Below are 60,948 nucleotides of genomic sequence, written 5' to 3'. Positions count from 1 at the left end.
CAACGGCTGTGCCCGTGAGCCATGGCCGCTGAGCCTGTGCGTCCGGAGCCTGTTGCTCCGCAGCGGGAGAGGCCGCAGCAGTGAGAGGCCCGCGTACCGCAAAAAAAATAAATAAACTTTTAAAAAATGATAAGATATAATACAAAATGGGCTAACTTTTGCAAGTAGAAAAAAAAATTTAAGTCTAGCAAAGCAAAACCCACATATAAGCTCACAACCCAGAGGCAATCATAGGCAAGTTGGTGTATTCTAGTCTGTTTTCTGTTTGTATTTTACATAATTGAGATCATACTGCCCATTCAACAGCTTTATTTTTTGCTTTTTTTCCCCCTTAACATTGTATTATGAGTATTGTCTCCACATCGTGGCAAATCCCCTCCACATAGTCAGTGAGGTGTCATCTATTGAGCACCTATGGTATGCCTTACCTCACAGCAGCCCACCTTCTATTTGTACCACACTGCATTTCCCAAAGGGCTTTCACGGAGAGAGGACAGATGTGAATGTCCCCAGTTGGCAGCTGAAGAACTGAGCCCCACAGAAGTTCAGTGACTTGCTCCAGGATTCTGGGGCAGCAGAATCAAGATCAGAGCCCAGGTCTCTCCCCTCCCATTCCAGACCCCTGCATCACACCACAGGAAACAGAGATAGCACACATTGAAAACGCAAAACTCTCATAGCCAAACGAAGGTAACCATGTTTAAACATTCCAGGGTCAAGAAACATCCACGTTCATGGGGGCAGGTGGGAATCAGCAGTCAAAATGAAGGCAGAAGGCAATTTTCTTGGCAACATGATCATAACTGAGCTCCAGGACAGAAGGGCCCTGAGCTAGGGACTGGAGTAGAAACAAGAAAGGGCAAGAGAGGATGGGAGGGGAGTTTGGGGGAGGATGGCTACATGTATATGGATGGCTGAGTTGCTTTGCTGTGCACCTGAAACCATCACAACATTGTTAATCAGCTTTACCCCAATATAAAATAAAAAGTTAAAAAAAACAAAAGAAAAAAGAAAGGGCAAGACATGTTTTCTGCCCTGGGGAACAAAACTCCCCATACCAGCACACTGTTCTCTTCACAGACCACTTGCCTGTCCTTTACATATGGCACAGAAAAAAGGGCAAAGGGTTTGGGGTCAAAGAATTGGGCTGAAGCTCAGGTTTGTCCACTTCCAAGCTGTGTGATATCAGGCAAGTTACTTCACTTCTCTGAGCTTCAGTGTCTCCATCTATAAAACGGTGAAAAGGGAAATACTTGCTTGATAAAATTCAGAGAACGTTAAATGAACCAGTATTTGTGTAAGGGTGTTATAGTCCCAGCTCTGCCACCCACGGCCTCTGTAACCTTGGGCAAGTTCTTTCACCTCTCTTTGCCTCAGTTTTGTCATCTGTAAAATGGAGATGATAACAGCACCTACCTCTTAGGGTTATTGTGGGGACTAAGTAAGTTAATACTTGTAAAATGCTTAGAACAGTGCCTGACAAATAGTAAGTGCTGAATAAATGTCTGTCATTATTAAAAAGGCTAGTGGTCACTGGCATAGAGTCAAGGCAACCATTCTTCAAATTTCATGAAGAAAGCAGAGCCAGTGTTACGCTAATTATAGATAAGGAAACTGGGGCTCAGAAAGATTAGGTATTTATCTGACTCACACTGCTAGTTGGTGGCTGCTCCAGGACTTCTAAAGATTCTAAATGCAATGCCTTCTCCTCCAGATAACATTCTAGCTGTTGCAAGCTGCCAGCCCGCTGGCCAATGTCAGCCCACAGCATGTTTTGTTTGGCCCACACAGTATTGTTTTTTTTTTAATTGAGTTTAACTGTGATTAGATGGGCCCAGCACACACTAGTGAGCCTCAGGTCCCAGCCTCCTCTGGTGTTTGTTACTCCCAGCCAACTACCCTCATTTAGATCTCTGCACAGGCTGATGCCATGCCAGTCACTGAATACATGGTACAGACAAGTTCAGGAGACTAAAGGGGAGGCAGAGAGGAGCACAGGCCAGAGGGACGGGGAAAAGGCAGTTAGGGAAGACTTCTTGGAGGTGGCTGTACTTGAGTTAGGACTTAAAATTGAAGAGTGGGGATTGTTTAGATTAAAAGGGAGGGTAGGAGGTAAGGCAGATTGACTTGGCATTTGGCGACCTTCAGGGATGTTTATGAGTTTCCCCGCCAAGACTTCCTCAGGCCTTTTCCTTGGTTGAGAAGAGGAAAGAAATGAGTTGCCCTTTATCGCAGATGAGGTCATGTGACTCAAGGAGGTCACATTGTCAAGGTTTGATGATTGGATTACTGATCTGTGTCATCATCCTTGAAGGCTCACTGCACTGCTCACGGCACCAGGAAGGAGGTGTGGTCACAGGAGCCAAAGTACGAACTACGGCCTAACTATGGCCATCTAGAACTAAACTTCTTTCCATCTGAGCAGTCTTGATGGTAGTTTCTAACATTTCACACCTCTGTGGCAAAGAAGATGAGTGCTGGTCACAGAAACGAAATAGGGAAAGGCTGTGGCAAACTAATGAAGCTGCCTGACTGCCTAACTCAGTGACAGTCACTGGATCAGAGAGGTTTGCCAATTCCCACAGGGTCCCACAGCACTCGAGTCTCTGGATCTGCGACACATGGTAGGAATAGGGAACTTCAAATAACGTTGAGTGGCCTAATTACCTAATGTGGGTAAAGTGCGTAGAGATCACCAAAGACAAGGTTTAGCCGGGCTCATCTTGCACTGATAGCATTGCCTGCCGTGGTTTCTGCAAGCCTCCAGGGTGACAGGGCTCCCAAGGAGCCCCTCCACCGGGAAAAGCAGGAAATGTTACCGCACATCTGCCACTCCCATGCATAAAACCCTCCAATGGCTTCAGAGTGCAACAGAAATAAAGTCCAGACCTCTCCTCTCGGCCCACAAGACCCTGTGTGCTCCAGACTCCATCCACCTCAAATTTCCCCTCTGTGCTCCTCTCCCCTGCCCTTGCCCTGTGCCAGCTCCTCAAACGCCGGGAACTCATCCCCGCCTGGGGGCACCGCCTGGAACACATCCTCTCAACACATGCACACAAACAGCACGCACTTCTCATCCTTCAAGCCTCAGCTTAAATGGCCCCTTCCCAGAGAGACCTCCCTTGATCGACTTGGCTGAAGTACTTCATGTGCTTCATAGCACAGATCACAATCTCTGCTTTTTCCCATTTCCTCCACTAACATGTAAACCGTGAGCCTGGAGCTCATGGCTATTCTGTTCATCCTTAGTATTCCCAGTCACAAGCACAGTGCTTGGCACAGCAGACCCTTAATATTTTGCTGAAGGAATGCTGTGTGGTCTCTGACAAGTTGCTTCCCCTCTCTGGGCCTCAGTATCCCCACATGTGAAATGCAGTGGCTGGATAAGGGGCTGCTGAGGGCCCTTGGCGCTCTGACTGTGGTTCTGTGACTAACGTCTGGGCCTTGGGCCCAGGAGTGAGCCTGGCGTGCTGCATCTCCATAGCACTGGACGCTCGTGCTGATTTAATCAGGTGGCAGACACCCTGTAATCTAGTGCTCTGCTGTCCCTCCTCCCTAGTCCCTGGGCTGGAGACCATGCTGTCAGATTTCCAGGATGATCCATGCACAGCCACCTGTTCTCCCAACTCACTGACCCCAGAGGCCACGAGGAGGGGATGGTTGGCAGGCAGGACGGGCTGGGAGAGGATGTTCAAGCCAGAAGCTTGAGAGCCAGGAGGACTTGTCAATGTCATGAACTGAAAGATTGGGATCTGTGAGAGATTTCGTCAAACCCTACACTCTCTGGTTAGAAGGGACCTTCCAGGACAACTGACCAGCCCTCTGCCTAAACCCTACCTGCCCTAAACAGTGCTCAGTAATGATCACCATCACCTTGATTCCACTCGAAGTGCCCAGAATAAAGGCCTCGCGCCCTCTCAGAGCTGCTCATCTTGTCAATCAACAGCTTTGTCAAATCAAAGCTCTTTACTCAGCAGCACGGTGCAACAGGAGTCAGTGCAGCATGGGGGCGAAGGGCCAGGGCTCTGAGCCAGGTGGCCTGGGCAGAATCTCAGCTCGACAACCTCCTTGCTTTGTGAGCGTGAGCAAGCCAGGAGCCCTCTTGGTGCCTCCATTTCCTCTTCTGTAAAACAGACAGAACACTCGTTGGGCTGTTGGGAGAACTGCAAGCGTTAATACCTAGTGGGAAGGCCATAAACGTTTGTTACTGTGAATTGCCACCTATGAATGCCCTTCTTGCTTTTGTTATTGTTTTTAGTTCTCCTTGGACTCTGTTCTCAGGGTTGGTTGATTTGTTTGCAAAAGAGTGGGGCACAGCCCAAAAACACAGGGCTGGGAAATCAGAGGGGTGTGCTCGTTGGTGACTGTAAGAACATTCACTTCATCCTTCCTGGCCTCAGGATCCTCACCTGAAAAAAGGGGAGGGATAATCCCTGTCCTGCTTTCTGTCATAGAGCCGATGTACAGAACAAATAAGAAACAGACAAGAAGGCTTTGAAAAGTGAAAAATGCTATCTATAATGGGAGGGATTCATCTTATGTTGTCAGAGAAGCCCTTTCCTCTTTCAGCAAGGCACATTAGATTCCAAAGAGCAAAAGAGCTAAACTCAACGTATTTGGCAAACAGGGTGTTTTGGGTACTGGTGAAGTTGAAGCTCATCCTTTCAGAATCTTCTTTTATTAATGTACCAGAGCAAACAAATTTGAGAAGGGTTTACTTACAAGCATTTGATACATTCCTACAAGATGTAGGGCTTGGTGTGGCTGATTTCTGCCATCTTTGTTTATTGTTATAGTTATTGTTTCTTCAGTTTCTCTTCTTCAGCAGTTTGATTGGCAGGATCCAGGTGGTGCACGTTCACTTTTGCAAATATCAGCAGGACACAGTAGCTCTGCATAATGTCAGGAATCTTGTGTGACCTTTGTTCAATACCTGTTATGCCATGTGGACCCAGAGACAGCCTCTTCACTGAACAGATCAGAAACCAAGGCCTAGAGAGGCGAGGGCACAGGCCCAAAGTCACACAGCTGGTTAATGTGAGGCTTGACTTGGTAACCAGGTCTCTTGACTCCAAACTCCATTCTCTTTCCAACAGCTCTGTGGACTCTTGCAATTTCTCTAAATTAGCTGACTGTGTATCAAAATCTTGTCATTCATAGGGGTTTATGTTTGTCAAAACTCATTGCACTGTAAACTTAAAATCTGTACACTAAAAAGAAAAAAGCAAAAATGAGAAAATCTGTACAGTATATTGTTGTAAATTTAACACAATTTTTTTTTTTTTTTTGGCCGCGCTGCGTGGCAGGCGGAATCTTAGTTCCCCAACCAGGGATCAAACCCGTGCCCCCTTCAGTGGAATCGCAGAGTCTTAACAACTGGACCACCAGGGAGGTCCCAAACACAATTTTTAAAAATGATAAAATGGTATGGCGGAGTCCTATATCATGAGGGGATCAATGTCTAAGGTCAGCATTTATGGCAAAAAAAAAAAATGTATAATATAAAGGGCTCAAGAAAAGCCTTTAGAAAGGTAGCACATAGGAGCCAGCATGGTCTCTCAGACATGGTTTCTTTGGGCATTTTAACAGCCGACTGTTTCTTCAGAGGGTCCAGATTAGATGCTGACTGGCATATAGGGGTCAGGTTGTGAGAAAAAGAATGTGTCTCTACAATAGGGTGATATTCAGTGTGGTGAGATGCATACGTGGGAACCAAGTCTGCAAAGGGAATGACAGCTTGTAGTATCTCACCTTAGACACACACACACACACAGGCGCTCGCATGCATGCACATGCAAACCTCCCCCCACCCACCCCAGCAGGTTCCTGGATCAGGTTAACCAAGGGCCTGAAGCCAGAGACAAAGATCTGAGGGTTCCTGGGACCCAGCGTGTGAGTGAAGTAGGGGAATTTCAGGGCCTCTGCCAGGGAGGGCTGAGGGGAAGGGGTTGGAACCAGGCTGGAAAGTTGGAACAATGGAAAACACCTCATTCAAGAGGAGAGGGCAGGGATGGGAACCAGAGAAGGAGGAGGAGATTAAAGGCTTGGAGGAGATCAAAGAGAGAGACACTGGGAAGTTCAGTTTTTGAGAAGGAGAAAGCAAGTATCAAGGGCTGACCTGCTGCAACATCACAAAACTAGGAACTGTCCTTCGATAAGTAAATACCCTAAAATTTGGAGTGATGGGAGGCTCATCCAAAAGCAGAATATGTTTGATGAGATTAAATTTTATAAGCTTCCGAAAGGTTGTTAGTCATTTATACATAAAAAGGAAGATTCCACATTTCTCAGTATCAAAAGGGTTTGCTCTTTTGAGGATTTTAAGCATTCCCCGTAGGATTGTGTTAAAACAATAAATATGGGGCTTCCCTGGTGGCGCAGTGGTTGAGAGCCCACCTGCCGATGCAGGGGACACGGGTTCGGGCCCCGGTCCGGGAAGATCCCACAAGCCGCAGAGCGGCTGGGCCCGTGAGCCATGGCCGCTGAACCTGCGCGTCTGGAGCCTGTGCTCCGCAACGGGAGAGGCCACAGCAGTGAGAGGCCCGCGTACCACAAAAAAAAAAAAAACAGTATATATGTTCACCTCATACCCATTATGATGGCTACTATCAAAAAAGAAAAAGAGGATGGTCACCTTATCTTTGATAAAGGAGGCAGGAATGTACAGTGGAGAAAGGACAGCCTCTTCAATAAGTGGTGCTGGGAAAATTGGACAGGTACATGTAAAAGTATCAGATTAGATCATTCCCTAACACCATACACAAAAATAAGCTCAAAATGGATTAAAGACCTAAATATAAGGCCAGAAACTATCAAACTCTTAGAGGAAAACATAGGCAGAACACTCTATGACATAAATCACAGCAAGATCCTTTTTGACCCACCTCCTAGGGAAATGGAAATAAAAACAAAAATAAACAAATGGGACCTAATGAAACTTCAAAGCTTTTGCACAGCAAAGGAAACCATAAATAAGACCAAAAGACAACCCTCAGAATGGGAGAAAATATTTGCAAATGAAGCAACTGACAAAGGATTAAATCTCCAAAATTTACAAGCAGCTCATGCACCTCAATAACAAAAAAACAAACAACCCAATCCAAAAATGGGCAGAAGACCTAAACAGACATTTCTCCGAAGAAGATATACAGACTGCAAACAAACACATGAAAGAATGCTCAACATCATTAATCATTAGAGAAATGCAAATCAAAACTACAATGAGATATCATCTCACACCAGTCAGAATGGCCATCATCAAACAATCTAGAAACAATAAATGCTGGAGAGGGTGTGGAGAAAAGGGAACACTCTTGCACTGCTGGTGGGAATGTGAATTGGTACAGCCACTATGGAGAACAGTATGGAGGTTCCTTAAAAAACTACAAGTAGACACCATATGACCCAGCAATCCCACTACTGGGCATATATCCTGAGAAAACCATAATTCAAAAAGAGTCATGTACCAAAATGTTCACTGCAGCTCTATTTACAATAGCCTGGAGATGGAAACAAAAACCTAATTGTCCATCATTGGATGAATGGATAAAGAAGATGTGGCACATATATACAATGGAATATTACTCAGCCATAAAAAGAAAAGGAAATTGAGCTATTTGTAATGAGGTGGATGGACCTAGAGTCTGTCATACAGAGTGAAGTAAGTCAGAAAGAGAAAGACAAATACCGTATGCTAACACGTATATATGGAATTTAAGAAAAGAAAAAAAACAGGTCATGAAGAACCTTGGGGTAAGACAGGAATAAAGACACAGACCTACTAGAGAATGGACTTCAGGACACGGGAAGGGGGAAGGGTAAGCTGTGACAAAGTGAGAGAGAGGCATGGACATATATACACTACCAAACGTAAGGTAGATAGCTAGTGGGAAGCAGCCGCATAGCACAGGGAGATCAGCTCGGTGCTTTGTGACCACCTAGAGGGGTGGGATAGGGAGAGTGGGAGGGAGGGAGACGTAAGAGGGAAGAGATATGGGAACATATGTATATGTATAACTGATTCACTTTGTTATAAAGCAGAAACTAACACACCATTGTAAAGCAATTATACTCCAATAAAGATGTTAAAAAAAAAAAAAGTGTGGAAAAAAAAAAAGAAAAAGAGGGCTTCCCTGGTGGCGCAGTGTTTGAGAGTCCGCCTGCCGATGCAGGGGACACGGGTTCGTGCCCCGGTCCGGGAGGATCCCACATGCCGCAGAGCGGCTGGGCCCGTGAGCCATGGCCACTGAGCCCGCGTGTCCGGAGCTTGTGCTCCACAATGGGAGGGGCCACAACAGTGAGAGGGGCCCATGTACCACAAAAAAAGAAAAAATGAAAAAGAAAGTAAGTGTTGGAGAGGATGTGGAGAAATAGGAACCCTTGTACACTGCTGATGAGAATGTAAAATGATGCAACCACTATGGAAAACAGTATGTAGCTGCCTCAAAAAATTAAAAATAGAACTACTATATGGGGACTTCCCTGGTGGCACAGTGGTTAAGATTCTGCACTCCCAATGCAGGGGGCCCATGTTCGATACCTAGTCAGGGAACTAGATCCCACATGCACGCCACAACTAAGAGTTCGCATGCCATACTAAGGAGCCTGAGCGCCGCAACTAATGAGCCCACGTGCTGCAACTAAGGAGCCAGCGAGCCTCAACTAAGGAGCCTACGAGCCACAACTAAGGAGCCCGCCTACCGCAACTAAGACCCAGTGCAATCAAATAAATAAATAAATATTAAAAAAAAAAAAGAACTGCTATATGATCCAGCAATCCCACTTTTGGGTATATATCCAAAGGAATGGAAAGCAGGGTCTTGTAGAGCTATTTGCATACCCACATTCATAGCAGCATTATTCATAATAGCCAAAAGGTAGAAACAGCAATAAAGTCCATCAGTGGAGGAATGGATAAACAAATGTGGTCCATACATGCAATGGAATACTATCCAGCCTTAAAATGGAAGGAAACTCTGCCACATGCTACAACATGGAATAAGCATAAGGACATTATGCTAAGTGAAATAAGCCAATCACAAAGCAACAGATACTGTATGATTCCACTTATATGGGGCATCTAAAATAGTCAAACTCAGAGAAACAGAAAGTAGAATGGTGGTTGCCAGGGGCTCGGGGAAGGGGGAAAGGAGAATTGTTTAGTGGGTACAGAGTTTCAGATTTGCAAGATGAAAAGCTCTGGAGATCTATTTTACAACAATGTGAATATACTTAACACTATTGAGCTGTACACTTTAAAATGGAAAATGTTATGTTAGGTGGCTTTTATTACAATAAGAAAAAAACCAGACAAACAAAAACCCAGTACATTTGCCTGTAGACCTCCCTTTACTCATTGAAAAACAGCTGGCTATAAAACAGCTTGTTCAGTGTGATACTGTTTGTGTCAAATGTCCTTTTTTGTTTTAATACATGTAGGTCATCATCATGAGGATATACACCAAAAGATAAACAGTGGTTATTTCTGAGTACTGATTTTGTTCTTTTGGCCAATCTGTATTTTCTAACTTTTTTAAACAGAGCATTCTGTTACTTATTAAAACAACAAAAAAAACTTCACCCCATTCCAGCCCCTGTCTTGATGTCCACAAAGTTTACAGAAGTTGAATTAGCATTTTTTAAAATTAATTAATTATTTTTTTGGCTGCGTTGGGTCTTCGTTGATGCGCGCAGGCTTTCTCTTGTTGCGGCGAGCCGGGGCTACTCTTCGTTGTGGTGGCTTCTCTTGTTGTGGAACATGGGCTCTAGGCACGCAGGCTTCATTAGTTGTGGCACGTGGGCTCAGTAGTTATGGCTCACGGGCTCTAGAGCGCAGGCTCAGTAGGTGTGGTGCACGGGTTTAGTTGCTCCGCAGTATGTGGGATCTTCCCGGACCAGGGCTCGAACCCGTGTCCCCAGCCTTGGCAGGCGGATTCTCAACCACTGTACCACCAGAGAAGTCCCTGAATTTGTATTTTTGAGTTTTATTTCATATATAATTAGAAATCACTGCTAATAATTATTATTATTTTTTTTTTTTTTGCGGTACGCGCGCCTCTCACCACCGTGGTCTCTCCCACCGCAGAGCACAGGCTCCGAACGCACAGGCCCAGCGGCCATGGCTCACGGGCGCAGCCGCTCCGCGGCACGTGGGATCCTCCTGGACCGGGGCACGAACCCACGTCCCCCGCATCGGCAGGTGGACTCCCAACCACTGTGCCACCAGGGAAGCCCTATAATTATTTTTAAGATAATAATATTAATAGTAATGTTTTCTATGTAGGGCAAGCTTAATCTGAGCCAGACACTTGTGCTTTTCATGCTTTTTTTTTATTTTTCACACAATAATCCTTTGAAGTAGGTACTATTATTAAACCCATTCTGCAGATGAGAAAACAGAGGTTAAGTGGCTGGTGCAAATTCATTTATAAATGTCAGAGATATGTTCAATCTCACAGCAGTCTGATTCCAAAGCCTGTGTTATTGACAGCCTGACTATTCCGCTAGACCCACATGATGTGCTTATCTGTCATCCAGCTTATGAGTGCCTTGTCAGCCACAAACATATAATTTATGTGTCACTTAGACTGTTCAAACAATACCTTTCACTCTCCCACAGGTTATGGGATATTTGTTTCAAAGATAACACAAAGATCAACCTCCCTCCAGAAATCCCAAGCCATGTAACATTCCAGGTGAGTCTCGACAGAGCTAATGAGCCAATCCTGGGGACTCGGAGTGGTCTGGGACCCTGGTACTGTACCCAGGACTTTCCCCTTCTTCACCTATATACTAACTCCACTGCCCGCTACACCAATCAGGATACACACTCACTTCCTGGGACCAACTTCAACTGGAGGGGAGGGGAATGTGCGACAGGAAAGGCTGTCAAATGTGGCAACTGGCATAATACGATTTATCTCAAAAGAACATTTACAATTATGTTATTAGCACTTTGTATCCAGATATTTTCATCTCTAAGGATCTCTGGAAGTCTTACAGATAACTTAAATATATATCACATACATTGCTGGAGACGAAGTCTATAGTTTCAGAAGATAATTAAAACTCCTTCCCCTTTGGAATTAAAAGAATTGCCTATGGGAAGAATGTTATGCCCACCAAACACGAATAGATCGAAACCCAGGAACTCTGAACACAGGGCTGGCAAGGATCTTGAAGAGGAATATATCCAGGAAAGACAAATAAATTTCTAATAAACATAATACCAATTTCAAATCCCCTGCTCATGGCAGGAATTATTAATCAACCATAGCACCCTTCCCCACTAAGCCTGGCCTTGTCCTCAGAATCTTTCTTAACACAGCACTCAAGGCAGCCGCCACCACCTCATCAGAGTTGAACCCTATTTGCCACGCAGGAAATTAGTCCACTGTCATCCCTCCAATGTGACAGACAGGGAACTGAAGTTCAGAGAGGTAAATTAACTTGCTCAAAGTTATATAGCTGGTAATACAAAGCTGAAGTTTCCAAATGTTTGGTTTTTTTTCTTAATCTCTTCCCCTGCTCTTTGCTCTGTTCAAAATATACTTGGATTATATGCTTTGCACCAGATTTCTCTTTCTTGAATGAGCTGTTTAGGATGCCTCTTCCAAAGATTTGCTGAGTGACAATGGGCCTACTGCTTAACCCTTCCAGCGTCAAGTGCTTTCAAATTGAAAATGGAGATGGTAATCTGGGTTCAGATCCCTGCCTTCTTACTGGCAAACTGGGATACTCTTTTGAGAAATGTGAGCTGCTGCTGAAATTTATATGACTATAGGGAAAGGATCAGACATTTTGACAGCACCTTCTCTAGGTAAGGTACTGTGTTCTGCTGCAATGTGGTTTTGCCCTAGAAAGTGTAAAAATGAAGTAAGACACTGGCTGGCTATGTTATTTGGAAGACTACTTGGAAGGAGGTGGCATTTGAGTAAGATTTTGGAGATCAACAGGATTAAGTGTTTCTTTTGATTATAAAAGAGTACATGATATACAACTACTGGGAAAAACAGTATGTCAACAGGAAAAAAATCACCCCTATTTCCTTTATAAACCATGTCAACATTTTGTTTTATTTTTCTCTTCTAATATCTTCTTTACTCCATGCATAGGTATTTATGTTTTTCCCTCCTTTCCTATGGTTGTTGTTAATCTATGCATACCACTTTATATTTTGATTTTTAAAAAGTTTTAATATACTGTGAGAGTGCTCCATAAGCCAATAATTCTACTCCTAAGAATAACCAACAGAAGTACATACATACATATGTTCACCAAAAGGCACGTGCCAGTAGTACTTTTCGTAATAGGGCCAAACTGGAAACAACCTGAATATCCACCAATAAAATAGATAAATAAACTGTAGTATATTCACCAAATTGAAAACTACACAGTGATGAGAATAAACTATAGCTATACAAAGCAATGGGGATGGATCTCACAGATATAATTTTGAGCAAAAGAAGCCAGACACAAAAGAGAACACACGGTATGATCTATTGACATTAAGTGCAAAACCAGGCAAAACCTACCATGGTAGAAGAAGTCAGAAGAGTGCTTATCCTTGGGGGCATGGCTAGTGACTGGAATGGAGCATGGGGGCAGGCATCTGACTGTAGTTTACAAAGCATAATCAACTGGTGGAAATGTATCAAGCTGTAGGTTTATGACGTGTACTTTTCCACATATATGCTGTAAGCCAATAAAACATTAATTAATTAAGTAGTTGCAGGAAAATACATTCATTAGGCAGACAGGGCCAAGAACATCACTTTGGGCAGAGGGAACTGTACAGACTCAAGAGTGGGAAATGGAAAACATTCCAGATGACTCACGACGTTGGTATTACAGTAGTTTGCATAAACAAACTATCTCAAAACTTAGGGCTTGGGACTTCCCTGGTGGCGCAGTGGTTAAGAATCCACCTGCCAATGCAGGGGACACAGATTCGAGCCCTGGTCCGGGAAGATCCCACATACTGCGGAGCAACTAAGCCCGTGTGCCACAACTACTGAAGCCCACGCACCTAGAGCCTGTGCTCTGCAACAAGAGAAACCACCACAACGAGAGGCCCGCGCACTGCAATGAAGAGTAACCCCCGCTCGCCGCAACTAGAAAAAGCCCACTTGCAGCAATGAAGACCCAACACAGCCAAAAATAGAATAAATAAATAGATGATTTATTTATTTATTTATTAAAAAACAAAAAAACAGGGCTTAAAAACAACGACATTCATTTGCACATAATTCTGAGAGTTGGCAGTTTGGGCTGGGTTCAGCTAGAGAGTGCTGCTAGGATCATCTGGGTCGCTCATGCAGTTATAGTCACAGAGACTGACTGGGGCCGGATAGTCCAAATGGCCTTGCTGTTCACCCTTTTTGCCTGCTCTAGGAAAATGAATCTGGGCCCTTTAAATATCCTTTTCTTGGCATGCTGCTTAATTTTGTCAGTAGAGGGAACTGGAGAGACATTAAAGTAAGAAAGGTTTTTTGTCTCCTGGTTTCAGCGTGCAGGCTCACCAGGCTCCTGCGCTGCATGTGGGTCTCCCATGCCCAGCTCCTCCAAAAGACGGCTTCTCCAGCGTCAGGCTCCTGCAGTTCACAGCAGCCAGAGGCTTCCTGGGGAGTTCTTGTCAAGTGATTTTTGTAGCAAAGCGTCTCTGGGGAGACATTTCTCTATGAATGGCTTTCTTGGTAACTGAGATGGCACATTTCCAGCAACTTTCAGAGGATGATTTCTACCAAGTCCACTGGCGTGACATGGTATCACAGTGACTTCTCTACCATTCAGTGGGCACAGCCATGTCCTCTCCAATGAGATCTGGATCTCAGCCCTGGGGCAAAGGGGGAGGCTCTTCCTCAGGTGCTCTATGTCAGCTCTAGGGATAGTTGCTGCTCCTTATACCTGCTATTCCTATATTCGTTAGAGTTCTCTTTACTTCTTATTAGTGAGTCCCTTGTTTCTCCAAACCTCCTGTTATGATGAATAATTATTTATATTAAACTTTCCCTGTTCAAATACTGTGTAGTTTCTCTGTCCTGGTTGGACCCAGACAGATCCATGCCTCACTCATCTATCTGGTGATTGGTGCTTGCTACTGGCTGTGCCTTGCTCTCCACATGTCTCCAGCAGGATAGGCTCAATTTTTTTTTTACATGGCAGCTGGACTCCAAGAGGGTTAATGCTGAAAATGCAAGGTCTCTTGAGGCCAAGGCTCAGACGTCCCATAATATCACTTCAACTGATATCTATTAGTCAAAGTGAGCCATACGGCAAACCCAGATTCAAAGGAGAAAAAATAAACTCTATTTCTTGTGGCAAAGTCATACTACAAATGGGCATGGGTACAGGAACGGCAGGAACTGTTGCTCCCATCACTGCTAACAACTACCACAGACCCACTGCATCAGAAGCAGCAGAATACTTCCTGAAAGCAGATTCCTTGACTCTACTCTAGAGCTGCTAAATCCAAGTATCTGGGGCAGAATATGAGAATCTAAAATGTTAACAGTCCTCTCCCTATCCCAGCCTAGGTGATTCATACTCATATTAAAACTTAAGAACCATTCATCTATACTCACACAATATTGATACTCACTTGTCACTTTGAAGATATCTTTCTATTGCCTTCTGGCTTTCATAACTTCTGTTGAGAACCTGTCAATACTATTGCTGCTGCCTTCAAAAATTTCCCCCTTATCTTTGGTTTTTAGAAGTTATAACATAGTAGGCCCTAGTTCAGTTTCTCTATATTTGTTTTGCTTGGGGTTGAAAGTGATTCTTAAATCTGTGGCTTAATGTCTTTCACCGGCTTTGGAAAATCATCGACCATCAAATACTGCTTCTGGTATCACTTCATTTCTCTTCAAGTCCCTCCCCTCCACCTCCACCTCCCCATTCTCCTTCTCCTTTCTTCCTTCATCCTTTTCTTCCTTCTTCTTCTATTCCTTCTCTTCCTCTTCCTCCTCCTCTTTCTTCTTTTCCCTCTCTCCTTCTCTCTGCCTTCCTCCCAATGGGACTTCAATTATTTGTATTCAGACATTTTCACCAAGATCCATATGACTTGTATTACATGTGCTGTAGTTTAAATATTTTCTACTGACCTGTTTTTCAGTTCACTAATTTCATCTTTAGCTGTACTATATACTGTAATCTTACATACATCTTTTGAGTTCTTAATTTCAGTTATTGTATTTCAGGCTTAGAATTTCCATTTGATTCTCCTTGATAGATTCTAGTTCTCTGCTGAAATTCTCCATCTTCTCATATAATGTCTTAAACATATTAATCACGTTTTATTTATTTATTTATTTTAATATTTATTTATTTGGCTGTGCCAGGTCTTAGTTGCGGCACACAGGATCTTCATTGCAGCAATGCAGGATCTTTTGTCGCAGCATGCAGGCTCTTCGTTGTGGCATGTGGGCTTCTCTCTAGTTGTGGTGTGCTGGCTCCAGAGCACGCAGGCTCAGTAGTTGCAGCACGTGGGCTCTCTAGTTGTGGTGCACGGGCTATAGAGCGCGCAGGTTCAGTAGTTGTGGCACAAAGTCTTAGTTGCCCTGCAGCATGTGGGATCTTATTTCCCCAACCACGGAACCCAAGTCCCTTGCATTGGAAGGCAGATTTTTAAACACTGGACCACCAGGGAATTCCCCTTAATCACATGTTTTAAAGTCCATGTCTTATAATGCCAATATCTGGATCTTCTGTGGGCCTATTTTGATTGTCTATTTTTTCCTCTTGGTTTTCAACCATTTGGTCTTGTCTACTGAGATGTCAGGTAAATTGTGATTGAATGCTAAATATTGCATATGAAAAAAATTATAGGAAAATTTGAGGCCCTTGATGGTATTATCTTCCTTCAGAGAGATTTGTACTTTTGCTTCTGTCAGGCATTTACACCTAAGTCATACAAAGGAGATTTAACTGATTAGATGTTAGTCTTCAGTTCTGTTGGGGCTGGTCAATTTCTAATTGACTTCTACTCCTAGGGAGTAGCCCTTTGGGGGTTACATTTGAAAACTTGGAGTGTTTATTAGGGACACTCCTGCTTGGTAGACCTTGAAATCCAGTTTTTATACCCCAGCTTCATAACATCTCCAGAGGCTCTGCTCAGATTCTTAGCCATCTCTTGAGAAACAGCATACTGAAGGGCAAAGTGGCAGCTGGATATGGGGCTTACCTCTCTGCATTTCCCTTCCCTCTGGAATCTTTGCCCCTCAGGTCATTCTTGTTTTGGTAGTTCTCCAACGTCTTCAAATACACATACATAGACACATTTATTTTGTTCAGCTATTTTAACAATTTCCAGTGAGAGGGTGTATCTTCAATCAGCTACCATAATTATTAGAAATAAAAGACTCTTGTTCACCTAACATTTATGTTATATTTTTCAGTGGGCTGGAACCATGCCTTATTCTTCTCTGCAGTGCCAAGTCCTCACTTGCTTTAAGTTCTTAAGAGACACTATTTGAATAAATGGATAACAGTTTGTAAGTTGCTTTCAATTTCATAATTCTACACTGTAGGCAGAATTAGAATTACCTTTATATAATCCTAGATATTGGGCCCAGAGAAGACTTGCCCAAAGGTTCCCTGACTAAAGTCCATTAAGAAGTCACTGGCCTACCTGGGGCTTGACTCCAGATCCAGAAGAGGGCTTTTCCCCACTCTGCCATATTGCACTACAATATAATGGTCAAGAGCCTCATGGGCTTGGGTGTCAAGGAGACCTGAGTTTAAATCCCAGTTCTGTCATTTACCAACTGTGTGGTCTTGGAAAAGTTCCACGAACTTTTGGAGCTTTAGACTCTCATCTGGTAAAGTGGCAATGATAATAACAGGAAACACTCAAGATAGCACTGTTGAGAAGATGAAAGTGAGCCAATGTGTATAATAAGGTACTTGGCTGAATCACTGCATCTATAAATAGAGGTTATTTTTTAACGGAGGGTCGGCATGGTGAACAAGGTGCCTTATTTCCATGAGTTTCAGAGGTAGTGCGGCACCCAATGATGTCTTACTACCTTTCCCTCCCTCGGGTGTGGGGACTCTACTGAAGGATCATGGTTTTCTTCATGCAAAACACCCACCCCAAGTCCTGCTGATAATCTCACACCCATGAAGGCAAGGGTCGGGGTAGTCTTTACTTCTTTGGGATCTTCAGGACTCTACTGCCTGCTTCCCTCCTGCAAAAGGCCTCCCCTTTCGCAGACTGGGCCTCCCCCTTTCCTGGCAGACTCGGGTGGTTGGAGACTCAGCAGCCCTGATGTCAGGGAACTAGGATTGAAAGGCCCCAAATCTTTCTCTGCCACTAGTCCCCAAACAAGTCCATATGGCAGAGCAGTTAAGAGCACAGAATCCCGAGAAAGACAGACTCAGACTCAAATCTAAGTTCCACCCCTCCCTAGTTGTGGGATCTTGGCTAAGTCCCTTTATTTCCCTGACTCAGTTTCCTCATCTGTATAATGGAGCTGATAATAATACCTACTTAAAGAACTCTTTGAAAGATTAAGCGAGGCACAATAAAAAGTACCTCTTGGGCTTCCCTGGTGGCGCAGTGGTTGAGAGTCCACCTGCCGATGCAGGGGACACAGGTTCGTGCCCCGGTCCGGGAAGATCCCACATGCCACGGAGCGGCTGGGCCCATGAGCCATGGCCGCTGAGCCTGCGCGTCCGGAGCCTGCGCGTCCGGAGCCTGTGCTCCGCAACGGGAGAGGCCACAACATTGAGAGGCCCGCGTACCGCCAAAAAAAAAAAAAAAAAAACCTGTAAAAAAAGTACCTCTTATTTTTTTCTCCTGTTATCCCCCGCTACCACACCCAGAATATACAAGTTAGAAGGAAACAGTACAGCTAGAACTAGAACCTGTGTCTTCAGGCTCCCCCTCTCCCCACCTTCGCCCACACCACCCCTAAAAGTACTTGTGCCTTGGAGTGAAGACAGTGCTTCCTGACTTTTCCCATCACAGCACATGATAACATTTGGATACCCGCTGGGCTAACCTAATGAGCCTGTTTGAGGCCTGCAGGTGACTGTCCCAACGGAGCTGGGGGCTCTGGCTACCCTGGGCTCCACCTGGGACCTGAGGGTGCTATATCTCAGCACACTTGTAACCTGTCTCTGGGGACCTTTAGGTTAAGGTGTTGACAACCCATGGTAAGAGCCAGCATTGCATTGCCTAGAAGTGACACATTAAGCCACTGTTGGTAAATCAGTCCTGGGCCAGTTATTCAGTCTCCTGGTAGGAGTTCAGAGGCCAGAGCTGAGGAGATGGAGACTGGGAAGAAAATCAGACATCGGCTCCAGTCCAGGCTCTGCCTCAAACTCGTATGGCCCTGGGAAAGTCATTCCCCGTTTCTGGGCTTAACCTTTCTGTTTGAAGCAGAAAGGAGTTAGACTAGAGGAAACATCCACAGGGTCCCTTCTAGCTCTGACATTCTAAGAATCAGGGATTCTATGAATTCCCCATTGCTCAGCTGTATTCTGCTCCTGGTGACCTGGTTTTTGCCTCTGGTTTGGATAAGCATAGCAAATGGTCGACTCTCCCTGACTGGGCAAGGTGCTCCCAACTCTCTGCACCGTTACTGGCTGGTCTCTGAAAATAACCCCTGTCTGGCCCAGACAGAGGACAGAGCCACATCTGTCCCCTGCCCCTATCAGCAGAACTCCCTGGAGTCCTCTGCACGTGCCACTCCCCTGCCCATCACGTCAGCCTCTGGTTTCCCGAATCCTCTAGTCTTCCCCAGCTCCCAGGGCTTGCACTATTGTCTGGGCTCAGGAAGAAGGCAGGGAAGCCTCCAGAAACACTGCAGCAGTTCCCCTGCAAGAGGAGGTGGGGATGCTAGAAAAGGGAGGGTGGGAGAGGCTGCAGGCAGATCCTGAGGAGTCTGGGTTGCCATGCTCTGGAGGCAGGACTTGGCCTTGTGTGCAGTGAGGAGACATCACAGGCCTTGAAGCAGAAGGACATGGTCAAAACTTATGGTCAGAATGTGTCTGGGCTCCATGGAAGGCAGACTGGAGCAGAGAGAGAGACTGGGGGCTGTTAGAGAAATGCAGGCCAGAGATCATGACACAGCAGCAGGGACAACAAAGAGGAGGAATTGAGGAGGTCAACTAGCAGACGAGGTGACTGGCCGATTGGCTGTTCAGCCACAAATCTGACTGCATCAGTGTGCTCGGTGACTGGGGCTGTACTGTGTGGGAGAGAGGGTTTGTTGGTGTTGGGAAAAAGACCCCAAGGGAGAGTTGAGAAAAGGGTCTCAGGCTTAGAGACAAATGTATTAAAATCCTTTCAATAGTTCTCTGTGTTTCTTAAAACTTTCTCATTTTGCAAATACTGTATGATATCACTTATATGTGGAACCTAAAAAATACAACAAACTAGTGAATATAACAAAAAAGAGGACTTCCGTGGTGGCGCAGTGGTTAAGAATCCGCCTGCCAAGGCAGGGGATGCGGGTTCGAGCCCGGGTCCAGGAAGATCCCACATGCCGCGGAGCAACTAAGCCTGTGCGCCACAATTACTGACCCTGCGCTCTAGAGCCCTCGAGCCACAACTATGGAAGCCCGCATGCCTAGAGCCCGTGCTCCGCGACAAGAGAAGCCACCGCAATGAGAAGCCGGTGCACCGCAATGAAGAGTAGCCCCCGCTCTCCGCAACTAGAGAAAGCCCGCGTGCAGCAACGAAGACCCAACGCAGCCAAAAATAAATAAATAAAATCTACGTTTAAAAAAAAGAAAAAAAAAAAGAAGCAGATTCACAGACATAGAGAACAAACCAGTGGTTACCAGTGGGGAGAGGGGAATGGGCAGGTAAGAGGTACAAACTTACCTCTTACAAAGAGGTATAAAATAAGCTACAAGGATATATTGTACAACACAGGGAATACAGTCAATATTTTATAATAACTATAAATGGAGTATAATCTTTAAAAATTGTGAATCACTATATTGTACACCTGTAACATATAACAGCAACTATACTTCAGTAAAAAAACAAAAAAAAACCCCAAAACCTTTCCATTTCGTCCTCTCAATATCCATATATCATTGTCTCCAAGAAGCTCCAGGTTGTGTCAGATCTAGGGCCCCGAATTAAGGTCTCCTGACTCTTGGTCCCGCACCTGGCCCCAGCCAACTGCTTCCTTGGAACAGTTCACAGGCAGAGGTAGCAGGAAGTTCACCCTGACCCAGCTGCTTCCCACCACCTCCTTGGACTCCACAGCCCGACCCTGCCACCACACGCCATGTGCCTCCAGCACCCTTCACTGCTCTAGGCCTTGGCTTTACTTTCTGTCACAGGAAGAGGCAGGCAGGGCTAAGTGAAGGTTTTTGACATTCAGACAGGAACAAGTGAACCCTTTTTTACAAAGGGGTCTCATATGAACCATAAAAATGAACTCAAATAAAAAAACCTGCTCAGGCAAGGCAGAGGTGGTGGATTCAGAGGCTGTTTGTCTAGTTGGACAGTGGTCCTCCTTTTCTCCATACGTTGGCAGCCTCTGAGACACTCCCCAACCCGAATCCCCAGTGTTCCATGGCCCACAGTTTGCAAACCACTGGACTAGCAGGCTCCCAATTGAACATCCTAGAGCAAGGGAGTCTCAGCCTGGGACCACAGACAGAATTCAGGGTGTCTCTGAGTTTGCATGGGAAAACTTCCATCTTTACTTTCACTAACCTCTAACTCAAGTTAAGTACTTTGTTCCATTTGAATGTAGACAATGACCACAGTAATTCTGATGGTTCCTATGACTGTGAAGCCAAGAGAAATCACAGGTATTTTTCTATCACATTACAGTTGTCATAGATCTTTTATGCTCATTATTACTCTAAAATTACAATGGTTATTATATCTGCTGCCCAATATCATTTTAAATGTATTAACGAAGTACATACTATATCATAAACAATTTTAAAACTATCTTGTTAACTATATTTCAGTATGATTGGTTTCCTCTGTAGTCCTATGTATTTTATTTTATGCATTTAAAAACACTCTGAGAAGGGGTCTGTAGGCTTCACCAGATTGCCAGAGGAATCCATGGCATCAATAAGGTTAAGAACCTGTGTCCTAGGACTTCTCTTCCAGAACAGAGGGGGCTGGGGAGCTCGTTCCCAAAAGAGGGCATGTAGGACTCAGGATCCCAGGAGGCGACATGCACTCTCCGAGCCTGAGGAAAATGAGACAGGAAACTGGGGCAGGAGCAAAGGGACTCTAAGAAGTGGAGCAGAAGCCAACAGGTCATCTGGCAGGGCTCAGTCTAGTGGGACAGAACTGAATTCCTTAGCTCCAACCCCAGCCACGCTTCTTGGGGGAGACAGGGCTCCTGGGTCCTCAGCTTGCTTCTGTCATTTTCCCTCCTATTCTCAGTTTCCTTCTCTGAATTAATATAGTGGAAGCAATAGTGGCTTGCAGGTCAAGAAAGATCCTGCTTCTGGATCTGACTTTTCCTTGTCTTGCTGAGTATTCCGGGTAAGTCATCTCCCCCCCAGCCCAGTTTTCGTATCTGTATAATTTCTGGCATAAGTACTGCTACAACCCCTTGTCATGCCCACAGTAGCTATTGCTGACAGATCTCAGTACATGACCATTCCATGCTCACATGTAGCTTCAGAAGCCTTTTCAACGTTCTACTGATTGACAGGAATCGGCAAACGAAGTAAAATATATTTGCTATTATTGGACTAGATGATCTACATATTTCCATCTCTACTATTCCATGGCTCTAAAGATCTGATCTCAGAAATATGAACAAGACACTAGATAGATGGGAAGACCCATAAAGCATGGCTATTTCTGAACCATGTGTGTGTATGTGTGTGTGTGTACGTGCGCGCATGTGTGTGTGTGTTTAACAGAGAAAGAGAGGACATTCTCAGCTGGGATGTAGATTTTCTCTCACGCACCCTATAGTGAAAATGGGGTCAGAAGAAGATACTCAGATTTTGAAATCTCAATCTGGCTTTCTGGAACAGGTAAACAGAGGCACATGGAAGTCAGACTCTTTGATCACAGTGTTAGGAATGGGCACCACACCAGGAATGGTGCCACCAGGCCCTACCTGTCACCAAATGTCCTGTCACCAGGGACATCACATATGTAGTGCAGTGGAATGATGGTGACAAAGAGCAAATAACACCAGCCGCTCCTGGAGTAATGTACACAGACTCAGATCCTGCACAGCCAGGTCACCAAAATGTGGATGTGCTGGAGACTTAGGGCTTTTCCCCCAAGCAGCACAGAAAGCCACTCAGGATGTTATTTCAGAGCGTTACCTAGCCCAGGTTACAGCTACAGCCCAGATAGATGCCATTACTTATTTGAAGTCATAGCCAGTTCAAGTGCTAGGACCAGAACCCAGATATCCACAGGCCCGTGGGGCCAGGCTGGTACCATAAACGGGAAAGTGGATTGGATGGAAGAGTAGGGAGTGGTGAGGACTGTGGCAAACTAGAGGTCACATGCCCTGTTTAAAGGCAGTTGCTGATCATCAGTTCTAGTTGACTGCTGGCTATGAGAATGTGGACCCATAGTGCCACGTCTTCCTTCTGATCTTTAAAGAGAAATCAGAACCTAGATTTTTATGTTAAATAGCTGCATTTTCAAAGGTTGGCATCTAAATTTTTTAAATGTTACAACGAAACAAAACACTGTGTAAGCCAAACAAAATGCACCTGGGAACTTTAGTATTTGGCCTGATTTGCAACTACCAGTGGAATGGGTAAAAGACCAGGCTCTGGATGTAGACGTATAAAGAGCTGAATCACAGTTCTGCCACTTGTTAGCTGAGCAATCTTATTCAAGATTTGTAGGCTCGGGACTTCCCTGGTGGTCCAGTGGTTAAGAATTCGCCTTCCAATGCAGGGGATGCAGGTTCGATCCCTGGTAGAAGAACTAAGATCCCACATGCCACGGGGCAACTAAGCCTGTGCACCACAACTACTGAGCACGCAGGCCACAACTAGGGAGCCTGCGTGCCACAACTACTGAGCCTGCATACCACATGTAGAGAGAAGCCAGTGCACCGCAATTAAGGCCCGATGCAGCCAAAACAAACAAACAAAAAGATTTGTAGCCTCTCTGAGCCTCAGTGTTCTCATCTGTAAAACGGGAATAATAAAAGGGGCTATTGTGAGGATTAAATGAGGTAATGAGTTTAAAACACCTAGCACAATCATTAGCTCACAAGAGGCACCCCATAAATGTAGCTCCTCCAAAGTGCCTCTAAACTTCATGGTGATTGGAGAAAACCTCAAAGCCCTCACTGCACTGCAGTCCCTCCACCTCATACTTGTTTTTCTGCAAGGTCTGAGTGCTCAGTGCCCATGGAACTCTAACTCAGACACCCAAGGCCCTCAAACATGCACACACACAGCCTGCACGCACCCTGGGGAGGGTTTTGAGATGCCATGGCTAGTTACCAAGGAGAGATGTTTAGAAGGCTTCCCTGGGGTACAGCTGCAACCTTCTTGTGTTGGATAGAAGCGACTCCTGCCCAGAGCAGGCGGCTGGCTAACATGACCTCTGGGGGCCTTCACACTCTTAGAATTTTTCAACTTGAATTTTGTTAGCTCGTGTGCATACACACTCACACTCTCACACACCTTCTGCCCAAAGCCTGGACAAGAGGGGCTCCCTTTCCCTTTCCCGGAAAGCTTCTATTCCAGCTCTCACTCCACCTCATCCTCCTGCAGCCTCGCTGGGAGGGGAGACACTGTCACGACCCCTGAACTTCATTCCCTGTGACTGATGTGCTCAGCAGGGAGCTGCAGGAGAGGGGATAACAGGGTGAGGAGGCTCAAATGACCAAACAGAAGGGGCTAGGACCTTGGCTGGGCCCCCAAAGCAAGGAGCAGCAACAGCCCCATGCACTCGGGGGAATTTCCTGGTTCCAAGCACTTGCTTCTCCAGCATCTCCCTGGAGCCTCCTTCTGCCCCAGAAGGTGACAAGGGTGTGAGGGGCCCCAGATGGGGAAACTGACCGCAGTGTCTTGCCCTGAATCAGTTTATCTGGCCCACTTGAATCTCCAAGGGTCAGGAGCCCTCTGGATCTGGGCATCTCTAGTGGAACATATATGTGGGTGCTGAGTCCCTATCCTAAGTTAAACCCCAACTTATCAACAACGATGTCAGCGAGGACTTGTGACATTCCCCCCATGCCATTTTAAAGTTTAGAAGAGACTGAAGCATAGAAAAGCACAGTGACTTACACCCAAGGTCACCAGTAAGTCTCCCAGCCTGCATTTGAACCCAACATTGCCTAACTCCGAAGTGCACGTTCTAACCACATATCATACTGCCTCACGTACTAGGACCACATTCCAGGCCTCGGTTTCAGTTCCAGAAGTCATTAGAAAATACCATTACTCAATGAGCTGTTCTGCACTGCGTTTTGTTTATGAGTCTATGTTTCAAAAAATCCCAATAAACGGTACTTTTAAAAAGGAAAAGAAACAACAAGCAGTCACCATTCCCTCATCACTGAAATAATTATCATGGAGGTCACATTTTACAAAACATCCATTACTCTATTGCATCCATTCTAAAATGCATGTTTGTGGTTCCTTTAATCTCTGAATTTTGGATGCATTTTAAAGACTGAAATTTAAGCTTCCATGAAATACACAATATTATTTGGCTCTAAGAATAATGCTGGTAGGTGAACATTGCCAAGATTATAATCCCCATTTTACAGCTGGGAAAACTGAGGTTCAAAGAGGTTAGGAGACTAGCCTGAGGCCACAGAGCTAGTCAATGCAGATTAGCCCTCTTTCCTGATTCCCCGCACAAGCTGTGTCCACCGTACACTCCTGGCTTTCAGGCCTTGCGCTCACAGTAACTTGTTCCCATCACCTCCCCCACCTCCCCACCCCCACCCCCACCCCGGGCTACCCACCAGCAGAGGCCTGAGGGAGACGTCAGTTCCCCAACCCAGGGTTCCCCAGCCTCACTCAGAGCTGGGGAATGAACCCAGTGTGCGGACACCTGGGAACAGTCCAACCCCACACAGGAAGTTTTCAGGCCAAAGGATCCCACTTTCAAGAATGCATCCCATGTGGCAGGCAGCATTGTAGAGATCAAAGCTGGGCTTGGGGTGTGAAGTCAGTATTTCTGCCTGGTACCCTCACACACCATGCAAGCTAGATCTAGGGGCTTCTCACCTAGGGTCCCCGTTCTCTGGAACTACTTGCCATGCCCTATTTCTCCTATTTCAAGAGGCCAAATGAAAATCAAAGATTGCTTCTAGGTAAGATCGCACAGACTAAAACACCACATTTCTTTGCTATGGTTAAACTTACATCAGCTCAGTGGTAATGCCAGGGTTTGTTCCTGCTGACCAGAAAACACTGATTGATTGTGATAGGGCCCCAATTAACATACAAGGGGAAAAACCAATTAACGACTTATGTAACAGGTACTGCTTGGCAGACAAAAATCTTTCAAAACAAAGAGTGTGACAGGCGAAAGTAATACAAGGGGCAAGCTGACGTGGAAGTGTGAGCTCCTCATTTTCCCAGATGGCACATGTGAGGTTGGGAGAGCTGGAGTGACTTGCTCAAGGTCACAGAGCAGGGCTGGAACTGGCACCCAAGGTTTCTGCCCCTCAGGAGAGGCATCTTCCCACCCCACCCTTCTGGGATGAGGTTCGAGAAGGCCAGAGCATCAGGACTCACCAGGGTTGCTGAAGGGGATCAGGACAGGGAAATGGCTTCTCCCTGGCACCTGTGGGCTCCTTCCTGGCCGGCGGCTGCCAAGGCCACGCTGTCTTTCCTCCCCAGGTGTCTGCCGAGGCAGCTAGGCGTGGGAGGCTCCTGGAAAGCCTGCTCTGGGCAAGGCAGGGGAGGCCTCCCTGAAGAAAGCATCCTCCAGGACGTGGAGTGACCAGGCCTGGGGTCACAGCGTGGCCATAGAGGGCTTCGCTACATCTAGTTTGCACAGCTGCCTCCTGGCATCTGCCTGGGAGCTCTCCAGATCGCAGGGCTGGTTTTCCTGCCAACTGCCGGGTGCCTTTAAGAGAAGGACAGCAGTTCATTGGCTGAGCAAGGCTCCCCCTACCTCTTTACCTGAGCAGGTGAGAGCTGCTAGGCTAGGGGCAGACCAGGGAGTAAACAGACTGTGGCAACCAGCTGGCTCGCCCCTCCTCCACAGCCCTGGTCCTGGGCTTCCTTCCCCTCCCCAGCCCCCAACTCCGGGAATTAAATGGGAGTAAAGAAAGGGCAAAACATTCTGCAAAATGCTTAGTATTGTTCAGTTTAGGAAGCTTCATTATTTCACAGTCACCCTAGACCAGAGTTGACAGTAAGCCTTCTCTTTCAGATGGAAAAATCGTGCTGGGAGAGGTAAAGGGCTTGTTGAGTTTGCCTGGCTATTCAAAGGAAAGTTGATGGAGTAGGATGGTGTGAGGACCCAAACCTGAATCCCCTGCTTTTGACGTCCCATACAGTGCTCTAGACCACACCACTGCCTTCTCTGTGAAATCTTTGGCAAGTCACTCACTGCCTCAGTTTCCACATCTGTAAAATGGCAAAGTCATGCTTGTGTGTAAGTTCACACTCACTGTATTGTATATTGTATTACACTCACACTTAGAGCTAAAAAGGACTTTGGAGATTCTCTAAGCCAACTATTCATTTACCAGGAATTCACTGATTCAATAGGTATCACTATTCAGCAACTATTTTGCGCCTGCCTGGCCTGTTTTAGGGCCTAGGGGTACATCAGTGAACAAGAAAGTCAAGGATCCTACTCCTATTGAGCTTGCATTCTAGAAAGAGGGGAGCTAGACCTAAACAAGTAAACAGATCAGATAGGTAACAGTCCCCTGAAGAAAGTAAACAGGCGATACGATCAAGTAATGGCTGTTGCTATTGTACATTATGTGGGCAGAGAGGCTCTCTCTGAGGAGGTGATATTGAAGGTGAGACTTGAGTAATGACAAGGAACCAATCACTGGAAGAGCTGGATAGAGAGTGTTCCAGACACAGGGAACTACAAGTGCAAAGGCCCTGAGCAGGTGTGTTTGGAGAACAGAAAGAAAACTGCTATGGCGAGAGTAAAGTCCAATTCCTGCCCCCCTTTTTTAATAGATAAGGAAATGATTCAGAGGGATGACTTGATTGCCCCAAAGCCCCTCCTGCAAATATCTCCTTCCTCTCTTTATCGTCATGTATTAGGGAGGGAAACTGAAGCCTGGAGCTTACCAGCATACGTGGGTTACCAACCCAACAATCATCTCACCAGCCTACATTGCTATAACCTCCTGTTTCTCCATTCTCTAGACACTTAAAAGGGTAAAAACTATGATTTTAAGAGTTGATCACACTGAAGAACAAAATCCTGACCAACAGAATACAGTATTAAAAATTCCAGCAGTGGACTTCCCTGGTGGTGCAGTCGTTGAGAGTCCGCCTGCCGATGCAGGGGACACGGGTTCGTGCCCCGGTCCAGGAGGATCCTACATGCCGCAGAGTGGCTGGACCCGTGAACCATGGCCGCTGAGCCTGCGCGTCCGGAGCCTCTGCTCCGCAACGGGAGAGGCCACAACAGTGAGAGGCCCGCGTACCGCAAAAAAAAAAAAAAAAAAAAAAAAAAAAAAATTCCAGCAGTAATGCAAACTGCCACACAGTTATATGGGGTCAGCACAGACCCTTCCTGCTGAGGTCCTCTCCTGTTTCATTTTCAGAATTTTTCACTCTGGTGTTTATAAAGGGCTGCCGGTTTTCAGTCATCGTATTGTTAGCGGCAGCACTGGAATTGTTATTCTGGGACTGTCGGCTAGGTAATGTGGGATGAAGCAAATGAGTTCTGATGCTGCTGGTGTTGAGAACCAGGACTTGGTTCCAGAGAAAGGAGATACATATGAAGGATGAAAGGGGTTCCGTGAAAATCTTATAATTCTGGGTTTAAAATGGAAGTTTCAGTGTGAATTTTTGATGCAGCTGACCTGAAAACAGACACATATTCCCTAGCGCTGCCTACTGTTTTCAGGTCTAGAAACAATGAGCGACACTTTAGAAAGCAACTTCATTGTCCAGACTGTAGTCTCTAAATACTATTTCACACTAAAAGGAACCAGGCTCCTCAATAAACAAACAAACAAACAAATAAACAGCTGATACCAGCTTTAGGACAGAAGATGCACAATATGTACTTAGACTATCTTTTAATGCCAGAAATCAAGGAAGCTAGTTATGGCAAAGAGACTCAGCGGGCAACCGAAGAGTCTCGGTTGGCCAAAGTCAGGACAATTTGAGCATCAGTAAAGAAAATAACTGCAATCAGTTGAAAAACATCAAATATATTTTAATCCACGGGTCTACAATGATATATTAAAAATAAACAAAAACTTCAGTGATCATCTTCAGAAGATATTAAGAAATCAATTCATTATTTTGAAAACTAGTAAATAAAGGGAAACAATTAAGCACTTGTTCTGTCTTTCCTGTAAGAACTGTGCCTCAGGCAACCAAATAGTAAAGGAGAGGAAGCTGCTCTTTCCATAAGCATTCCAACAAATAAAATGAAAAAGGAATGAAGAAGGATTGACTTGGGACATCATCACTTGTTATGAATTAGCTGATCTAACTGAAAATATTACAAAAACAGAAACAACTTGACGTAATGGGCCTTTTGATGGAATCAATACCACCTTCTATGAAGAAATCATGCCTCCAAAATCAAGCAGGAGTCTGGCCAAGACTTTAGACGCAAGGGTTGACAAACTTTCTCTCTAAAGGGCCAGGTAACAAATATTTTAAACTTTACAGGTTATATAGCTCTAATCTCTGTTGCAACTATTCAGCTCTGCTGTTGAATAGTACAAATACCAGGCATAGACAATAACTAAACAAATGGGCATGGCTGTGTTCCAACAAAATTCTGTTTACAAAACAGAGTAGGGGCTAGATATGACCCATGGGCTATAGCTTGTTAACCCCTGTTCTTGACCTGACTACCAGCTTACAGGAAATACAGGGACTGCGGAACACATGAAATGACACCCCAAGGATGCATTTAGCAAAAGCTAATCTAGGAAGAAGTCTAACAGGAAAATCAATCTGATTTCTTTAACAAATAAATGTCAAGATACTAAAAAAGAGAGACAGAGGTTTAACGTATACATTAAAAGAAACTTAGCAAATATTAACCAAACACAATGTATGGACCTTGGGACTTCCCTGGTGGTACAGCGGTTAAGACTCTGCACTTCCACCACAGGGGGCGCGGGTTCAATCCCTGGTCGGGAAACTAAGATCCCACATGCCACACAGTGTGGCCAAAAAATTAAAAAAAAATAATAAAAATGTATGGACCTTGTTTGAATCCCAATTCAAACAAATATAAAAAAAAGTGTAAGTGGAGAAATGTGAACATTGACTCAAATATTTGATAATATTAAGGAATTGTTGACATTTGGTGCTGTTTGATGATGTACTGTGGTTGTGTTTAAAAAGGGGAGCAACATCTTTTAGAGATGTTGCTGAAATATTTACAGATGAAATGGTATGACATTTGGGATTCAGTTAAAAATAATGGGTGGTAGAATAGAAAGGGAACAAAATTGATAAGGAGTTATTAATTGTTGAAGGTAAATAATAGGTACAGTAGAAGTTCATTGTACTATTCTTTCTACTATTGTGTAAATACTTGAAATTTTCCACTATGGAAAGTTAAAATATATTTATGCCACTTCACACTCAGCCAACTGACAAAATTTTTAAAATCTGACAAACTTCAGTTTTGGAAGGATATGGGGAAAGGGTAGCTCTTACACATGGTGGGAATGGAAATTCCTACGACAACTTTTGAGAGGGATTTGTGTACACCCCACGACCCAAAAACTCCACATCTGGATATACACTAAGTGACACTTTAGTCCATTAAGAGACATGCAGGATAGTAAAAAGAGAGAGACATACAGGAACATTTTTTTTTTTTTTAAGAAGAAAAATTTTATTTCAAACAGATTCAGTGGGATGTGTGCTACAGCAAAGGCTAGTTGTAGCAGTTTCCTTTCAAACCTGCACTGATGTATAAATTAGACATTATTTGGGAATGATTAGTTTCTGGTAAAATGTAGATTCAATCCAACATTATGCCAACATTATGCCATTTTTACATTTATTGTAGACCCTATTTTAGAGGTTAACTTTTCATCACTAAAAAATGAGAATAACCTTACAGCTACTCCTAAGGTAATGAGCTGTGAAATTAATTCCTCACTATTGCTTTGAAAATATACCCCTAGGTGAAGAGAAATTCCGACTTCATCCAAATCTGTTATTTAATTCTTCAGTCATCACCTACTGTTGGCTTGACTGTCACTCCTCTTCTTATTTGACCCCAACCAATTAAACACCAGTGTTTCTCAACTCTTCGGCTAAAGGCAATTTTTTCTCCTACTTCTGTGCACACAGGATTAGTCAAAACGATTTTGCCCAAATCAGCCGTGACCGCGCTAACTCTTCCTCCTGTCGACAGGGATCCTAGGTTCACCATAAGCACTTCATTCTTAGGCAGCTTTTGCACTTTTGCTGCTTTCTTGTCTCCTTCAGTGAGTGCACCTAGAAGCCGTCTAAGCCGGAAATAGGAAATTTCCAATTCTGTGAAGATCTCAGGTAAAGCTCCAACTGCACCAAGCACCTGCCCCACCATTCTGTCAGCCCGGCGCAAAGTGGGGCCAGTTTCTGTTCCCACTCCAGTAAGACCTCCTGGAGCAGCATACTGAAGATCATTATGCTCTGCAAAAAGTGATACAATTTTGGAAAAGATGGGTTTACACATGAGCTTTCCTTCACTATCTTTGGAAACAATACCAGGTCTGACTTCTATCTCCTGGCCCACCTTTAATACTCCTTTTAGAATACTACCACCAGCTACACCCCCCTTAAGGTCATCAACTTCACAGCCAGGTTTGTTGACATCAAAGGATCTAACAACAGTAAGTCGGGGTTCTGAAGTAAAGTCTCTTGGGGGTACTGGAATTTTCTTTACTAGGTACTCGCAGACAACTTCAATATCGTATTTTAGCTGAGCAGAAATTGGAGTAATAGGAGCTCCTTCTGCTACTGTACCTTGTACAAATGCAAGGATCTGTTCATACTGTTCTTTTAGCCTGGCTTTCTTTTACCAAATCAATTTTATTTTGTATAATCAAAATATGCTTCCGTTTCATGATTTCTATAGCAGTCAGGTATTTGAAAGTCTGAGGCTGAGGACAAGACTCGTTCCCAGCTATCAACAGGAGAGCTGCTTCCATCACTGCGGCACCGTTCAGCATAATAGCCATCAAAATATCGTGGCCAGGACAGTCAACAAAGGAAACATGTCTGACTAATTTGAAGTTCCCTTTGGTCCCTGGAATATCTGTAGGACACTCATCAGGTGTACTACTTCCACAGGATCTATAACATTCTGGCCAAGGAAAACTTGGGTCGTCAAGTTTATAAATCTTAGCATTAGCATAGCCAAGTTTGATTGTAATGTTTCTTTCTAGTTCATCTTTGAACCTGACAGTGTGAACTCCAGAAACAGCTTTTACAACCGTAGATTGCCCATGAGCTACATGACCAATTGTACCTGTATTGATTGTGGCCTGTCTGCTGATAACTTCATGTGAAAGTGACGTCAACTTGGTAACATCCAAAGTGTTGAGATCTTGCCGAGAAAGGTGCAGCTGCCCTAAAGCCACACCAGCCTCGCACCCCGCCATCTTGTCTGGAGAGGAAGGAAGGCGTCTGGGTGGCTGCCTGACCATTCGCAAGCCCCCTTGTGCAGGGCGGGGCAGGGGAGGCAGGAGGGCCAACTAGGGCCCAGGCCTGGGAGAAGAGGATGGCCGGTGCAGCGGAGGCCTCACTGCTTGGACTTTTCTCCCCATGGATTTGTACAGTGCCTGCCGGCAGAATGACCGTGTGGCAGGCTGACCGCGTGGCAGAGTTCCACTTTGCAACGACAGCGGACGGATCCCCCTGGCGGCAGGCCCCACCTCCCTGGGCCAGTAACATTTTTTTTTTAATACGAAAAATGGAAAACAATCAAAATGGATAAATTATGGTATCTTTGGATGGGGGAGGCTATGAAATGCAGAGATTTGGAAATGGCAACTACTTGTGGAGCTAAGAGCTGGGGCCCCATCAGGATAGATTTAGCTCAACAGACTTGGACTTAGACCCACTCTGGGCCAGGCCCTCTGCTAGGTGCTGGGGATACATAAGTGATATCCTTCAAGGGGTTCAAAGTCTAGATATCAGAGACGGAGGGGGCCTAACACATCATCTAGCTCAACCTACCCATTTCACAGATGTGGAAAATGAGGCCCAGAAAAGTTAACCAACTTGCCAAGGGCACACCGTTGGTTCATGGAGGAACCAGGAATTGAGCCAGGTCTCTGATGCTCAGAGAATCAGGAGATCTTGGAGCCACGCATTCTTCAGTTGAATCCTGGCTCTGTAACTCACTAGCTGTGACCTTGGCCAAGTTATTTAATGTCTCTCTCCTCAGAAGGATAATAATACCTATTCACGGCTTGATGTGAGGATTAAATGAAATGATATACATAAAGCCCCTGCCTCAGTGACTGAAAAGAAATAAGACCTTGGGGCTTCCCTGGTGGCGCAGTGGTTGAGAGTCCGCCTGCCGATGCAGGGGACGTGGGTTCGTGCCCTGGTCCGGGAAGATCCCACATGTCGGGGAGCGGCTGGGCCCGTGGGCCATGGCCGCTGAGCCTGCGCGTCCAGAGCCTGTGCTCCGCAACGGGAGAGGCCACAACAGTGAGAGGCCCCCGTGTACCGCAAACAAACAAACAAACAAAAATAAGACCTTAATGGATTGGTTATGTACTTGTATTATTATTGATATAAAGTAAGGCCTTAGCGAAGCGACAAAATGCTACATTCTACGTTATTCTCCAAATAGTTAATGTCATACTTCTTAGAGCCAGGATGGTCAAGGCTCTGTACCAAGTTGAAGGCTTGTCCCAGGAGTTAGCTGCTTTCTATTCCAGGCTTCACCCCAAGCAGCCACATGTAAGAGAATCCTCACCACCCTCCCACTCTGCTGACTGTCTGCTCTCTGAGGGCCATGCTGAGACGACAGGGTAGCACAGCTTTGTAATCTCTGTGAATCCTACTCCACTACCCTGAGCCTCAGCTACCTATAAAATGAGAATAATAGCAGAACTTATCACATGGGGTTGTTGTGAGGATTAAATGAACTAATGCCTAGCATATAGTAAGCCCTCAACATATGAGATACAAGACACCTGTCCCAGGGCATCAGGCTTGGGAGATACAAAAAAGAATCAGCTGCATTCCCCACCCTCTAAGTGCTCCAGTCCAGGGAGGATACAGTCAGAGGCCACTCCCTTCCCATTTCTCCCCACCCTGTCACATTTCAGGCCTGGATTAGGGCCCAGGGGGCCAAGTGATTCTGGCTGCTTTGCGGAAGGCTAGCTCTAAAAAGGACTGAGCCAAACCTCCTGTGTCTGAAACCACCCACATGCTCACCTCTGCTGCTGAGAACCCAGCTCTGCAGAATCGCTGACTGTCTCCGGCTATTGGAGCCAAAGCATCTTATGCTCTGAATAATAAAGCCATCCAGAAAGTTCCCCGTGGCGAGCTGGGAACACACTCCAGTTCATACCCTTGGGGCCAGGCAGCCAGAAATATCACCAAAGGCCTGCCATCAAAGCCAAGCTCCTGTCCTCAGCAGGCTGGAGCCACAAGGCCCAGGGAGTTTCAATCCCCAGCCCCTTCCCTTTCCTGATGCCTTCTTCTCCCAATGAGACCATGTGTATTTTTCACCCAAGACCCTATTTTTACAGAGCATCATAAAGCATTCTCAATAAGCTCAGTGACCATTTGTCCCAATTTTTCCAACCCTTGAGAGCAAAAGTCACTGAGGGTCAGAGAAAGACATAGTAAGACCAATATGAGGCCAATGGAACTAGTCAAATATATTTGGTTCACCTGTGGAAGCAGGCATGGCATTGTTCTTTCAAGTGGATGTCAAAGCTGTAAACTTGCAGCTTCTCAGAGAGCTGGTCAGATGGTATATTTGTTGTGCATGGCAAGATCCTTGTGGGCAAGGGCTGAGCCTTGTTCCCCTCTCTGTCCAGCACTCAGCAGCAAACACAGTGCCTAGCACTGAGCAGTCAATCCAAACACACCTGTCAAATGAATAAAGTTGCTTAGTTAGTCCGCCAATGGGTTTAAGATGCTTCTATTGCACATTCTCATATCAGCCTGAACTTTTCCTTCTCCTTGCTTATCCTACTTGTAATTAAATGATTCCATGTGCAATTATTTGTTTAATACATGCCTCCTTGACAAGACTGTCAGCTCCCTGGAGGCACAGACTGCCCCCAGTTTTGTTCAACATTTGTATCCTCAGTGCTGAGAACGGGATCTGGCATATAGCTGGCACTCAATCAATGTTTGTTGAATAAATAAATGAACAAAGATGGCAAAGACGGCCACGGTCAGTGAGTCGACCCACCCACTAATTTTTTGTTTGTTCTGTTTTGTTTTGATTTTACTGGAGTATAGTTGATTTACAGTGTTAGTTTCAGGTGTACAGCAAAGTGATTCAGTTATACATGTACACATAGTCATTCTTTTCTAGATTCTTTTCTCATATAGGCCACCGCTGTGCTGTGGCACTGAGCTTCACTCCCAGGTCAAAGGAAGCTGGCCTAAGGTTTTTTACTTCAAGATGCTGACAGTGCTACGGGAAAGTGTGGGGATACGGGTTTGTTAACACCCAGGCTCAGCTGTTCTTAGAAACAGTCTGCCTCCTAGAAAGTCTATCCATTTACGAAAGAGCACAGTGGAGTGGGAAGCAGGCTCATTTGCTGGTTAACCGGGGCCTTCCCTTTGCCTCTAGTTGGTGATTTGGGACATTTGGCCTGGGGATGGATGGACCGGATTTCAGCCTGGAGTTAGTAATGGAATCTACTTTGTAGAGTTGTTATAGGAGAAAATGAGTATATAGGTGTGTAAATATTTACCACAGGACCCGACAGTGGCACTACTGCTCAGTAATGGTATCTAGAGTTGTTGTTACCAATACTCTGCCTTCTAAGGCTGCCCTTGGATGAAGGATGCCATCACCTGGATGAAGATCTTCAGGATGGAAGTCTGGGGCTGGGCTTCTCCAAGGCATCTCCCAGGGACAACCTGGACAGACTGCAGGGAAGGAGTGAATCAGCTATGTGACAGAGACAATCCTCAAACTGACTTGGGCAAAAGCTGGCCCACACTTCCCTTAAGTCCAGAGTGTAGAATTGCCTTGTGCACAGCTGGATCCAGGAGCTCAAGCAATATCACCAGGACGTTTCTTCCTTGCCTCTATCTGCTGCTGTCCACCTTGCAGCCTTCTGTGTCTCAGAGAGGCTGCCCGAGGTGGCTTACATCCTGTCCTCTCAGCTACCAGAGAAAAGAGAAAGTCTCCCTTTCATGAAGTTCAGACCAGACCTCCAGAATTGAGTCTCATTGGCTGTAACTGAGTCACATGACCACTCCTGAACCAATCATTGTGGCCAGGGGATGCAAGCCTCTGATTGGCAGAGCTGAGTCACATGCCGACCTCTAGGCTATGGGCTGGAGTCAGCTGCACAGATGGGGAGGGAATGAACCGGAACAATTTAACAATTACTGTTGCCAGAGAGGGGAGAATGTTGCTGGGTCAGCAAAACAAATATCCCCTGCAGATTACAAACCTCTCTGCAGGTCAAGTGGCAAGGGCAATGTCACAGTGAGACCAAACAAACATCAGTTCCATCAGACAAATAAAGTGATAGGATCTGGAGGGATTCCCAGAGGACAATGGGGCATTTACTCAGCAATCTGCCAAAAGACCTGTTCTATAGGACCAAGATTAGGGCGAGGCAAATGAGGCACCTGCCTCAGGCACCAGGTTAAGGGAAACGCAAAAAAAGTAACCTAGATAAATAATACTTGAATACAATATTTTATTATTAAAAAAATAAATCTGGTCTTCCCTGGTGGCGCAGTGGTTGAGAGTCCGCCTGCCGATGCAGGGGACACGGGTTTGGGCCCCGGTCCGGGAGGATCCCACATGCCGCGGAGCGGCTGGGCCCGTGAGCCATGGCTGCTGAGCCTGCGCGTCCGGAGCCTGTGCTCCGCAACGGGAGAGGCCACAACAGTGAGAGGCCCGCGTACTGCAGAAAAATAAATAAATAAATCTATTTATTTATGACTGCATTGGGTCTTCATTGCTGCACACAGGTTTTCTCTAGTTGCGGCGAGCGGGAGCTACTCTTCGTTGCGGTGCGCGGGCTTCTCATCGCGGTGGCTTCTCTTGTTGCGGAGCACGGGCTCTTGGCGCGTGGGCTTCAGTAGTTGTGGTTCGCGGGCTCTAGAGCGCAGGCTCAGTAGCGGTGGCGCACGTTGATCCGCAGCATGTGGGATCTTCTCAGACCAGTGCTCGAACCCGTGTCCCCTGCATTGGCAGGCGGATTCTTAACCAGGGAAGTTCAAATATAATATTTTAAAAATCAAAATTAATGCCCAAAATCCATGATGAACAAAATACCAAAACTTTAAATGAAAGCAGGATAAGTAATAGTGCTGTAGAGAGCCATATTGAAGCTTGGGGCAAAAGGAAAAATCAGAACTACTGATTTCACTTTTATGTAAAATTTTGGTATTTTGTTCATCATTAATTTTTTGGCATTAATTTTGATTTTTAATATATTGCATTAAAATATTTTTTGTCTTGATTTCTGAATTTTGGGGCACCCCCCTAAATTTTGTGCTGGAGGCAGGATGCCTCAATTCCTCTTACCCTAGTCTAGGCCCTGCTGTCTTCTGTGGGATTTGCTGCAGGCAGAGAGGGAAAGCCACCCTGAGATGAAGAGATGTGTCCAAACTGGCATTCCCTGGTGGGAAGGGCCCTGGGCTGGAAGTGAAGCCCTGGTAGCAGCCCTGGTTCTGCCATCCGTGTGCTGTCACTCTGCTACCCTGGGAAAATATTTTCCTCTCTAGTCCTCAGTTTTTCCACTTGCATATGAGGGACTGGGCATGATTAATGGCATTCAAGCAATAGAACCCAATATCTTAGTTTAGAAAAAAAAATGGAAATAGAGCTGTTAAAAGGGGCATGTGGGGGCTTCCCTGGTGGTGCAGTGGTTGAGAATCTGCCTGCTAATGCAGGGGTTACGGGTTCGAGCCCTGGTCTGGGAGGATCCCACATGCCGCGGAGCAACTAGACCCGTGAGCCACAACTTCTGAGCCTGCGCGTCTGGAGCCTGTGGTCTGCAACAGGAGAGGCCGCGACAGTAGAGGCCCGCGCACCGCTATGAAGAGTAGCCCTCGCTTGCCACAACTAGAGAAAGCCCTCGCACAGAAACGAAGACACAATACAGCAAAAATAAATTAATTAATAAACTCCTACCCCCAACATCTTCTAATAAATAAATAAATAAAAAACAAAAAGAAAAAGGGGCATCTGCTGAGGTAGACCTATCTGCACCTCTGTACCTCCACCAACTCAACAGCCCCTCCAAGTGCTCCATGGAGTCCTTAGGAGTTCCAGGGGGCACAGCATGAAAACTTTTAAATTCCATGATCTCTAAGATCCCTCGGCAAACCCATTTTTCTGCCTGAGATAATGTACACATTTCAGTTCCTCCTGTCTATGCTTTATTTAGGTCAGTGTTTCTCATATGGCCAGGCTTCCCCTGTATCAAGGACACCGCAGATGCTTTATTTAAAACGCAGTTTCTATGGCCCCACCCTAGTTGAACTGAATCTGAATCTTCCAGGGATGAGGCCCGAACCAACATTTTGAACAAGCAAACTTCCCTGCCAGTTGACGGACACCCACTGAAGTGTTTGGGTCCTTCCCTATTATTTCCACAGAACCTCATAAAGTATTTTATCCTGGAGCTTTCATTTACAACCATCCTTCTGAATGACCAGGGCAAGGAGAAAAAAAACACAGGAATAGTCAGGTGAGTCCAAATAAATGAATCTAGGTTTGCCAAGTAGAAACAGATCACAGTGAGATCTCCACGACCCTTCCCAGACAGAACATCCTGGCATCTCCTTGTTCAGCAATCCCACAGTTTGTATCTGAAAGAAATCATCTGTGCATTTCTCTTTTCTTCTGGAGTAGCACTGGCAACCTCAGGAATTATTTATTGAATTATCAGGTTTCTTAGTATATAATTGAGTTCCTGGGAGCTAAGAGTGAGCATGCCTGTAAGGCTGTCAAGGAAATTCATTTTAGACTTCAGAAATACGGAAGATTTTTGTCATTTGCAATGGAAACAGCCATTCATTCATTCATTCATTCTTTTTCCACTCAACTAGCTTGGCAGATTCACTGGTGCATAAGGTATTTCCTCTGCTTTTTTTTCCAGCTTTATTGAGATACAATTCTCACACAATACAACTCACCCATTTAAATTGTAAATTCAATTGTTTTTGATATATTGAGTGTGCAACCTTCACCACAATCAATCGTAGAATATTTTTATCACTTCAAAAAGAATTCTTGGACCCTTTAGCTATCACCTCCCAATCCTCCAACCCCTTAGCCCTAATCAACCACTACTCTACTTTCTATCTCTATGGATTTGCTTATTCTGGACATTTCATTTAAATGGAATCATATATTATGTGCTCTTTTGAGATGGGTTTCTTTTTTAAAAAATATTTATTTATTTATTTTGGCCGCGTTGGGTCTTAGTTGCAGCACGCAGGATCTTTCATTACAGAGTGCGGTCTCTTCGTTGTGGCGCTTGGGCTTCTCTCTAGTTGTGGTCGTGCGGGTTTTCCCTCTCTAGTTGTGGCGTGTGGACTCGAAGGCACGTGGGCTCAGCAGTTGTGGTGCACAGTTTTAGTTGCCCCGCAGCATGTGGGATCTTAGTTCCCTGACCAGGTATCAAAGTCGCATCCCTTGCATTGGAAGGTGGATTCTCTACCACTGGGCCACCAAGGAAGTCCCCGAGATGGGCTTCTTTCGCTTAATGTAATGTGCTCGAGATTTATGCATGTTGTAGACTGTATCAGTACTTCATTCCTTCTTAGGGCTGAATAATATTCCATTGTGTGGATATACCACATTTTGTTCATCCATTCATCAAGTTGATGTACATTTGGGCTGTTTTCATTCCTTGACTATTCTCAATAATGCTGTTATTAATATTTGTATACAAGTTTTTGTGTAGACATGTTTTCTTTCCTCTGCCTTTGAAGGGCTCCTAGTTCAGCAGATGTAGGTACTAAAACACGTACCTACGTAATTACCTGTGCCAGTAGGATTGTGCCAGAGAGGGACAAGGCAACATAGTGTAATGGTTAGAACCACATGCTTCTGCCATTACTGAGTGATCTTAGGGGCAAGTTTCTTCACCTCTCTGCGTATCAGTTTCCTCACGTGTAAAATGGGATCAATATTTTTCCGACTGCTGTGAGGGTTACATGAGATAATGCATGTTAGGGACTTAGCACCAAGCCTGGCACACAGTAAGTGCTTGATTAAATTTTGTCATTATCCTTTTCATTCTGGAGATTACCAAGTAAGTTTATTGATGGACAGTGCACTGTAGCACGAGTAAAGTCTTCATTCATTGAACAAATGTTTATTGAGCATTTATTATGAACTTGACACTGTGAGAAATAAAGTTGATCCAGACTTTGGATCCTACTGCCAGGAGTTCGTAATCTGTAATCTGAATGGCAAGACTCACTGGCATATGTCGCCTCCATATATTGTGATTTGTTCTTTAATAAAGGTCTAAAAGCTTGCTGTGGGAGCCCTGGAGAAGGAAAACTTTAAATAAATAAATAAAAAGACCTTTTTATTCTGAAAATGTTGAAACATACTGGAAAGTAGGAAGAATTATAAAATGAATACCTACATATAATCTCATAGATTCAACAACTGTCAACATTTTACCATATTTACTTCATCTTATTATATGTTAAATTTGTGGCTGAACTATTTTAAAGTTTAGTGCAGATACTCTAACACTTCAGCCCTAAACACTTAAGCATGCATTTCCAAAAAATAAGGATTCTCCTCCATAACCACAATGCACTTACCACGCCTCACAAAATTAATAATTTCCTTATATCATCTAATACGCACTTCATAGTCAGATTTCCCCCACTGTCTAAAAACTTGGTCTTTATAGCTTTTTTAAAAAGAAAACAAGCCAAGATACAATCAAGAATCACACCTTGGGCTTCCCTGGTGGCACAGTGGTTGAGAGTCCGCCTGCCAATGCAGGGGACGTGGGTTCGTGCCCCGGTCCAGAAAGATCCCATATGTCGTGGAGCGGCTGGGCCCGTGAGCCATCGCCGCTGAGCCTGCAAGTCCGGAGCCTGTGCTCCACAACGGGAGAGGCCACAACAGTAAGAGGCCCGCGTACCGCAAAAAAAAAAAAAAATCACATCTTACATTTACTTGTTAGACTCTAGGATCTCTTTGAATCTAGAACCTCCTCCTCCAGTGCATTTGCTTTTGTTCTGTTTTCACGATGTTAACTTTTACGAAGAAATCACACCAGTTGCCTTATAAACTGTCCCACACTCTGGACTTGCCTGATTGCTTCTCTGTGGGTTACATGACGTGTTCCTCTACCCCCTGAAATTCTTGTAAACTGAAGCCAGCTCTGAAGACCTGATTAGGTTCAGGCTCAATATTTTTGGCAGGAGCAAAATTAGATGGAGTCGTGTAGTCTACTGCATCCTACCGAGAGGTGTGTAATGCTGGTTGTTCCACCATAGTGACAGTAAGCATGGCCCCTGGGATACAGTGCTGACAAGCAGAGAGAGAAGGAAGGAAGTGGGAAGGAGGGAAATGTCTTCACAGGCAATGCTTTTGAATAGGGCTTGAAAGAATGTGTAGGAGCCTGCTGGGTGGAGAAGAGGGACAGGGAAGGGCTTTCCAGGTATGGAGACAGTGTTGGGAAAGAGTGCTGAGCTTCAGGAAGTAGGAGGTGGTAGCCAAATGAGGCTGAGAATTGTTACAATAATAAGGACAGGCACTTAAGCCCTATTAGAGTTTACCACGTTCTAGGAACCATGCTAAGTGATTCATTTAATTTCTCACACAGTCCTATGGAATGGGTGCTACCACCCCCATTTTAATGGTGTGGAAATCAAGGTTTAGTGATGTGTGGTAACTTGCCTAAAGATCATAAAGCCAGGAACAGGAAGACTCAGGAGATTTGAATCCAGGTGCCCCTACTTTTAAAACCACAAAGCTCTACATTAAGGTGACAGGGCAAAAGAGTTGGAGAGGCAGGTTGGGGTAGGTGGTAGCAGGCCTTCTCTGCCATTCTGAGGAGCCTGGATGTTATTCCTGGGGCAGTGGGGAGCCAGCGAAGGTTTCCTCGTAGGGGCAGGCATGGCTGTGCCTGAGAATCACCGGCTGCCCGGTGAAGGTGGAGTGGAGCTGCTGGGCTGAGCTAGTAGACCCAAGGTTGGGCGCCCCTTCAGGTGACTTGGGCCCTGGGGAGCAGAGATCTTAGGAAGGAATTCAAGTGCCTCCAACCATGTGCATGTCCTCACTCCCAAGTGCACTGCCCAGGGATGCGGCTGGGCTGGGCTCTCCCCAGGACACCCGAGAGCCTTCCTGCGCACGCAAACGCTGGGGTGCGGGGCAAAAGCAGGGTGGGCGCAGCACCCACGCACCCCTGCACATGGCGAACAGCTCCAGTTTCCACCGAGTCATCCCTAAGGCCCAGCATTTTTTTGGCCACAGCGCGCTAGAATGTGAACTGCAAAGACCAGGTGAAAGGACCAGCTTTAATCCCCGAGACACAGAGAGGGAAAGTAACTGGCCCAAGATCACACAAACAGATAGTGGCTGAGGCAGGACTAGAATGCAAGTCGTCCTGTAGATTCTATCCTTTCAGGCTGGAGTTTATTTTGGAATCAAAAGAAGAATCAAGAAACAGTCACTGAGGAATGGCCACGGGATGCCTAATGCTCCGGGGAATTTTTTATTTATATTTTCCCACTTTAGGAATCCTCTCGGAGGGCTCCGGGCGCCCTCCCCGGCTGGCTGTTGTCTCACAGTCCCCAAAACGGCGCAGCATCCCCAGCACTGCCTGTGCGTCCCTCGGTCCCTTGAGCACAACCCGTCAGCTGTCAGTGACGGCGGTGGTACAAAGCCTGGGCCTTGCTGCTCAACCTTCAAGCTTCAGGCAGGGAGGGTGTGTGCATGGAACACAGTAACTGCTCTGGGGCCAGGATACCTGCATTCAAACCTCTGCCCTGGTACTGACTAGCTGTGAGGCCTTCCCGCTCTATGCTTGTTTCTTCATTATTATTATTTTAATTTGTATTTTCTGGCCATGCTGCCTATGGGATCTTAGTTTCCCACCAGAGACCGAACCAGTGCCCCCTGCAGTGGGAGTGCAGAGTCTTAACCAGTGGACTGCCAGGGAAGGCCCCATGTTTCTTCATTTTTAAATCAATGAAAATAGCAGTGCTTCACACAGTTGGGTGTGAGGATTAAATAACATAAGCGTGTTCAAGGGCTTAGTAAGGCTTGCCACAAGATAAAGCCCGGTATTACTGTTCACTTGGGAATCAGTAGGCTTGGGTGCCTGCCACTGACTTATCTGTTTATTGGACAAACCTTCCAGATGCTGCATAAAATCTGCCTCTTCCACGAAGTATACTCGGATTAACTGTGCTCACTTTAAAGCCTCCTTGATTCCCAGAATTTAAAGCACAGCTGGGGACTTCCCTGGTGACGCAGTGGTTAAGACTCCGCTCTCCCAATGCAGGGGGCCCGAGTTTGATGCCTGGTCAGGGAACTAGATCCCACATGCATGCTGCAACTAAGAAGCCCACATGCCTCAACTAAGAGTGTGCATGCCACCACTAGGGAGCTGGTGAGCCACAACTAAGACCTAGCGCAACAAAATAAATAAATAAATATTTTAAAAAGATAAAGGGACTTCCCTGGTGGCACAGTGGTTAAGAATCCACCTGTCAATGCAGGGAACATGGGTTCGATCCCTGGTCTGGGAAGATCCCACATGCCGCGAAGCAACTAAGCCTGTGCCACAACTACTGAGCCTGTGCTCTAGAGCCCATGCACCACAAATGCTGAGCCCACGTGCCACAACTACTGAAGCCCGTGCACCTAGAGCCCATGCTCCGCAACAAGAGAAGCCACCGCAATGAGAAGCCCGCACAACGCAACTAGAGAAAGCCCACTCACAGCAAGGAAGACCCAGTGCAGCCAAAAATTTAAAAAAAAGAAAATAACTTAAAATAAATAAGTTAATTAATTAAAAAATAAAGCACAGCTGGCATTCTCTAAACTAAAGGTAATGGCAGTGGGGAAGCGCAGTCTGTGTATCCCCCCTCCTCTCACAGCACTAAGCCAGACTCAGAAGGCCTGGGGCTTAGTAGTCTTACCCTGGACTAGCTGCTGACTAATCAATTCGGGGTAAATGATTTCATCTTTGTGACTCATTTTCTTCAGTAAAATAAGGGTGATAGTATCTGTTTTGCATGATGAAAAAAAGTCAGATTCCTGACCACACCTTGAGAATGGGAAGAAACAAAGAGGCAAAATGTTTTTTCAAAGCATATTTCATAAACCAGAAAAATGCTCATATATAGTGTTTTTCTTTTCTGAATTTTACCTTATTTAAAAGTTTTATAAGAAGATGCATTAATACATTCTCATGGTGAAAGAGTCATAGTATTAGTCAAAAAAGGGCAATCAGTTATATGTGAAATGTGACCCCAACTTTGTTTAAAAAAGCATAAATACACTGAAAAAATAAACAAGGAAATCCACCAACATGTTAATAATGGTGGTAGGATTACTGGTGATTATTATTTTCATTTCATTTTTCTACATTTTCCATTTTTTCCTAGTGAGGATATATTATTTTTATAAACAGAAGAAAAGTACAATTATTTTTAAAGCAAAATAATGTATTTGCAAATATTCAAGGCTAAGCAAAAGCAAGTTGGATGTCATCTACGTGTGAGTCATTAGAAACCTTTAAGATTAAAATTCTACCTTTTGGAAGTACCTGTCCCCCAACTATGAGTCAGTCCATGGGTTTTTTTTCCTCATTGAAAGCCTCACACAGAGCTCCCCACTCCTTCAGTTTCCAGAACTTCACCAGCCTCCTTGCCTGAGGGTCCTCTTGTTGAACTCGGGCCTGGCTGTGCTCTGTGGAGCTGAAGACCCTTGAAATCCCTGCACTTACGAGCTTACCTCATTAGACGAGAAGGCCTGTTATTCACCAGTTTAAAAAAAAAAAGCCGTGGCATCCATGCCCCTGCTCTGGGTTATTGTGCCTCTTTTTACAGTCCATGTGGATCTTCTTAAAGTCCATCACAGCCTTACTGAACCTAGAAGCTCAAAAACCTTCAATGGCTCCTCGTTTCCTTTAGGGTGGGTACTGGCCAACTTCCTTAGTCTGGCGTTTGACTTGTAAGATGGGAACCACCTGTCCTTACAACTCCCATTAAGCCAATCAAATGGTCTGCTAGCCAGCCGCACAGCCAGGCCAGGAAGGGACAAAAATGAGCGAAGAGAGCTGGGTATAGGAATGCAATGGGGGGGACTTCCCTGGTGGTGTGGCACAGTGGTTAAGAATCCGCCTGCCTGGGGCATGGGTTTGATCCTGGCCTGGGAAGATCCCACATGCCGCGGAGCAACTAAGCCCATGCGCCACAACTACTGAGCCTGCGCTCTAGAGCCCATGAGCCACAACTACTGAGCCCGTGTGCCACAGCTACTGAGCCGTGTGCCACAACTACTGAAGCCCACGCGCCTAGAGCCTATGCTCTGCAACAAGAGAAGCCACCGCAATGAGAAGCCCGCACACCGCAACAAAGAGTAGCTCCCGCTCACCACAACTAGAGAAAGCCCGCACGCAGCAACGAAGACCCAATGAAGCCAAAAATAAATAAAAATTTAAAAAATAATAAATACGTATATATTTTTTAAAAAGCCACGGGGAAAGGCGTGTACTATGGCAAACGGGAGCAAAAGCATATGCCTTCTAAAGGGACTGTCACTTCTTTTTTTTAATTAATTTATTTCATTTATTTATTTTTGGCTGCATTGGGTCTTCGTTGCTGCACGCGGGCTTTCTCTAATTGCAGAGAGCGGGGGCTACTCTTCGTTGCAGTGCACGGGCTTCTCATTGCGGTGGCTTCTCTTGTTGTGTAACACGAGTTCTAGAGCACAGGCTCAGTAGTTGTGGCACACTGGCTCAGTAGCTGTGGCTCACGGGCTCTAGAGCGCAGGCTCAGTAGTTGTGGCACACAGGCTTAGTTGCTCCACGGCATGTGGGATCTTCCCTGCCCAGGGATCAAACGCGGGTCCCCTGCATTGGCAGGCGAATTCTTAACCACTGCGCCACCAGGGAAGCCCCAGGACTGTCACTTCTTGATGTCAATCAATTGCTGCCTGTTGGGATCTTTCAATTTTTCAAGAGAATTGAGAAATCTGGATCTATATGTGAAATCTTATTTTTAAATATTAGCAGCTAATTCACAATACACATTTGGCCAGTCTGCTGATCACAATTTGTGACCTGTCAAAGGAACACAATGAACTTTTCTCCCTCCGTACCTTTGCTTTTGCTGTTCCCACTGCCAAGAACACCCTCACACTCATGTGGGTCTCATGAACTCCACCTATTCTGTTAGGCTCAGCAGAAACACCACCTCTTTTGTGAGCATTCCCAGATGACCTCAGCTAGAAGTGACACCTCCCTCCCCGGGGCTGCAACATTTAGTCCCCATCTCGTGCAATGGTTATTTTGATGAGTCCTACCTCTCTTGGTAGATAATGAGCCCCTAAAATACAGCTGACCCTCAAGCAACACAGGATTTAGGGGCACTGACAATCCCTCTAATGGAAAATCCGCATATAACTTGATACCTGCCCTCTTTATCTGCAGTTCTGCATCCTCAGATTCTACCTACTGTGGCTCATATAGTACTACAGTAGTATTTATTGAAAAAAATTCAGGTATAAGTGGACCCACGCAGTTCAAACCTGTGTTGTTCAAGAGTCAACTATATTCAGCAAATAGTTATGGCGCACCTGCTTTGTTACAGGCACCAGGCTAGGCACTGGGGATACAGCCTAGAGCAAGATGGATAGTCTCTGCCTGGATGGAATATAGAGTCTAGTACAGGGGACTGTATTTTTAAATTAACCATTCTCAAGACACCTAATTCCGATGTGTGATGAGTTTTATGGAGTGAAGAGAGTTTCTAAAAGGAACTTAATCCAGGCAGGAAGATTAAGCTGGTCATCACGAGGCTGCTCAGGGAAGCATTAGCACTAAGGCTGCACAGTTTGTATACCGCACAAAGGTAACAGGTGGAGAGGGCAGGAGAGAGCGGAGATCCAGTCCTGCCCAAACTGTGCCTTTTTCTTTTGTCTTTCTTGGCTGTGCCGCACAGCTCACAGGATCTCAGTTCCCCTATCAGGGACTGAACCCAGGCCACGGTAGTGAGAGCCGGGAATCCTAACCACTAGGCCACCAGGGAATTCCCAATGCTGTGCCTTTTTCTAATTTGCGAAGAAGCATTTTGTCGTCTAACAGGGGCAGTGTTTAGTTCCTCCTCCCCTCCGACCACCTCCTCCCCAAAAAGCTGCTCTAAATAAACACAGACTCTATTAAAAACAGTGAACTCTCTCTCTCTTTTTATATATATATATATATATATATATATCTCCTCAAGAGATGTCCCCTGTACTCCCTTTCTACCAGAACACACCCTCTAAATCCTTACTTTAAAGACTTTGGGGATCAAGGAAGGCATCGCTGAGGAAGTGAATAGGAGCTGAGACTGAAGGTAAGAAGGGGCCAGGCAGCTAAAGCATGAGGAGCACCATGTACGAGGCCTCTGAGGACAGAAAGTACCATAGCTGAAGAATGTATTACTAATAGGCAGCCAGTGTGGCTGAAGTGTGGATAGACAGGGAGTGCGGCAAGGGTGGGCTGGGTAGTGACCATACCACCCAGGGCCTGTAAGGCCACATTAAGGGGTTCGATCCTCATCCTGAAATGTCCCATATTTCCCCCTCCCTGACCATGTTGCTTATGGGTGTCACTGCCCATGGGCAATCCCACAGAGAGCATGATAACACAAACTACCTTTCCAGAGCTCCTACCATGAGCCACGCACTGCGGTGAGGCCACATGTCCGGTTCACTCTTCCTTCCCTATCCTCCTAAGCAAGTAAGTATTCTTTGATTCCAACTGAGCAGATGAGAAAATGGAGGCGCAGAGAGGATGAGCAGCCTGCCCAAGGTTACCTGGCTATTAAAAGGTGGGCTGGGATTCCAGGTCTCTGATTCTGAGCCCTTCCTCTTGGCTGCCTTGTAACAAAGACCCTTGCAAATAAACAGAAGGCACGAGGAGTTCAGAGCCTGGCTACTCAAAGAGAGGTCTGGGAGCTTGTAGCATTGGCATCACCTGGAAGCTTGTCAGAAATGTAGGAGCTTCAGTTCCATCACCGTCCTAGTGAATCAATTCTCCTCTTACAAAAATCATGTGCATTCCAGACTGAGAAGCCCTACACTAGAGAATAATCCAAGCAAGCTGGCACAACCCTTATACAACAGTCTAGTATCTCAAAGGCCAAGTTTCCAGTGACTTGAAAACAACTTCTTATAACCAAATTTGCCAGAATTGCCAACTGTGCCATCCATCCACTTACCCTAGTTCTGTATTCCACTCCAACTCCAAGGGAAAGATCCTGAGAAGCTACCATCACCTCCAGTGTCAGGCTGCTGTACACTCTACTTCTGCTCAATTCCTTAGTACAGATCTGCCCTGATATAGAAAGAAATCTGAAGTTGTACCCTTCTCTGGTTTTTTCTGTTCCAGAAAATCTTCTATTTGGCGTCCACCGTGATCTCCAGATCATTTCCTGGGACCCACTTTTCACAAGCCAATTCCTTTCCTTAGCCTGCATTCCAAAGGAAGCAAAATGGTTTGGTGGAAGATTGGTAGGTGAGGGAAAGCTGGATTCTCCTTCTGCATTTAGGCCACATGTTGTGTGACTGGGAAACTCCCACCTCCATTTCCTCATTCCCATCTGAGAAATTAGTAGCATGGACTAGATAGATTAGGAATCGCTAAATCAGGGGCTTCACAGGTAACAGAAAGCAAGTTCAATGGCTTAGGTGAAAAAGGAAGGAGTAGTGGGGAATGTGGGGAATTCGAGGACGCAATGCCTTGACCAAAGAAGCAGCTCCACTCAGCAGGACGCTACTGTTGTCATGGGAAATACTGGCCCAGTGTTGACATATATTCTAATTTTTCAAGACTTGGGAATCAGACTTCCCCCCTATGAAATATCCTGTGGTGTTTAAACACTGGCATCTGGCTAAAACCTAAACAAACAACACTGTGTAGGCCAAATAAAGATCAGGTGCAGGCCAAACCTGCCCGTGGGCCGCCAGCTTGCGATGCCTGGCCTGGATGCCACCTAATGTTACGCTTAGATTGCATCCTATGTGCAGCTCTTCAAAATGCTGCTGTAAGGGAGGCGGAATCAGCGCCTTCCGGGGCCCGTCGCTCCTCCCCATCGCGATCCTGGGCCCTGTCCGTGCCTCTTCAGGCCTCTCGGGGAGAGGGCCATGCGCCGGGACTCAGCCTTGTTCGTGGTGGCGGTCACGGGTCGCACAGGGTCGCTTTCTTCACAATCCCCCTACCTGCTCGCCAGCTCTCCGGGCAGCGTCCGCGGCGATGACTCAGCCTCGGGCAGCCTGAGCCACGAGGGAGGGGAGGGGAAGGAGGCGGGGGAGGGGAAGGGGCGGGCGTGGCCGGGCCAACGGAGGAGGGAGGGGAGCGAGGAGGAAGGAGGATAGAGGAGAAAGGGAGGGAGGCGGAGGAAGGGAGGGGGAGGGGAGGCCGAAAGCCCAGCCCCCGCTTCCTCCCGCTCGCAGCCAGACGACTTAGGGCTGGGTGGGTGCTGGCGGGCCTGAGAAGAGCGGAGTGGGGGGTGGGGGCGGTGAGGTGGGGGAGGCACCAAAGGGAAGGTCTTGAGCTTCCAGCACTCATCCCCCATCCCGGAGTGTCCTTGTTGGCACGCGGTTCCTAGCCACACCCGCGGACCCACCCCTGCCGCGGTTGGATTAGTGCTGGGAAAGGCACCTTTAGACACGGACCCTTAGTGATCACCTCCCTCCCTGTGGAGGCCTTGGAGCACTGGGTAGTTAGAAAGGGACGGAGATGAGGGAGCCGGGGCCCTGCTAACCCGGGTCTTGCAAGGCAGAGAGAAAATCCACATCGCCTACCCACAAGTGGAAATTTAAAGGGAGAAATGATCTACTGGTACATTCTGCTGGGCTACACAGTAGCTATAATGCAAGGTTGAATTTGGAAGGTGGCCCAAGGAAGTTTCCTTAGCAATTTTTAAAAATATAAATGAATTGATGAATGAACGAAATGTGCTACAGGAGCATATCTGTGTGCGTAGAGAGGACAGGTTTTCTTTTTGTTGTAATGTCTTTGTGTGTGTGTTTGGGAGGATGTATAGGAGTCTGTATGTGTATCTCTTTTTTTAAATTAATTAATTAATTAATTTATGGCTGCATTGGGTCTTCGTTGCTGTGTGCAGGCTTCCTCTAGTTGCAGTGAGCGGGGCTACTCTTTGTTGCAGTGTGCGGGCTTCTCATTGTGGTGGCTTCTCTTGTTGTGGAGCACGGGCTCTAGGGGCACAGGTTTTAGTAGTTGTGGCTCATGGACTCAGTAGTTGTGGCTGGCGGGTTCTAGAGCGCAGGCTCAGTAGTTGTGGCACACGGGCTTAGTTGCCCCAAGGCATGTGGGATGTTCCCGGGCCAGGGCTTGAACTGGTGTCCCCTGCACTGGCAGGCAGATGCTCGACCACTGCACCACCAGGAAAGTCCTGTATGTGTATCTTGTATGTATGCATATGTATGCTTATAGATATAAGCACATTGATAGCTGTATATGAGCATGTGTGCTCAGAACGTGTCTCTGTGTATATGTACAGATACTTTTATATGCCTAAATGTTAAACAAGTGTGTATATATATGAGATCTATGGGCTTTCCTGAGCTTGCATGTACATAGGTGTATGGACATGAATTTGTGGGTTTGTGGGTGTGACAGCATGTACTTGCGTATGTATTGCTATTGTGTGCCAGTGGTGTGTGTGTGTGTGTGTGTATGTGTATGGGACTCCATGTGCCTTGGTGAGATTGCATTATGGTTGTGTATGTGTGTTCGTGAGTGTATGGGAATACATTTGTGAGTCTGTGGCCAGGGCTGGGGTGTGCCTTGAGGTTGCTTGTGTGTTCAGATGAGAACAGGTGTGTTTTTCCAAGTCTGAGTGGATATGACTGTAATGAGTCTGGGTATCTCTATAGCCAGCCTATTGATTCAGTCTGTGATAAGGGCCAGGTGATTCTTAAGGGTTGGGCTGGTCAAGGTACCTCTTGGAGGAGGAGGTCCTCAGAGGGTGGGGACTGTGGAAGTAGGAAAAGCTCCGGGTGTCCTGGCCCAGTGACCAACCAGAGCAGTGGAAGGCAGGGTGAGCAATGTAGGCTGAAGCAAGACACAGTGACCTTGAATGCCAGAACAGGTCGTCCTCCAGGTCGTCAGGGCCTCCACCCTCTCAAGTCTGCTTCTCTTGTGGCCTCCTCGCTGTCTACCTTGTCAGTGCTCTTCTGCAGAGGCATGCCCTCGGTCATTAACAATAGCAACAGTATATAAACAGACATTTCTCTAAAGAAGACATACAGATGGCCAAAAAGCACATGAAAAGGTGCTCAATGTCACTAATTATCAGAGAAATGCAACTCGAAACTACAATGAGGTTTCACCTCACCCTGGTCTGAATGGCCATCATCAAAAAGTCTACAAACAATAGGGCTTCCCTGGTGGCGCAATGGTTGAGAATCTGCCTGCCAATGCAGGGGACAAGGGTTCGATCCCTGGTCCAGGATAATCCCACATGCTGCAGAGCAACTAAGCCCTGTGCGCTACAACTACTGAGCCTGTGCTCTAGAGCCTGAGAGCCACAACTACTGAGCCTGTGTGCTGCAACTACTGGAGCCCGTGAGCCTAGAGCCCGTGCTCTGCAACAAGAGAAGCCACCGCAGTAAGAAGCCCGCGCACCGCAACAGAGTAGCCCCCGCTCACGGCAACTAGAGAAACCCTGTGCGCAGCAACAAAGACCCAACACAGCCAAAAATAAATAACTAAAATAAATAAATTTATAAAATAAAAAGAAGTCTACAAACAATAAATGCTGGAGAGGGTGTGGAGAAAAGGGAACTCTCCTACACTGTTGGTGGGGATGTAAATTGGTACAACCACTATGGAGAACAGTATGGAGGTTCCTTAAAAAACTAAAAATAGGGGCTTCCCTGGTGGTGCAGTGGTTAAGAACCTGCCTGCCAACACAGGGGACACGGGTTCAAGCCCTGGTCTGGGAAGATCCCACATGCTGCGGAGCAACTAAGCCCGTGCACCACAACTACTGAGCCTGCGCTCTAGAGCCCACGTGCCACAGCTACTGAGCCTGCGTGCCACAACTACTGAAGCCCGCATGCCTAGAGCCCGTGCTCCGCAACAAGAGAAGCCACCACAATGAGAAGCCCGCTCACCGCAACAAAGAGTAGCCCCCACTCACTGCAACTGGAGAAAATCCCACACGCAGCTACGAAGACCCAACACAGCCAAAAATAAATAAATAAATAAATTTATTTAAAAAACCAAAAAAAACTAAAAATAGAATTACCATGTGACCCAACAGTCCCACTCCTGGGCATATATCTGTAGAAAAACATAATTCAAAAAGATATATGCACCCCAATGTTCATTGCAGTACTATTTACAATAGCCAAGACATGGAAGCCACATAAATGTCACTGACAGAGAAATGGGCAAAGAAGATGTGGTACATATATACAATAGAATATTACTCAGCCATAAAAAAGACTGAAATAATGTCAATGGCAGCAACATGGATGGACCTAGAGATTATCATCCTAAGTGAAGTCAGACAGAGAAAGCCAAATATCATATATCACTCATATGTGGAATCTAATTTTTTTAAAATGATACAAATGAACTTATTTACAAAACAGAAACAGACTTACAGATATCGAAATAAACTTACGGTTACCAAAGGGGAAACGTGGGGCAGGGGGCTATATCAGGAGCTTGGGATTAACACACACACACTAGTATGTATAAGATAGATAACCAACAAGGACCTACTGTATAGCACAGGGAACTCAATATTCTGTGATAATCTACGTGAGAAAAAAATCTGAAAAAGAATGAATATATGAATATATATAACTGAATCACTGCTGTACAACTGAAACTAACACAACATTGTAAATCAACTATACTCCAATTAAAAAAAAAACGCAACATTATGGACCACTTACTGTGTGCCTGTCCCCCAAAAGCTGTGAACAGGCATTGGCTCAGCTTAATATCCCCAATGTTACAGAGGGGGCCACTGAGGAGGTGAAGTGCCTGTTCCTGGTTACACAGCTAGTAAGGGTGCCTCCAACTCCAAGGGCTGCATGCCCTCTCAACTGCTGGACCAGGCAGGGTCTCACAACCTCGGCACTACTGACACTTGGGGCCGGAGAGTTGATAGTTCAGTGCTGTGGGGCTGCCCTGTGCACTGTAGGATGTTCAGCATCATCCTTGGTCTCTGAACACTAGATGCCAGTAGCACCTCCCATTCCAGTTGTGACAACCAAAATGTCTCTAGGTATTTCCAAATGTCCCCTGGGGATAAAATGACACACACACACACACACACACACACACACACACACACGATTGAGAACCAGTGCGCTAGACTATCCTGCCTCCCTGGATAAATGTTTTCTGAAGGGCTGCACCATCTGCACCCTGTCCGGTGGCTTCAGCAGTCCCTCTCCTTTCACAGTGATCCTCACTTGCACACAGGAAGCGCCCGGCCTCTGTCTCAGTCAAACAGAATGTTAACTAGCTGGGCCACCTTATCCAACAACTCAACCTCTCTGAGTCCCAGCCACAGAAAGCACAGGGCTCAGCACCTCCACGGCTCTTATTATTATCATCTGAGTCACAGGGATTCCCTGGGTCAGAGCCAGGAAGAAGAGGGCCCCAAGCTGTAGACGATGCTGGTTCTGCAAGTTTGCTTGCTGATTCAGTGAGGAATCAGTGCTACAGAGTTGGGCCAAAGCTGGTCCCAGGTAACGCTCTCATATTTATGCTGTTTCAACTTTGCAAATAAAACAGCCTGACTTTTTCCACCAGCAGAACCCAATTTTAATGAGCACCTGCTATGCTGTGGCCAGAGCAGGTGCTCAGGAGGGGCGAGGCAGAGCCATCAGCAGGACGAGCACATGTCCAGGTCCAGACTCCAGTTACAGACAAGACACAAGTGATAACACCTGCAGAGGCCTTCCGCTTCCACAGAGTCATGCCTGACTCTGCCACTCAGGAAACTCTCTTTGCCTCTTAGCTATGTGTTCCTTCGCTGCACCGTCTCTCCTAGTCTCCAATCCCTGCAGTATTCCTGATATTTACAGGGTCCTATATCCGGTCCTCTTGGGAGGCTGCAGAGCCACGTGGTCAAGGGTAAGGGTTCTGCTGCCTCATCGCCTGCACCTGTGTGGTCTTGAGCAAGGCACTTCATCTGTCTGTGCCTTAGCTTTCCTCATTTTGAAAATGGGGATCTTAAGAAGCCCAATCTGGCAGGATGAAATGAGACAGTAGTACACTAAAAGATGCTAGGCCTGTAGTAAGCCCTTAATAAGAGAGAGACAAATATCGTATGCTAACACATATATATGAAATTTAAGGGAAAAAAAATGTCATGAAGAACCTAGGGGTAAGACAGGAATAAAGACACAGACCTACTGGAGAACGGACTTGAGGATATGGGGAGGGGGAAGGGTAAGCTGTGACAAAGCGAGAGAGAGAGAGAGAGAGAGAGAGAGAGAGAGAGAGAGAGAGAGAGAGAGAGAGAGAGGGAGAGAGAGAGAGAGAGGGAGAGAGAGAGGGAGAGAGGGGGAGAGAGAGAGAGAGGGAGAGGGGGGCATGGACATATATACGCTACGTAAGGTAGATAGCTAGTGGGAGGCAGCCGCGTAGCACAGGGAGATCAGCTCGGTGCTTTTCGATCGCCTGGAGGTGGAATAGGGAGGGTGGGAGGGAGCAGACGCAAGAGGGAGGAGATATGGGGACATATGTATATATGTAGCTGATTCATTTTGTTGTAAAGCAGAAACTAACACACCATTGTAAAGCAATTATACTCCAATAAAGATGTTAAAAAAGTTTAAAAATAAATAAATAAATAACAGCTACCATTACTGTTGTTATTCTTCATTAACAATGAAATGCACATGAGCAGTTACTAATTGCAAGGCACTGTGCTAAGCCCTGCACAATTCTTTTCTCATTTGATCCCTTCAGCAGCTCTACAGGAAGGTGCTGTTGTTAGCCTCAGCAGGGAAGAGAAAGTTCAGGTACAATGGTAAGTGACTTACCCAAGGTGACAGAGCTAAAATGAACCAGAACCAAAGTGTTGTTACTGCAAAGCCTCACTGCCCTGAGCTTCTCCACTGAAAGCAGATTTTACCGTAGGAAGGAAGGGCTCCTCTCCAGCTGAGGGGCCCCCGGGGAATTTGAGAGGCCCAGAGAAGAAGGCAGTGAGGGTCGGAACAGAAGGAGGGGTTTGGCTCAAAATGGGTGAAGTTTCCTTTTTCAGCTTTTGATGAAATCACCTAACATAGTGGGCTGTGGTCTCATGACCTCTAAGAGGAGTTGCCAAGCTTTTACTAGCGCATAAAGTTTATTTTTGTTACAAGCCATGGTGTATATTGTTCCAGTGCTTTTTGTTTGAATTGGATTGTAGGAAGGTACAGAAAGGTGTTAACTTGCTACAAGTCACAGGACAGATGGGAGGCCCATTTTAAAGCTGGTGCCAAAGAAAGATGGTGTGTTTACCAGAAGCTGTGAGAACAAGGCCAGGTGAGTATATAAGAGAGGATGGCCTTTGTGGAAGGGTTAGTTCTTCCGACACATGTGCCAAAGGGGACAGAGAGTCATCTGGTAACTGTTTTGTTTTCTTTTAAAGATATTCAAGGCATTGTTTTTCATTGTACTATGATGGTGTATTTATTGCTATGTAGCAAATAACCCCAAAGCTGAGTGGCTTAAAACAAATATTATTTTGTAGTTCCTGTGGATCAGGAATGCAGGAATGATTTAGCTATGTAGGCTATGGCTTGGAGTCTCTCATGAAGTTGCAGTCTAGATGTCAGCCAGGTCTGAAGTCATCTGAAGGCTTGACTGGAACTGGGGGATCTGCTTCCAAGATGGCGCATTCACATGGCTGTTGGCGGGAGGCCTCAGTTCTTCACCATGTGGACCTCTCCATAGGGCTGCTTGAGTGTCCTCACACCATGGAGGTAGGCTTTCCCCGGAGCAAGGGACAGCAAGATGGAAGCCACGTTGTCTTTTATACCTAGCTTCAGAAGTCACACAACATTGTTTCCTGAATAACCTGTTGCTTACACAGGTCAGCCCTTCTCAGTGTGCGAGGGCAACACACAAGGACGTGAATACCAGGAGGTGAAGATCATGGGGCCATCTTGGAGGCAGGCTATCATAGTGGTCATCATTGCCCATTTGTTTCCTACTGTATGGAAGACTCTGGATTTCAAATCAAATCCAGTATTCAAACTGGGCTGCGAACACCAAAGAGTTGAGAGCTGCTCATCCAATGGCTTCATTTTATCTGGACCTGCCTGTGGGGTCCCCTTGGGGGTGTGGTTCCAGCAGTGTCCCAGGTTGACTCCATCAGAAATAAAGAGCTATGATCCCATGACACTGAAAGTGTGTTATCTGCTCCAGGTGCCAGCAGGGTGCAGTGGCTAAGGAGTATGAACCTTGTAACCAGGCAGAACTGGATTCAAATCCTGACTCCCCTATTAATGATTTGGGGACTGGGCAGTTGGCTTAACTTCTCTGAGCCTCCGTGTCTTTACGTATAAAATGGATTAAGATCAACTTCACAGGGTCATTGGGTCGATGAAATACTGGATGACAGAGTGATGATAAAAGGAGTCAGGTACTCTGCCAATGTTCACCCATAGGTTTGTTATTAATAGTGATAACAGTAAAGTACTGACAATAGCTCACATTTATGGAGCTCCTAATACTGTCAGTCTCTGAAGCTTAGAGCAGTTAAGACACACAGCTATGAGAGCTGAGACTCAAACCCAAGTCTGTCTGTCTCCAACCAAACTGTTGGATAACTTGCGTTTTTCACCTGATAGTCTGTAATTATGGACAATACATGGTTTTACCTCCTTCCCCTTTCCCCTCTTTTTGGCTGCTTAGTAGTACATGGACACTCTGCATAATTAAACTATTTCCCCTATTGTTAGATACTTAGTTTCTAATTCTTTGCTATTAACAATGAGGCTTCACGGAGCATCTTTGCTGCCCAGGCATTTGCCCAGAGCTCACCACGTACCAGGGGCTGTGCCAGGTAACTGACGTATGTACCTTGTTCAATCCTCCACCAGCCCAAGCACATCAGCTAGGAAATGACACTTTCAGGCTATCATTCTGTTGTCTAACAGAGTGCCTTTTATAAGGATTGAGAATCCCTTGCTTTCTCACTGCTGAAGTTCTTTATTCCAATAGGGCCCCCAAGGAGTACCTGTGTTTCCTCTACAGCACGTTCCTGGGAAATCAGAGGGCTTGGAGTCTGCAAACACACGTTTAACAGAAGGACAGGTTCACAGCAACAGGGGCTCCCCAGACACAGCCCTGTAACAGACAGGATTGGCCAGGTTATGCTGCAGTGGCAAACAACCCCAAGACAGTGGCTTAAGATACCCATTGTGGGGCTGTGACGGGCTCTGTTTTTGTTTTTTTTCAATTTATTTATTTTATTTTTATTTATTTTTGGCTGCATTGGGTCTTTGATGCTGTGCACGGGCTTTCTCTAGTTGCGGCTATCGGGGGCTACTCTTCATTGCAGTGCACGGGCTTCTCATTGCGGTGGCTTCTCTTGTTGCAGAGCACAGGCTCTAGGCATGCGGGCTCAGTAGTTGTGGCACACGGGCTTAGTTGCTCTGTGGCATGTGGGATCTTCCTGGACCAGGGCTCGAATCCGTGTCCCCTGCGTTGGCAGGTGGATTCTTAACCACTGCACCACCAGGGAAGCCCAGGGGCTCTGTTTTGTGTTGTCCTTACTCCAGGCCCTAAGCTGATAGAGCAGCTACCAACCTGAATACTGCCACGAGCCATTCCAGGAGGCAAGACAGAATGCAGTCATTTGCACACTGGCTCCTAAAGCTTCCACCTGGAAATGACTGCTTACTTCCTCTCACTTTTTTTTTTGACAAAGCAAGTCACGTAGGCATGCGTAACTCTGCAGAGATGTACATCCTGCTGTGTGCCCTGAGCAGGGAGAACGAGAATATTTGGTGAACAGCACTGACGACCACCACAGGCCTTTTCTTCTGCTGACCATTTAGAAGGAGTCTGACGATCAGAACCATGCTTTGGAACAACTGAGTCCAGGCCAGAAGCGCCCAAGTGTGTCTTTGCCTTCTGTCTTGGAATAAAGACCCTTACTTCGCAACCCTCTTTACTCACACTGTGAAGCTGAGTTGGCCCTGAATCTCTGGGGCTCCAGGAGGTAAGGAGAACAGAGAAGTGTGGGTCCAGGGAGATGGACCGGGGGTGACTACGGGTGGAGCTCTGTATTCTGAACTGTATCAGCCATGGAGTGACTGTGTGTCTGTGCTCTTCGGCAGTGGAAAGGGCATTTGACTCCTGTGTGACCTTGGAAAGTCATCTGGAAATAACCTAAATGTGCTTCAAAGTGAAATGGTTATACCAGCCAGGTATATAGAGCTGTAGTATTTATATAAATACTAAAGAGAACTGATAAAGAGTGTTTATATTTATACAGATGTACCTTGAAAATACGATGTTGAGTGGGGAGAAAAAGCAAGTGGCAGCATGATATGTGCAGTCTGATACCATTTATGTAACTTTGAAACACATACACTGAACACTACTACACATATTGGTCTTTGATGCATGTGCTGCATATGACAGTGCTGGTGGGGTTTGGGGGTTGGGGGAGTGGGGGGGAGGGGCTGAGACAGAGAATGAAGGAGACAAGTGGGGCTTCAACTCTAGTTGTAATTTAAAATAAACACACAGTAGGAAGGGTGGGAGGGAGGGAGACTCAAGAGGGAAGACATATGGGAACATATGTTTATGTATGACTGATTCACTTTGTTGTAAAGCAGAAACTAACACACCATTGTAAAGCAATTATACCCCAATAAAGATGTTAAAAAAAAAAAAACACAGGATAAGCACATATAATAAACTTTTAGTAGCTGTCAATTCTGAGTAGGAAGACTTGGATGCCTGTGATATTATTGTTTGTATTTCTTACGTTTTTAGAATGAAAAAGGGGAAAGCTTGCTTGGCCTCTTAGGTCTCAGTTTCCTCATCTCTCAAATAAGGTCATTGATCTAGAATGGTGGGTGGTTATCACAGACCAGTAAAATTTCAGGAAAAAAAATGGGGGATAGGGATGTCCATTTTAAATTTTGCCCACAATGGGTTTTAAGAAAACTGAATTATCTATTCTGACCATGATTTCATAAAAAGAAGGAACATTTTTAACATGAAATTAGTGGGAAGGACACACTCTCAGAATAGAGAGCTGAATAAAATTTTGTTCTCGTTTTCCAATAACTTATTTAGTAAAAGAAACACATACTCATTACAAAACATTTGGAAAATTTATCATGAACAGAATAAACTACTCACCCCTATTTTCACCACCCAGAGAAAAAATTGCTGTCATATATATATATATTTATATATATATATATGTTTATCATGTGTGTGGTATTTCTAATTTATATATGACTTTTGCTCCTTTTTTCTTATTGTAAAATTAATACATTAATTGGGATTTGGAAAAAAAGATAAATAGAAGAAAACAGAGATATTAATAAATTAAGCTTTCCATCCATAATTTATTTTTCTCATTTCACCTTGAATCAAAGAAAACTTCTCAGACTGGCATTTGGGAATAATAAGTAGAAGGAATAATAATAACTGATATTTATTGAGCCCTTACTACATACCAAGTCTTGTGCTAAATGCTTTACGGGGCTATCCCACTTAATCCTCACCACAACCCTATGAGCTACATATGTTTACTGCCCCCTTTCGCAGATGTGGAAGCTGAGGTTCAGAAAGGTGAAGTAACTTGCTCAGAGTTACACACCTCCTAGAACCTGATGTCCAGAAAGGTTAAATAACCTATGTCAGTTCCCGCATCACTTCCCGAGCAATTTGCTCTCTGCCCACCCTGTGCCCTGAGAACCAGCGGGTGGCCTGCTCAGAGTTTGAAGTTCAGCCCAAGGTCAGGGGGAAAAGGAGCTCTTGCTCAGGTCCCAGTGGCATATGGTCGGGAGGGTAGTGGCCCTTCTAGGAGAGGCGTTTTTGTGGCTTAGTGATGGGGGTAGAACTTTTTCTTCTCCTCAGCCAAGGCCAAGGCCACAGCTGTCTCATCCTCTCATCCCTCTGAATCAGCCCGCGGGTCCTTGGTCCAGGGTCAGCCCTGCCCAGGAGCCATGCAGCAGCACCCTTCATTCATCTGTCACGTGTTTGCTCGTTCACCTCCTTTGGACCGAAGGCCTGCCACGTGCCAGGTGCTGTGGTGAGTGGAGCAGGTCTGGTGAGGGTAAGAAGAGATCCCTGCCTTCATGGAGCTCACTCCTGGGGAGAGAGTCTGAAGGTGGCGAGAGAAAGGGTCCCTGGCACCTGCTCTTTGCTCACCTACATGCTCCAAACCAGGCGGGTCTGCTAGCAACACGCCCCACTCAGCCCACCAGTGGGCAGATTAGGACAGTGAGTGCCACCCAGCCAACAGGCACAGGTTTGGTGAACCTCACATGATCTTAGCAGGCTTCTTTAGGAAAAAGAGTACAAAATCCAAATTATAAATACAAAATTAGCACAACACGAATGTTTACTTAGCCCGTGAAAAGAAAGCACAGCAAGTAGCAAATTGTAAAAACCTACCAGGAGTTCTCTGTTGGTCCAGTGGTTAGGACTCGGTGCTTTCGCTGCCGATTGGCCCGGGTTCAATCCCTGGTCGGGGAAGTAAGATACTGCAAACAGCAAAGCACGTCCGAAAAATAAAAAACAACTACCAATTCCATAAACATCACAAAATTCAGAGAAATAAAGTAACACTTTATGAATTAACCGTTTGACACAGCTCTCTTATATTTCGTCCTATGTTTTTGGCCACACGCCCTTTGATCATTGTGTGGACACATTTCCAGGGCCCCTTCCAGGGGAAGTGGCAGGGCAAGTGAGGGCCCCTGAAGTTTAAGCTTCATTCGCTTCTCTGTAAATCCACCCCTGGATTTAATTCTTTACCTCACCAAATCCTCAGAACAATCCTGTCTTGTAGGCTCTGTTGTTACCCCATTTCATGGATGGGGCAACAGGTTCAGAGACAGAAGGGTTTGTCCGAGGTCACGGGCTCTCCACTGTGACCTTCACACTACCCTGCCCTGCATACAACTCCTGGGTTTGGTAAATAGTCTCAAATACATCCCCTGCCCAAAGTGCTCCCAAGCTGGAAGGAAAAGGCAAGACTTGAAACCCAGAAGAAACGAAGCTCTATCACAAGGCCCCCTTGTCCCTTCCCTCTTTCTATCCGGATCTGATCAAACGTCCACCTCCTGCAGGAAAACTCTCAGGGCTTCATGGGCCCACTCTCTGGCCTCTTCCTCTTTGCATGGTTGAAAGAATTTATGTCCCCGCTTTGCTCTTCTTTCCCCATGGAGGGGGCGAGTCAAGGTCCCTCTCTGGGATACAGTTTCCCCAGCTGGAAAATGGTTTC

At 45.8% G+C, this 60,948-nt stretch overlaps 1 long non-coding RNA gene and 1 pseudogene across 1 annotated transcript; both read right to left on the bottom strand.

The window, feature by feature from the left end:
• Positions 1-4,732: 4,732 nt before the first annotated feature.
• LOC115840815 (uncharacterized) lies at positions 4,733-48,828 on the bottom strand. Its single transcript, XR_009563499.2, has 4 exons — positions 48,707-48,828; positions 35,116-35,190; positions 33,973-34,172; positions 4,733-5,210 (listed from the first exon to the last, which is right to left on the bottom strand). It is a non-coding gene; the product is annotated as an uncharacterized lncRNA (long non-coding RNA).
• LOC115840810 (eukaryotic translation initiation factor 2 subunit 3 pseudogene) lies at positions 29,986-33,962 on the bottom strand (annotated as a pseudogene).
• Positions 48,829-60,948: the final 12,120 nt, after the last annotated feature.

Source organism: Globicephala melas, chromosome 3 (assembly GCF_963455315.2).
Source record: "Globicephala melas chromosome 3, mGloMel1.2, whole genome shotgun sequence".
Classification (NCBI taxonomy): domain Eukaryota; kingdom Metazoa; phylum Chordata; class Mammalia; order Artiodactyla; family Delphinidae; genus Globicephala; species Globicephala melas.
Note: the sequence above shows the minus strand (reverse complement) of the source record. Positions and strands in the feature narration are given on the sequence as shown.